The sequence below is a fragment of the Punica granatum genome, chromosome 5 (genome assembly GCF_007655135.1).
Source record: "Punica granatum isolate Tunisia-2019 chromosome 5, ASM765513v2, whole genome shotgun sequence".
NCBI classification, from domain to species: Eukaryota; Viridiplantae; Streptophyta; class Magnoliopsida; order Myrtales; family Lythraceae; genus Punica; species Punica granatum.
Genome location: NC_045131.1, coordinates 27,452,382 through 27,524,470, shown reverse-complemented (window position 1 = coordinate 27,524,470; position 72,089 = coordinate 27,452,382). Strand labels below are relative to the sequence as shown.

Sequence of the window (72,089 nt, the reverse complement as noted above, 5' to 3'; positions counted from 1 at the left end):
TACATTACTAAATATCACATTCGAACAGCTAATCATCAGCTTCCCTCATCTCCATTTCAATCCAAAAAGTAGCCAATTCGATTTCCCAAATGTTCGTTTTCACGAGTATCATCCGTGACGCCGCATTTGAAACAAATGTGCCTACCGTCCTAACACAAATAATTAATTCATCAAACTAACAATAAATACCTCGTACATTCCAACATAATCCGTACACTGCTGCAGCCTGCATTACTATATTGAACCCGAGCATGCCATCATCGGCTTCTTCTCAACTCCAATCCAATCCAAAATTGCAGCCAATTCAGTTTTCCGACTTCTGTTTTCACTAGTATCGACCGTAACACCACAAACTAACAGCATAAATGACCGATGAGAGGAAGGTCGCTTCAATTCAAATCAATCATCGGACTAGATAACTCGAATACGAGTTTCAGAGCACTTTCCCCAAAGAATTGCATTGCATATGCCTATGCATTTGCATACACCGATTAATTCTTCTTCTGGGATATAGACCGGGCATAAAACGATTCTTTTAGTACCTAACTGGATGCCTCTTTACCTACACCGATCCTCCAACCACGACAGTATATCCTTCCGGACGATCTCGATGTTCTCGTCCGTCTCCCCGAACAGCAGGGAATGCATCATCCCGACGTAGATCTTAATTGTCTTGTCCTCACTCCGGGCCTCTTCATACAGCGCCCTGCTTACCTCCGGGTCCGTGATCACGTCCGCACTACCGTGGAGGACAATAAATGGGATGCTCACATCGGACAGTTTCTGGCTCAGCTGGCCCGTGACCCTCAGGAGCTCGAGGACTGTCCCGAGCCTCGGCTTCCCCCGGTACCGCATCGGGTTCATCACAGCCACTGCCTTCTTCTCCTCGACCTTGACCGACTTCAGCATGATGTCGGGGGTCGGGACGATTGGCAGAGTCGGCAGGACCCTCGCGACCACCGACAGTATCTCCGGTATCGGCCACCTGGGGCGGACCTTGTCGGAGATCTTGCACATCGGAGCGACCAGTACCGCTCCCCGGAACCCTAATCGGTCGGCGAAATGGGTGAGGAGGCAGATCGCGCCGCCCATGGATTCGCCGTAGAGGAAGCAGGGGAGGCCTTGGAACTGGGCGTACTGCTGCTTGATCGAGCCGATGAAGGCGAGGCAGTCTCCCACGACGGCGTCGACGTCGGGGACGAAGGCGCGGAGGCCGTCGGAGCGGCCGTGGCCCTCGAGGTCAAAGGCGAAGCAGGCGAAGCCCTTGCCGGCGAGGAAGATCGGGGTCATCTGGAAGGTCCAGGAGACGTCGTTGCCGTAGCCGTGGACCATGAAGATGAGTCCACGCGGCGGCGGCCCATCCGCCGTGGGGAGCCATGACCGGGTGAAGAGAGAGAGGCCCCGGGGGCACTTGAAGAAGGAGGTGCTGCCTCTGATGCCGTGCTGAGCGTAGTAGTCGTCTTCTTCCTCCGGGGTGTCTCCCCAGTAATGGCGGAAGGGCTGCTGCTGAGGTGCTTTGGCCTCAGATTCGGACATTCTTTGCCGCTTCTCGGAGGTCAGAGGAGAAGAGGAAGCAGAGAAAGATAAGACACAAGGAAGAGTTTCCTCCGACGGGTTGGACGATGAGCGGACTACGTTCGGGTTGGTAGAGAAATAATGCTTTCACTTGCTCCATGGGAGATGGGACCCACTTGCTCGGAAAATAACTGCATTTATCGAGTCAATCTCAACCGTTTTATTAACGAGATGAACCAATTTATCAAAAAAGACATGAGAACCAATTTAGTTATAAAAGAAGAAGAATAAGAAGAAATGAACCAATTTATAGTTCATTTCTCGAAGATCAATGCCATATAAACCTATAAATACTGGTGAAATCACGTAGAAGAATAAATTGTTTCCACTTGGCCCATGGGTTCTCACGCGAGTTGGGTCCAGAATAAAAGGTATGCACCAAGTAAATGTCAACTTTTAACGATGGATGTGGGTAAGCAACCAAAACCTGTTGCCTTACCACTTGGCCACGCCCCATTTAGATTTCTATTGGATACTACTAAAGACTAGTATCGGTATTGGTTATTCGTCAATTCCAATCCAAAGAATGGAAATCGTATTCATTATTATTTTTCTTTAATTCTTGTGGGTCAAGCTATATGCTCATAGGGCATTGAGAAACCACGCAATAAAGAGTTTGGAGATTGGAGTTACAAAGGTTAATTTGCCTTTTTCGTTTTGCAACCATATTATATATATATATATATATATATATCTATAAATATTATCTAATCTATTTTTAAAATTAGATATCTACAAAAACTTATAATTCATATATATTTTTCTTACTATATATACTGAAGGTTGTCCACATAACCATATATTGACATATTTTATATTATGTATGAATATATACTAATATATAAACTTATTTTGATGTTAAGACTTATTTATGAAATATTAATTTAATTTTTAAAAATTTGAGATTATTAAATAATATCTATACATATAATAAAATCTTCTCATTTATTTAAAATACATTATGTTATATAGATTATAAAAATTAAAGAAATCAAGCAATTGAATTTTATGATGAGATATTTTTTTACAAAATATTTTTATTAAAAATAACTCTGAAAATAAAAAATTCAAAACAATCTAGAAAATTCTATATATATCTACAAAATATTATCTAATCTATTTTTTAAAAAATTGATATCTATAAAAAATCATCATTCATATATACTTTTTCTTATTATATATACTAAAAATTGTCCACATAACCATATATTATTGTATATATATTATGTATCAATATATAATAATATATACTTATTTTGATGTTAGTATTTATGCGATGAAATATTATTTTTTATTTTTTAAAAAATCAAGATTATTAAATAATGTATATATTATAAAAATTAAAAAATTCAAGAAATTGTATTTTTTGATGAGATATCTTTTAAAAAATATTTTTTATTAAAAATAATTTCGCAAATTAGAAAAATTCAATAAACCTATAAAATCCATTTAAAAAATTCATAAGGCCTCTAATTGGAGATCACCGTAATATTCAAAAGATTTATGGTACCAAATGTGCTGTGATACTTCCCTTCCCCCGTTGCTTGCTTAACTTAATTTTTTCGATCCAAGACCCCTGTTTGGCTTTGCTACTCTGTTTCAACATAGTGGTAGTCTCTAAATGGATTGCACTTACCTCTATTTCCCGATTTTAACTGGGGTCCATTTAAAGTGTAGTTGCAAGAGGTCGAGAGCAAGATTGCAACAAACTGAATGATTTCTACAACTGTATTTGTGCATATTTGATGTGTTTTTCTCACATTATATTTTCATTTGCAGTGATTCTGGTGGAACTGTCATACTTCTATAGGTCATTTTATATTGTACCCGTTTTTGTCATCAATGGGGCATTTATTGATTGCCGCACAAAGAAGGAAAAAAACTTGATTTTTTCGATTAAACATCTGATTGGAGATTTAGATCGGCTGGACAGACGCAATTAGCTAGGAAATGAGCAATCTTTTCTTTCCTTTCCCTATATGTGTATACATAATTTTTGCTTGCTTAGTACATGCTCTTTCTTGTAACTGCTGTTCTGCAATTTTTGATGGCCATGGAGATTGATTCCGATGGAAACAATGGCTCTCTCATTCTCCTCAAGTAAGGAGCAGAAGCAGTGAGTGAGTCAATTACTATTCATTCGAATTTTATTTCATAAAAATTTATCTCTGATCTATCTTCATGTAGATGATGCACATGTAACTGCTGAGTGAATGAGTGATCCGATTTGCCGTTCCCTTGCACCTCCGTGAAGTGGACAACTCCCTTCCTTATGATTTTCAATATTGAGTTATAATCCTACTACTTGTTTGGTTCTCTCTCTTAAGAGGGTTTTCGAGTTGAATTTCGTGGGAAGAAGGTGCATAATCAAGGAGCGCTTCTCGAAGAAGTACCACCATCCTTCCTTGGATTCCAAACGCACTCTCAAGCGTATGAATGCGGTAGGTTTACTTGGAAACTCGCCCTTACCTGTAATGTATTCATTTAGAACTAACTAGTCAATTCTGCCCACGCTTGCATTTCGGGGACCTTTAAGTTAAAATATATGCTAGGAATATTGCTAATAATTCAGTTGTATCTTTGAATTATTGATTGATAATATTGTATATATCCTGTCCTAGTACAAATATTAGTGAAGAATCTTGGGATAACCTTTACGTATATCTGGGCTATAGATTTGACGTGACAGAGATTACATTGCTTTTATAAATAGAGGAAAAGTTTTTAATTTCGGGGAAAAGAAGCTCCAATGGCAACTCCTCTTCGAAAGGATCGAGCTTAATATATAGTATATTTATTGCTGGTAAAATATAAAGGGTTCCTTTATATCCTTCAGAATCCACAGACATGAACTTCAAGAAACAAAGAGTGGTAAGATGCTGAGAGTTGGGTGTGGTCCCAATACTAGTTTCGAGTTTCATTTCCCCATCCCCGCTAATGGAGGGGAAGTTGGATTCTCATCTGAATGCCGATCGTATATAGGAGGCACGATGCATGATGAGAGCTAGACAACTTGGGGTTCCTATACCAGCTCCTTATGCCGTCGACCCGGTCATACATACATTAACATTTCAATTCTTGGGAGGAACTTCTGTAAAGGATATTTTTCTTGAGTATGGGCTTAATGGTATTGTAGAAGACCGCCTCGATGATATTGTTGCACTGATCAGTGATGCAGTTGGTATACTTCATGATGGGGTTTCATCCATGGTGATTTGACCACTTCTAACATCTTTTTGCAGAGTGCTACAAATCAACTGGTGAGTCTTCTCTCTTTCAGATCACAAGTTGTTAGATTTTGGAAAATAAATTTCCCATTTGCTTTAAACATTTGGGCTTAGTAACTTAGATTGATGCTGTCTGAAGCTACAACAAATGAAGTGAAGTGATTTTCTTTGGTGCTTATTGGTTTTTATCCTCTTTATTAGTTTAATAATGACATTAAACTGACACATGCTAGGAGTATAAATTAGAAGTTTAGTAGCGATACTGGCACGTTCTTTCCTGGCTATAATCTGTCTTTATCTAATTTATTTCACCACAAATAAAACAAGTTCAGTGATACCAAGTTATTTACAAACAAGTTTTCAAGGACTCCCTAGGGAAATTCGATGCTCTAATATGGGGACATGTTTCATGATGCAAGGCAGAGTGTGTGTGTGGAATTCTATCTTAGAATTCGGTTTTCAGGTTGTAAGATACTTTGGCCTGAGCTTTACTTCAACTATTTCAGAAGATAAAGCTGATGATCTTTATATACTTGAACGTGCTCTGCTGTCGATGCGTTCCTCTTGTGGAAATGTGGTATGCCAAAGGAGTCTTCCCAATCTTCCCTTTATGGTCACTGGCATCAGTTTACATATAGTTCAGTCCCTCCCGCCTATACAAACTTAAATAAGCCACATATGGCTCTTCGATAGTTGTTTTGGAGGCAAATTTGATGGCGCTTGATGCCTTGATTTCATATGATATGTCTTGATGGACCGGATACTTTCAGCATACAGGAAGTCCTTGAACATCTAGGTGAATAAGCTAGCCCAAGGTAAAATCTGCCTCTCGCTCTCTTTTTCTGTTTACTTTGTAGAATCACCGTCTAGATTCCATTTATTATGTGTTTTCCTATTTCTGTTGGCAGTGAGGCAAAGGGGTCGGAAGTGAACCGTGGTTGGATGACCTTCTTCAGTCTTTTCTATAAGTCCCTTAGGGGAAATTCGAAAAAATGAAATCCTATTTGTTTGTGAGAACTACATGTGAAGTTGTTGTACTTTGATTTTGTTCGGTTAGTGTCTTGGTCATTACCTTACCTCTCCATGACTCACACTCACCGTCTCACTCTTTACAATTTACAAATGATAGTTTTCTTATTTTTTTTCATTAAAAAAAAAATATCAAAGACTGCACGGATACGTGTGAGGGAGTATTGAGTAGAATGCCTTAATCAAGCACATAACCCCATATTTATTGCTTAAGTAGAGATCCATTTAATGAGCGATTCGTATAATGTAATATTGCAACGACAGTCCACATTTACTGTAGTTCTTAAGGGATTGTTGGTGTGCTTGTTAGAATGGGGAGTGAGGTTTCCTTTGGGCAACTCGATAGTCCGTATAAGTTTCTTTATCAGTACGGAATGAAATCACTCAATAAGAACCACAAATACGTAATTAACTCTACACGCCTTTGATCATGTATTGTCAAGAAAGAACAGCAATACAATTTCAACAATATCGACTTTTGTCACTACAACCGCAAAAACATCATTCCGCTCCTCCTTATTATTGGAGTTATTGTTTCCCTTTCTCTTGACACAATATTTGGCTATGTGTCCTGCTGAAAAAATAAATCTTTGGATTATCCTTACTAATGTAGGTTTCTTTCCTCCAGTGGTTTGGCCATTCTTTTTGAGATCTTTCTTGACAGGCCCTTGCTTCCATCCCTGCATGGGTTCTTTCGCACATTGGCGTTACTTGCAAACTCAATTTTGGGATGGCGGTTGACTATTCCTCCACTCTTCGATGATACATTAGCTGGTCAATGGTCAAATCTTCAACCTTAGGCATGAGCTTCGTCCAGAAGTCATGCTAAGAGGACCATTTAGAAATAATAACATTAACATGGAAATGTTCTTCGAGATTCACCCCGGATGAGGCTAGGGAGTCGTCAATTTTTTGAAACTGTTGGACTTGCTAAATGATTGACTTTCTATCTTCAAGCTTGTATTTCATGTAATTGTTCACATGGACCTTCTTGCCGCTCGCCTCTTCAACAAGATAGACATTCTTTAGTATCTCCCATAGATCCTTAGCATGCTTTGTTTCTTTGAATAGACATCGTACATGCGATCATATAATGAGTTGAAGATTTGATGATGATAGGATCATCGATCCATTTCTGGATCGCAGTATCAGCTTCAGCAATGTAGTTTAGAGTGGCTCCAGGCAAAAGAGGCTTCTCTAGACATTCCTTTACAACATAGTAAACTTTTAGTTGCTTTAGCAGACGCGATCCTCCCTTTCCAGTGACAAAAATTGCTCCCATTGAAATGGGTAATCTGAACATGAATAAGTTAGAGCGAAGTCGAACCAGTAGTGAAAATTGACATTGAAGTAAACATGTCTTCAAATTGTTGGTAAAAGTATGCCAAATTATTATTTTCCAAATCTGAGCAAAGAGGCACGATATCGCTTTTTGAAAATAGTCGATGCCTCCCACAAAGTGCAGAGAGCTAGCAACATTATTCCCATGATTCAACTTCGCTTGGACTCAGATCCGTTTCCTGATGATCTTGCACTAACGGATAGAAACAAAATATACCGTACCCGATGAATGCTCACAATTTATATTTGCTTTTTTAATTTCTCTCAAGAATGTGTATGTTTCTCATGCTTTCAACTTCTACGAATGTCTCTGTATATATGAAACTAGTTTTTTTGCCACTTTTTTGCACGAATTATTTTAAGAGATATTTGTTTGAATTTCTGTAGTTTAATTTTAATGGATATGCAAAATAATTCTAACTAATATGACTGATCTTAAAATTATATATTTTAATAATAATTATGAATTTTACAAACATTTCCAAATTATTCATTAGAATTGAAAGTTAATAGAATATATTTCTAGAGGTAGGTTGATGAAGAAATTTCTTTTAGAATTTTCTCTAAACTTGTCTTCAATTTGCAATAAAATAACAGCATTACTTTGAATGGTTCGAAAGCTACATCATATTGATAGAATTTATCTGTTATATCGAAAATTATTATCTATGTAGAATGTACTTGAGCCAATTAATTGGGCAGACATATATATTTATTCTATAAAATTTTTATATTTATAATTAACTGTGTATATATATTAATATATATAATTATATTTATATGAACTTAGCAGTAATTCTTTGCTTGAAATAATTTATTCATAATATTGAATATTATCTAAGTAAACTAAGCTTATATTAATTATTTAATGGATACTTATAATTCTACTTATCGCAAAATTACATATTGAAATAGATGTAATTATTGTACCGGAAAAAGATGTAATTACATTATATGAATTAATAGTAAACATGTTTACAATAATTTAATTTTATCATATCACTTAATTTACGATTCTACCCTTATTTATTAGCTTGTGGTCAACTTTATATATATGAAATAGATGTGATTATCTATATGAAATAATTATAGAAATATTTAAATTAATTTAATTATAAACATTTCATAATTTGGTCATTTAACATATTATTTAAGTTACGATTCGACCCCTCTTTACCAGCTTGTAGTCAACTTTATATATATGGATTTGGTAAGATGTAAACAATGAAGTGATAATTAATTGATAATATGACCAATCATTTTAGCTAATAATTAAGTTAAGTATTTTAATTTATTTAATGATTAATAGTTTTAAATAATCCAAATATCATTCTCCTCAAGTACCTGCATTTCTTTGGCCATTGTCTCTCTAGCAACTGAGGAGATTCAACGGCCTTAAGCTGGGGCTGTTTTGTAGGATAATGTTTTCGTTAATCTTATAGTTGTTATAAATGGTCCGTACCGTCGTGACGATTGGAGTTACTCCTAATCAATCATGGTATTGGAATTCTTTCGAGTCTTCCATAGTTGATCGTTTCCTTTTCGATATTGTAATTATTTTCGCATAAAAGTATGGGGGATTGTGGATAGATGAACAAGTAGACAATCTTCAGAACTCAAAAACATGAACATGGAATCACGAGCACCTTGACACGAACACCTGACCACGAGCACACGAGCAAACACGAACACAAACTTGATGAATACGATGACAAAGTTGATGGGGAAATCCCGACGCACCAAAGAGACCTTTTGCACCACAATAAGTCAAAGGCCGCTCGGCGAGAGTTAGGTTTTTCTCGATTAGTGAGCTCGGAAAACTCAGTTGCTTTCACTTACAAAATTCTGGAATTGTTGTAATTGATTCGATTATGTCCTTTCGCACAAGATGTCCCTAATATAACCGCTCCTAATGGGTTTCTAACTGTTTGGAGTCCCGGACCTCAGTTTGCAGCTGTACTTGCCTCCGAACCACGGTTCGGAGAAGTCTGATCGCAGTTTGGGGCTGTTCTTGCCTCTGGACCTCTTCTTGAACCAAATTGAACTTTGTTATTAACACCGAACGAATAAAATACACCGAGTAATCCAACAAACAAATCCAAGATGAATTTGCAATCTATTATACTCGATATGAACAGGGCCTGAATTGGGCTTAAGCCCTTTTAATTAGGCTTAAGCCCTTTTAGAGATGGGCTTAGGCCCAGCCCAATCGGATAAAAACCCGAGACTAAGGGGCGGGATCCAAGCTAATTCCGGGTATAAAGGGCAATTTCTCATTGGGAAGGGGCAAGCAATAATTTCCACACGGGGACACCCCCTACGGGGATTTCCCACCAGACTCCTCTCTCTATCGATCGGTTCCTCACTGGAACACCTCCGACCACCGCATCAACCACAGTAAATAATCCCTCATCGACTTCGACCTCATCAATACTCGTCAAAAACTACTATGTAAAGTTCAGAATTTTAGGCCTTTTTTTTTTCGTCTCATTCAGCAGAGTAAAGTGATCATCTTATTTCACGCCATTTTTGGGTTATTGGAGATATGATTACATATAAGCTTTTTGCTTTTCACGATGGGGAGCAAAGCACGAGGCACGTATGGAAAAATCTTTTATATAAATCAAATTAAACATAATGATATCATCTAGATGATGAACAAGGGCATCATCGAGCAATGCCCCATGAACACCACTTTTAATTAATGTGGACATTACGGGTAAAAAGCACCCAATGAAAAAAAAATTTAAGGGGAAAGAAGGGTCTAATGGAAAAAGTGCTAAAAGTGGATAAAGTTTCTACTTCCCATGGTCTAATGTTGACTTCCTGTGAAAAGGCGTTAGTATGGGAGTTTAGTGTAATAACACTTGTCCATAATCTGAAAATGAAAAAATTTAAATTTGATACTCCTCAATGTATTCCTTGTTTTTTTTTTTTTGTACTTTGACATTCGAAAGCTGAACATGTTCAATTTAATCCAATTTGAATTGAGTTAATTCACTAAATTTATTTTCAATCATGATTTTTTTTTCATTTACAAGACTTTTTCGGAAACCTTATTTAAAGGAAATAAGTGATGAACCACCTTGAATTACCTATTTTGGTGGGTCACTCCTTTCTTATGGTAATATAATTCGGCACTCCATTTTATACCTTTCTATTTCCTTGTAGGCTCATGAACATCTCCTTTTACTTGACCGAAAAGAAAAAAGATTTCTGCTTATTGAGATAATTTATTTATTTGTAAAGGAAACGACCTAAAAGATAAAGCCAGTGAATTGAGAGGAAAACATGGAGCCTAAATTGATTACCTTCCAAAAGTAGTTGAGTCCTTTCATTAAAAGATGCCCTTAAGTGGTCCCTCCAGCTAGGGCTAATCCAAATGGTTAAACGTGAAGGTAGGTATAAAACTACTATTTTGCTTCGTTGTTTCTTAGTAGAAAGACTAATTCGTTGTTTGACCTTCTAAGGATAATTAATGTTGAAAATTTGTTATATGCATGAGGAAATAGTATAGTGCTTGAAAAAGAATACAGTATAGTGGCACACACACTCGCATTTAAGAATTAAGAGGTTCTAACTTTTACATTAGGAATTACTCATACCTTTTTATTTAACTTTCAATTTCTGTGTACTAAATCCATAAATTTCTCTCGTGCATAACATAAATAACGTAATGCTTGGTGCTATATATCCATAAGCATAATCATATATATACATATATATAGTCTTTTGTCCTAAAGATTACCTGAAGGCCAGGCGGCCTATTGTAAGCGACATGGTGGGTGGGGGGCAAGGGGGTACAGAAGTTTGATCAATAAAAATGCAATAAAAAATCTCGTGATTTTGAGCGGTAAGTATAATCAACTTGGGTTACTTTAAGTGGTTCGATACTTATTCCGCTTAAGTAAAGTTTCAAGTTCGAGTTCTTGTGAATGTAGAAAATCCATGCTAGAAGAGTTTTATCCTTTAGTGAGCTGATCTGGCTCGACTGGGTTAATCGGGATCCAATTAGGCTTCCAAATACCATGGTTCACATTGAAATCCCAAATTATACGTTACATAGTTTTAAATGATGCTCAATAATATTCAAACTTCAATGATGAAACTAAGATAATATGACTAACAAGGATTGGTTTCAAGTTAGGTCCGATAGTATTTGATACGACACAATAACACGATATGAATATGATACGGAGTTAAGCGAGTTTGAGTTAAGGCTAAATGTGTTTCATGTTTAATAAAGTTAAACCCGTTTAGACATGGTAAATAAACGTGTTTAAATGGGTTCAACTCTTATAACCCGTTTAGACACAATTAGACTAGTTTATATTATGTATTATTATGTTAATAAATTTGTTTAACATATTGTATCAATTTATAAAAGAAAGTACAATAAAACCATCTAAATTTGTTTATATAAATCACTCGTTTATGGTGCTTTTATCATGTCAATTGTGTAGTAACGTGTAATTAAAATTAATAGTGTCATATCATGTAGGTATAATATACCTAAATGTAATAGTGTCATACCGCGTAGGTAAGTATACATACACATTTAGACACACTTAGTTAAACAGGTTAGACGTGTCGTATCCGTGTCAACCCATAATTAAACGTGTTGTGTTCGTGTCTGAAAATCTTTACATGTTTATTAAACGTGTAATGTTCGGGTTTAGAGTTTTTTGACACGAACTCGTTTAGATACGATCCATTTAAACATGACAAGACACATATTGTCACCTCTATTTCAAGTGATTCAGCGCTTGTTGTCCTTAAGCATGATCTTAGGTTCGAGTCTTATGAATGAAAAAAATATTTGATTTGGAGAATCTTACCTCTCAATGGGTTGACTCGGTTCGAATTGAATTAGTCGGAGCACATTGAACTTCCAGATATCAGGGCATACATTGAAAAAGAATACTAAGATAATATTGAGAAAGGGGGTTTGGTGTATTCTCACTAGGTTGACGCAAAACCAAGAGGTGATGGAATTTATTTTCGTTGATAGAATTTCTTTTACAATGTAATCATAGTTATGGCGCCTCCGTTTAAAAATATAAAAAAATAAGCAAAGAAAAGCCAAGAAGATGCTCCTCATACATAATATATGGTGAGGTCAACTTTTATCCACATATATCTTTGATGATACAAAAAATAAAAATAAAAAGCTGAAAATCTATCACCCAAAAAAATGCTAGATACATATTGGACTTTGACCCCTTGATGCGGACCTCACGAAGGATTGTGAAACCCGACGACCAACTTGAATCGATTCCCAGATCGCCAAACTCAGATTTAGATAAAGAGGATTATTGACCCGTTGTTTATAGAGAAACAAGAACCAACAATATCAAGACAATGATTATTGACTCGTTGTTTATGAAGAAACAAGAACCAATAATATCAAAGTGTACCGAACAATCACAAGCTGTCACACTTGCTCGTTCGAAGGAGTTCAATGAAGAACAAAGGAGAAAAAATCTCACCAAAATACCAGAATAGTCTTCCACGCTCCTCGTCCCTTGCCTTAGACTTTGCAATTTTAAATGCAAGTCCCGATAGTAATACGAGGGAACAAATCGCCTCCGCATGACAGTCTTCATCTCCTCCCAGGTCTCAATAGGTCTTTCATGGTTCCTTCTTCTTTCCTTAACCAATTTGTCCCACCAAACGATGGCATAATCAGTGAATTCCACCGCTGCAAGCTTCACTTTCTTCTCTTCCGAGTAATTGTGGCAATCAAATACAAGCTCCACCTTCCTCTCCCATTCGATAAAAGCGTCAGGGTCATTCCTCCCTTGAAAAGGTGGTATCGTCATTTTAATACTCCCAATATTCCTATATACTCCATCTCTAATTGCTTGATCTCGCCTACCATGTCTTCGCCCCTCATTCCTAACTCCTCTGGCTCTCCTTACACTTCCCACGGATGCAATTTCATCATCTTCCTCATAATCTTCATCTTCTTCATCGTGAGGATTTGCTGGCTGGCGGATTAGTCTCCTTGCATTGGGAACTTGCACATGCTGCCTGGGTTGCTCCCTTTGCATTTGATCAATTCGTTGATCTTGTCGGTCCATTCTATCACGGAAATCTCCAAAAACAACTTCCAATCTCTCGAATTGTTGCTGCATGGCTTTCAAAGTAAAAGCAACATCTTGCTGGCCGGCATTACTTCCATCCCCGGTTGTAGATTCATTGCCTTTTCCTGCGAAGCTCATGTTTGCACTATGAAAAGAAAATTGGTGTTAGGACCTCACAACCACTCGCTCACGTGTTTGCCCTCAAATTATCATCACTCAACACTTGTGTTTCGCTCAGTTCAATGGCTTTTTCCCTCTGATATGCTCACCACTCTTGCCTCTTTCCACTCTAATTTCCTCCTCAAAGTTCTTTAAAGAACTCAGCAACTCACAAATCAAAGGTAACTAGCTCATGATAATTCAAAACAGCAATTAATATATTGGCCCTAACTTGGACACAAACTAACAGGGAAATAAATGGTTAAAGGAAAGTTAACCAAGGAAAGATTTTGGGAATGAAGAAAGGAATATCAGAGTAATATATGGATGGAAAGATATGGAGGATGATATAGGGAAGGGAATATGGAAGATCAAGTATTGGGTAATTATGGGAGCAAAATCAACGCGGATCAACAAGGTAAATAGCAACTTTAGAATGATCTGATGCAAGGAATCCAGATCAAATTCACACCGACGGCTTCTTTCTTTTCTTTCTATCTTTTTTTTTTCAGCTCTATTTTTTTTTTGGCCGAAATTTTTTTTTTTTGCGCTCCTTTTTTTTTTGCTCTTTGTTTTTTTTTTTTGCTACTAATCAATCCAGAAAGAACAAGCTAGATGGAATGAAATTCAACGAATTGAAACGTAAAGGATAGGATAAACCTGATTTGGAGCCTGATGCTCTGATACCAAAATTATGCGGACCTCACGAAGGATTGTGAAACCCGACGACCAACTTGAATCGATTCCCAGATCGCCAAACTCAGATTTAGATAAAGAGGATTATCACCCCTCCTCCCTCTCTCTACCCCCTTCTCCCTCTAAGCCAGAAACCCTAGTCTGCGCCACCTTCACTGGCTGGGCTGTCAGCTACACCTCCACCGAGATCTTAACCTACCAGTTACCTTCGATCCCAGTGGCTCATCTCCTTTTCCCTTCTCCTCCCTATTCTTTCTTCTCCTCAGATGGATGAGGAAGGCTGAAGAGGCAGCGACGCCGCTTGACATCTCAAGCCGATAGTAAAGGGTGGTGGCCTCTTCAAGTCGGTCGTCCTCCGATCCGATGTGAGTCATGGTGCGTATTCATCTAGGGATCTATTGGTGCAGGTGCAGGTCTTTGCTTGGCACTCATCCACATCATGGGTCACGATGCTCCTCCATAACACATGCCACGGAGCTCTTTAGGCTAGTATGATGCGGATCCGACCATGGGCCTAACCGATTGTCACCTCTTGACTCTTGTGAAGCTATTATAGATGGGCTGCCTTGTTTCGATCTAGGCGACTATCCTTGGGTTATTGGTCATCTCCGACATCTCTGCTGAGATCTGAGTTGGAGGTTGTGTTGGATGGCCCCTCGAAAGTCGCAACGACCTTCCACTTCCTCTTTTTTGTTTCCAGTGGTGCGTAGAGGTGTCCCTCGATGGAGAAGTCTCGCGCTCCCCGCTAGGGTCACGCCTCCTCCACCTTCGAGCAGATTGCAGAGAGGGAAGACCGAATTCTCTTCCTCGATCGTCAACTATGACAGCGAAGGACTTGCCATATTGAAATGAGTAGCCCGCCTTGCCCTGACCTGAACTGGCAGACGACTCGACCCAATCTGTCACGCTCGCCTCGACCCGACTGTCTATACGCCCGACCTGACTAGCAGAGCACCCCCCCCCCCCCCCCCCCCCCCACCAACAAAATCGTGGCATCGCCCCTGCGCTTGCCTGTCTAACTTTTGCTCTCCTCTTCCCCTCCGGTGGCGGCTTCTCATCTTCAGCAATACTGCCCCCATCGGTGGCAGCACACCCTGCCCATCACGATTAAGACCATGATTCCAGCCAGTCTGCTCTTCCTCTCACCGGTTTAAATAATCTATTTTGTGGCTACCTTTTGTTGTTGATTTTAATTGGTTCAGTGGCTCCCCTTTGACAATTGTTGGTTTGAACCGATCGGGGGAGCTTCAGTTGCTTAGTCGCTCTAGTTCCTTAGGTTTGATTATCTTGGGATCGGGCTGCCTGGATTAGGTTGATTAAGATTGGATGATGGTAACTAGTTTGAACCGTTCTAGGGAGCCCTAGCTTAGTTCCTTAGGTTTAACTGTCTAGGAGTTGTGATCTGTGATGGAAGCCTGTGCTCGGATATTGACCCAAGGCATCATTCTGCTCTATCTTCCATAACGGGTATAGAAATTCACCATGGATTAATGGATTGGACTAAGGATCACCCTTCTCAATTTTTATTAGGGTCCTTGGAGAATTGTTGTAGGAAGGTAGTTGATTGGGATTATTGGTTTGAGGATGGCCTCTACAATTGTAATGTCCTTTTTCCTTGTGACTTTATGCCTATTTTCCTTTGTAAATTGTCTGGTGGGTCAACTGATGTATCTCGTTCTTGTAATTTCTACTTGAGTATTTTCCTTTTATTTGCTTTTGCAGTGGACCACTGTATCCAGTTGGATATAAATAAAGGAAACTCATTACCATTTCAAGAAAAAAAGAAAATCTATCACCCAAAAAAAAACTGAAAATCTCCCCAAATACATAACCAGCTAACATTCCTCAGATGGCTCCAATAATTTGCCAAATGATAGATAAGAAGAAGTTCCTTATTTTCCTCTCGAGTGCTTACAAAATAATATATCTAAAATAATTTTAGAGACTGATATATTAAAAATTTATTTTGATATCAAAATTTGTATCAATCGTTAATTATAATTGCACATATATTTACTCGCTTAATACGAACTTTCAAAAAGAATATCTTGATGGGATATTTGAGAAATAATATTAAGTACGATATTTGAATATTTCCCGAAAATAAATTGTGAAGAGATTCCTTTTGAATTTATCATCGTTATTGTGATATTGAGGTGGGCTCGACGTAGTAAGTCGGGTTTCTCATTCAGGTTGACATTTTGAGTCCCTACCATAGCCTCCTTAGAGAGCGAGAGAGTTGTCTTCCTCGTGTGCCGCAGAAGGCGTAAGAACTTTTAACTCGGGGGCTTGAAGCCATAGGTCCTTGTTCAGTGGTCATGGTGTCTCTCTAGAACGATTAAAAGAGTCGTAGGTGATCTCCCTTAGTTAGTGGGCATGTAAGTTATGGCTCATTAGACAACCCCCATAGACCATCCACATAGCATAAATGATACGAGGTGCCTTTGGCCAATTTAAGTTCCCCTGTATATCCTGATATTTTGAAACTCAATGGCCCTGACTAATACTAATTTAAGTCAAGTTGATCCATTAAGAATTAAAGATCTTCCAATTAAGGATTTTCTATATTTATAAGATTCAAACATGAAAGCTTTTTTTCTTTTGTAAGGTCAAATCCGAAACTTTATTTTAAAAAATAAATGTCAAATCGCTTAAACTAACCCTTATTGGTTGCTATATTCTTATTTCTAAGCTTGTTTACATGAGGCGAAGTTGGTATATACTTGGTTTTTTATTTATGGAGATTGAAGATTGTATTGCGAAAGATTAGAATTTGCTTTCATCTTTAATTGCTATTACAAGTAAATTTACGCGTTGAAATACGCACTCTGAAGATAAAAAAAAATGTTCGATTAGATACAGAGAAGATAATATCGGAAATAATATCATATAAGGATAAATTGTGTGGACAAGCATTTTCATGTAATTCATCACCTATTATGAGAATATCTAGGAGGGAACACAGTGTAGCATGGCAGGCCGCCCACCGGGGACGATATTTTGGGTCCCCCTCAATCTGGAATAGTAAAGCTAAGATCTATCTCATGCAGTACATTCATATTGATTTGATTTATGTCAATTTACTATTTCTGTAATAATGCAGGTAGCTAGGAATCGTCAACAGAAGACAACGTATGGCATCATCATTAGGCCTCCAAGCTAGGTAAGACTAGGCCTTAAGAATCTAGATCAATTATGCAAATATATGCAACTGTGTAATAGGAACGGTCTAAATTGTAACCACTTTAAAGTAAGACGGTTATTTTCATAAAAAAAAAGTGGATAAACTATTCGTGCATGTAAATCATTTAAAATTATAGTAAAATAACTTAATTAATATAAAATAAATTACATATATTTCGAGTAACCTGTACGTATTCAAAAAATTAATTATGATAAACTATTTAAATTTATATTTTTTCCGATGTAATAAATTACATTTTAAGTGAATTACATGAACTTCAGAGATTTTTTTGTTTCCATTTGTCATTAGATTACATGAATTTTGAGGAAACTTGAACTTTTAGTAAAATTTCTATTGCACAATACCATCACTTTTGGCGATTCCAGTATAGAATTTTTCCTATGTAAGATATTTAGGGCAAAATCTCTGATTGGCACGAGAACAAAGAAAAGCTTCTACGTACATACATGTGCATTATATATATTAAAAATTCTAACATGATTTTGAGTCATTGAGACATATTTGATACTTTTAATTCAAGAGTTTAATACTTATACTTTTCGTGATAAAAAGTATGCATCCACATTTTATGTAATTTTTAGTATTCTTATATTAATTCATAGATTTTCCTCGAAAAACAGAGGAGGATTAAAGAGACAGAAACCAGAACCACAAAGTATAGTGCGGTTTATCTCTGCTCGAGAGTCATTGGTTTGATCATTTCGAAGCTATTGAAGTCAAAATTAAAACCCATTGATGGCTACAGCCCTCTGACCATTTGTACGCGTGTCTTTTTCTTTGTTCAGATTGGTGCCCAATCATTCATCCATGAAAATGCCTGCCTTTTCACACATATATATCGTGATGCGCATTCTCAATGTAATTGACAAAGTTTGACTCATTAGAGAACCCTACCACGACAGACACAGTATCGAGACTCAGACTGGAACACACTATCAAATTTAAGTATCTTCTACAACCAAGTCAATAGTTCAGTTGGAATGCGTTACGATTTCAAGTAACATGACGGAATTCGAGTTTCGTCTGGGATATATAAGTTATGGAGGAAGGCCCTTGCACTGGTGGTTGAAGTGGCTTGCAAGGTGAGGAAAGTTAAATTAACCGAGAATTTTCCACGAGGATTACTTGTGATTTTCCAATTTCACGTTGATTGTCTTACAAGACTCATCCCAAAATAGACTTAAGACTCTACGTATTCCCGAAAAATCTCCTAGAATCCCCTAGAATATATCCCCTTTTATGTAGAATACAAGATACAAAATATCTCGCCCAAAAATCTCCCGAAATCTAGCCGTGTCAAGCTGGCCGACCTTGTGACCGCGATCTTCTCATACCTGACTGTGGTCACCACCCGCTCATCGTTACGAGACTGTTGTCTAAAGAGACTTCACCACGGTCTTGATTGCAAGCCGCTAGCCAAGCCGATCTCCTCTGGCCGTGGTCTGAGATCCCTGACCGTGATCACGATGCATCCTCACCTCTTTGGTCGATTCTTTCTTGTTTCCTCGAGGTCTTCGAGTCTTCGTATTGTCCGCTGAATACCAGATATATCTCAACAAAAATAGAGATATTGAATGTACTTGATGTCTATAGGGCAGAGCCATAGTATGATCTGTTATTCTGACTAACTTACCGAACTACATAAAGAAAAGAATCAAATCTAGAAATAAATATTAAAGATGCCGGATATATCTAAATCGAAATTTGAAAAATCCAAAAGGAATGAACTAATCATACTAATTTATATGATCTAATTTCAAGTATTCTATTTCCTACTTGTAAGTATGATAACTCTTGGACTCCCCCTGAAGATGAGTATGTAGTTCAGCAAAATGCTCATCTTGCATGAGCAAAATCCAATATATTTGAATATTGAGCATCTGATCGAATCTGACGATGACATGGGGCTCCCATTCTCGATACTAATAACTATCGATTGACCTGGGATATTTTGCCCAACAGCCACTGGAAAAACTTTAGCACCTTACCTTCAGAGGTCGAAGAATGACTATTGGAAGGAGGTTTCTTGTATTTAGAGGTTGAACAAATTAGCTTTAACATTCCTGCTTTAGAGGCAGAGAGGATTTGAGTTGAGTCTTGTACCTTCGAAGGTAAGTTGTGATATTTTCATTGTCACGTTAGTGGTCCGATTGCCTCGTATGCACTGCTATCATGAAAAATATTAAAAAATATATATAAGAACGGGAAAATCGAGTCAAGTAATATACACGATGACAAAAAGGCCAAATCTGAAAATAAATATTAAATAGCAGAATATAATCTAAATTAAATCTTGGACGAATAAGAATCATTTTTCGTTTTTTTAGATTATAAGGGAGATCGTGAATCAAGTATAATAAAAAGAAAATTCTAATAGCTAATAAAGGGACATGGACAACTTCACGACGAGTATTGAATCTAAAATTTATTGGTTACCGAGAATTATCTTAACTGATTGATATAACAGTATTTCAAATATTGCATTTCCTTAATTATAAAGATATTATCTCTCAACCTAGGTATCACTTCTGCTCTGTGGGGAAACACCTAATTAGTGCATAATCACATGAGTAATGATGGTTGCGATCATCAAGAAAAGGTATAGCGTAGTGGCGCACTTCTCTTTTGGTGATCAAGAGATTCCAAGTTCGATCCTCAATGGGACCACTTCGTGTCATTTAATTAGATATTTAGGATTTTTATTTCAATGTATTAGGTCCATAGGCCTCCCTTGTAAACGAAAAAAAAAAATGATGGTTGCGATCAACAGAGTCCGATAATTCATAACTTGGATGTAGTCGTCTTCTTTCTTGTCTTCCTTCTCTATTCTGTTGCGCTTTTACTCATGTGAGATTTTCTTTCTTCCCTCCTACTTGTGTATTCTCTTAAGAAATCTTTGATCTTCATGTGGATATTGTTTCTTTTCTAATGAAATTCATGTGAGTTATAAAAATAAAAATTATGGTCGTAGATTATTAAGCATTTTCTATAGACCGGTTATATCACGTGATATATGCGATGAATACATGAGATATGTTCTCATCGATAGTGGTAATGCAGCATCATGGTAGATTGTAGTGATGGATCGAAGCCAAACTAATGTTGTGGTAGTGGTAGTGGTTCTATAGATCTTTGAACATTCTACAAGGGAGAAACGCATGGGCAAAAAGTAGAGGTCGTTACTACTCTTATTGTCTTTTCATTTCCTTATAGGTATAAAAGAAAACATGGCTCTCGGTCATTGGCTTGTCAATATATAGATATTGTGCAGCGAGGATAGAAAAAATGAAAGAAATGGAGAGACCATAGTTGATAATAGATCCAATTTTTTGCTCTTTAAACAAAAGTCCATTGCTATGCAACAGTGCAATATTAGCCATTGGTTTATTGTATGGATATATAGACTTTAGGTTAAGACTCACGTGGATTCCATCCCACATGCAAATTCAAATTGTCACTGTCACCTAAAAGCAAAAGGGGGGTTGGATCGGTGGAATATTTAATGCATAAGGGACCATTATTACCTAATTTAAACAAGTGGCATGTGTTTCATTCATGGATGATGAAGCCGCCCTCATATATACACTTACATAATCACCTTGTTAGGATTAAGTTAATTTATAGGTTGAATCATCGTTTTCCTTTTCAGTTATCGATAAGGTTCAAAGTAGAGATAGATTAAAGAAAAAAAAAGGAATATGAGAGTTTTATCGATAAAAATACAATTCGAAACCTTTTAGCTCCAAATTAAAATGACGAATACTACAGTGAGTTTGCAGTACACTCCGTTCTCAAGAAAAATTGTATTCTCGAGTAAAACAATTTTTAAAATCACTTCCCCATATATACATATATATATTTATTTATGAATAAAATCACTTTCATAGGGTACGGTAGTTTTCCTTCCATAGGGAAATTAATAACTGTTTGCTATTTCGTTTTTGTTGGATGTGGCGACAAATAATGGATTTTTGCTCCAAATTCATTCCACTCTATTGGTCAAAATAGATCACCATTCACCACTAATATTCTAACATGTGCACTGCATAGATTTATATTGAATAAATTACGCCGTATATCCTGTTGTTTCACATTTTTAAAATTCATTTTATACTTTTAAAACTATAAAAAAATATCTCATGGTTTACATTTTTTTTAAATCTATCCCGCCGTTATACATTCCGTCAACATTTAATGATCTTGTTACTGTGGCCCTTTAACCGGGATATATTTGAGAAAAAAAATTAAAATCATGAGATAAATTTGAGAAAAAATTAAATAATGGGATATATTTGGAGCCTATTTATGTAACGGAAAATATAACGTCGGGATAGATGTGGAAAAAAATATAAACCATGAGATATTTTTGATAATTTTAAAAGTATATGATAGATTTGGAAAAACGGTGAAACCATGGGATATATGGAGTAACAATCCCGATTTATATTCATGTAACTACTTCACTTTTGTTAAATATAAATCTACTTCTTTTTGAACGAAAAAAATTCAAAAATATATTTAAGAATTTCAAATACCAATTCAATTCAAAAGTTTATTTAAGATTGGTTAAATTTTCATTGTCACATAATTTTTTATTTGATAATATATATGTTGAGTTATTTAATTTCAAATATAAAATTTACTAATAATATATCCATTTTATAGTTATTTATTGTATATACTCTCAAATAATTACATCAAATAGATTTTTTAAGTAGCTATTTTGATGCTTTATATCAATATATATAGTTATAATAATTTTTTAAACGAAAAAAATTCTAATATCTTCAGTTTTACATTTAATTCTTTCATATACTCTAAAATAGTTATATTCAAATGCATTTATTAAAGATCCATTTTTATGTTTTATTTATTGTATGAATATATATTTATAATAATAATTTTCAAAATAATTTTATTGCATCCATTAACATCTTAATTGTAACTGTAGTCAAATTTATTATTTAATATAGACATAGATAGATTATTTCTTCTTTAATAAACTTATTTGTTGACTGTAATATTTCTTTTATAATATTGTCATGATTTATCACGGACATTTATTGTCTGGTGTAGCTAGTTATTTTCAGTGTGAGTTTTAGTATCCGGAAGCTCAATTGGGTTTCTACTAATCCAAACGAGCTATGTCGGCCTACTAAAGGGTAAATATCTCCCAAACGTGGATTTTTTACATTCACAAGGACTCGAGCCTGAGATCTTACTTAAGCGGAATAAATGTCAAATCAATTTGAACCAACCAACGTTGGTTGTAGCTAGTTTGTTTACTATATACGGATATATATATTAATATATGCTGACTTAAAATTTTAGGGTTAGATTAATTATTATTTTTTTATGAAACTTATAGATGAAATGCTTAATGATGATTGAAGATATTAAATTTCCATTGGGCTTATACGGGTATGGTATTGTAGTCTAGGTTACGCGTATGCGTGCCTACGCGCTTATGCGCCCCCACACTATGCCAAACCCAATATGTCGAGTGTTGCCAAAGTGCACCTCGTGTTAGTCCCCCCTCACCTGAGTACGGAAAAAGAGCCCGACTCGAGGTCAATTATTGAGGGCGGCTGTTTAAGGGCATATGACAACATATAGACATAAATAGACCACACGTTGCACGTGAGGGCGGGTGTTTAAGGGCACGTGACAACGTGTAGACAGAAATAGACAACACGTTGTACGTAAGGGCGAGTGTTGAGGATATTAACCCCACATAGAAAAGATGAATTAAAATCCATTGGTTTATATGAGACTTGAGTACCGGTACTTATCAGCTTGAACTTTTAAGTGGAAATGGATCCAAGTTCGTATAAGCCAAATGAAAAATTTAATAGAAGAGAAGAACAAGAGGGTCTTCAGACATTTTTGTGAAAGTTTAGATGACAAAGAAGTACAAACACTACTCTATTTTACTTATTAGTTTTATGTTATAACTTAATTTATTTTCTTAGATATATTCTCATTCATTTCTATTCGTTTCTTCACAGCTAATTAGCTCAGGTCATTAATTTTACAGTATCAATAACATTTCCACTCCTGAATTAACTATATCAATAGTTTAACTATCGAAAAGATTATATCAATGCTGTATTATATATATAGCTCATCGTTTGTGTGCAATATTGATATTAATTAAGTGAAAAGATGAATTCCATCTCATTATTCAGCTCCCAATAAAGATGGGATCCTACTCATCCTACAGCAGCCCCAACTTGGGGTCATTTTCCTTTCTATTTCTCTTTAAAATTTTATAAATTACTTATAAAAAAATTATAAATTAGGTATTTTTTTACACCCATGAACACTCTACTGTTGATAATTTAAAGTGCATCTGTGCGCAAGTACACACAAGTGAATGGTCTCCACGGGCTTCGCATCAAGGAAAACGGTCCAGCGACCTCTCTGAGTTTGCTATTGAGGACCAGTAAGAAATCTAGGTTCTTTTTTTCGGTGTGAACCATGGTATCTGAAAAATCAATTGAGTTTTGACTAATTCAATCGAATCGGATCGGAGCCATTAAAGGGTAAAACTCTCCCAACGTGAATTTTTTGCATTAACAATGATTCAAACACGATACCTTATTTAAGCGGAACAAATTCCGAATCGTTTGAATCAATTTATGTTCGTGAGTAACCTAGATTCTTAAATTTCTTTTTAAATGACATGGACTCCACTTTCCTCTCTCTCTGTTTTTTTTTGAATACGAGAGTGGCCGTGGGTAGAGTACAAAAACAATGAAGCGAAATAATGAGCACAAAAAAAAACTATTATTGATGATTGTATCTAAAATTTCTTAGATTGAGGTGGTGTTTTGTGCTATTATATTAAGCTCTTTTTCTGAGGAGATCCCACTTTAATTAATTTGTAATCATATGTATATTGAATAAATTCATCACATCCCACACAAGTTTCGCCACAAAAACATCACCTTTCTTCTTTGTGATGATGAGATTCTCATTAAAATAGTTGCCTTTGTTTCTGTATTTTAGACATCACCACTAGTTTGGAATATGTGCCCATTTGTATCTTTCCTTGAAGGCTATTCCCCGTCACGATATGACGGGTACACATGCACATTTGACTGCCAAGAGCATTATGGTCGACATGTTCCAAGAATCTGCCACGTGTTTCTCTCTTTTTTTTTTTAATTATATCACAAGAGGTATACGAATTTCATACAATTAATTTCAGTGTTCGATATGAACGTCTTACAAACTCACTCAACAGATAAATTGAAATTATATATAGATCGATTCGATGACGTACGTATACAAAGTATTTTCCTACATAATTTTACGATAATTCGAACTCGCCATATGTTATATCATGTCACTCTTTTCCATGGCTGAGATCCTCAAGACTTCATAACAGTAGCCCTTGCATATGTATTTCAAAAGATTATTAATTATTTCCATTATATCAATCACATAATAAAGCCGAAGTGTGAAAATACAGATCCAATGAAACCCTAGTCGTCTATATGCATAATAGATTGGAATCTTCTTCAAATTTTTCTGACTAGATGTAGGCCTGTAGGGATATTAATTATAGGCCCTAGGTTTTATGTCATGGATTCTTAGACATTCTTATTGGACGATGGATGAAGAAAGATTTGATTTGAGTCCTTTGCTTTTGTGCAAGATAAGCTTATTAACTGAGAATTCTGAAACCACCCCCCTCCCTTTCTATTCTCCATTTATTGACAGATATTAATCAGTTAAGGTGTTAAAAATATGGGTCTTATTGTAATCGCAACATTATTCCAACGTATGATCCCTTCCTTAATTTAGCAATATCTCATAAATAACATATAAAAATTAATCAGGTACCCTATACCTTTTTATTAGTAGTGTCAGCACTGGATGTTGTACTACAGAAAAATTATATTCAATTTGTTATTATGAATTTTCCATTGGTTGATAAACAGAGGCACCGATTATAAATTACAGAGTTTTAGTTAATGGGATGATAAAGTCAATTGATTTTCTTTTCCGATAACAAGAGAAACTCATAAATTTAGTATAAGGATCAAACGAAGTAAAGGGACATATGAGTCCATCAATGAAGATTGAATCCGGGTTCTCATGATTTCAAATCGGCAATTTATGCTACTGCACCAAACCCCATTTTTTCAACTAAACTTACTGTTTATGCTCAATTTTTGTTATTTTTCATACTTGTCATCTTCTTGCTCTTGTATACAAGCTCTTACATCTCAGTTGATCTAGGGTTTGAGGATCAACGGACGCTGATAGAGTTTATAATGATCTTACCAACTTATAAACAAAATAATATAGTGTCTGGTTTCTATTAATATATGAAAGTAGTAAAGTAATAACTAAAAAGATTGAAATATTGCTAAAATTGTATATCTCGAGAGGGCAAGAAGTCTAATTGTGAGGTGGGACAATAAGACTTGATAAGAAATACATATCAAGATGTCTGATTCGAAATTATTAAGAAGGTTTTCGAAAGGTGTACACTCTTTTTTTTTTTTGGTTAAAAAAAGTGTTTTTGTGGTTTTGTTTTTTGGGTTTGGTTTTTTTTTTTGGTTGTGGGGGGGGGGGGGGGGGGGGGGGGGGGGGGGGGGGGGGGGGAGCTTTAGGGTGGGGGTGGTGGTTGTGGTTGGTGTTTAGAATTAAATTTTGTCTTCATATATGTAAATTGTGCAATTGGAATTGGAATTGATCTAGATGCATGAAAGATATAGTAAAAAAATTTTGAATATATCAAAGGAGTTCAGATTTAGGTACATCAAAAGATTAAAATTAAATGGTTTAAATACGTTAATATAAGTCTATCCATACGGTTGAAATGGTGAAACTGGTACTATGGAAAGAGATAATACTTTGAATTTTGTACTTTAATAAGGGTATAATGGCATGTAATGAAATGTTTTTTGGTACTTTAATATCCAGAGGTTCAACTCGCCTCGACTAAGTTTGATCTGGGTCGACCCACTAAGAGGTAAAACTTTTTCAATTAAAAATTTTGTCTATTCACATGACTTGAACTTGAAATTTTATTTAAAAGGAACAAGTGTTGAACCGTTTCAACACCTTTATTTATTAATTGATTAATATAAGATAATATGACATAATATAAATAGATATAATATGTACAAGATATCAACATATATAGCTATATCTATGAGCGCTTTTATCTTGTTTTAGAACTTTTTTTTTATTGTTTTTTCAAGTACAAGAAATGTCCATGAGTTTAGTTTAATGAAATAAAAATCATAAATAGATAAAAATGGGCACAAATAATCCAACTACGAGTATCGAATTTGAAACGTCTTGATTATCATGCGATATCATGCGCCACTACATTAACCTCTTTGATTGTTTTGGAACATTGTTAAGTGGCCCCATTCTTCCAAGAATTTTCAATCACCATATACTTCCACTAATTACCTTTTAAACAACCCACATAAAAAGGATACTCTATACTCCCACTAACTTGGCACTCTTGGGAATATGCTTTGTTCATGCAATTAATTGTGTAAACCTGTCAAGAGAGGGCATAGTACAGTTGTATATGTTATTATATAGAAATTAAGGGTGTGTTTGGTTTTAGAATTAAGTAGAGTTGAGTTTGATTTTAACTGAGTTGTAATTTTTGTTGAATTATGAGAAAAAGTGTGAAAAAGTAATGAATAGTTGAGAGAAAGTAATGATTGTATTGTTGAATTGTGAAAAAAAGTAATTGATAGTTGAGATAATTTAATATTAAAAATTGAATTGCAAAATCAAACGAGGTGTTAAAAATTTTACTCTAATTTTAACTTTACTCACTACACAACAAAAATCAACATCATAATTATTACTTTTTTATTTTTTTATTTTTTTAACCATTCAATTCAATTTTTAATATTAAATTATCTCAACTATCCATTACTTTTTTCACAATTCAACAATGCAATCATTACTTTCTCTCAACTATTCATTACTTTTTCACATTTTTTCTCATAATTTAACAACACAATCATTACAACCCAATTAAAATCAAAACTTAACTCTACTTAATTCTAAAACCAAACATAAATTTAATTGCGAAATCAAACGAGATGTAAGAAATTCCATATTCAATTCTCACTAACAAATCTACTTGTACTTTTTTTATTTGTTATTTATTTTTTTATATTAAACTCGTAAATCTCCCTTATAACTTAAAATAACATGTAAACTTGTCTTGAAATAAATTCACGTCAATGGCACACCGACCAAATTAATTAATATTTTTCTTGGCAGGTGCCTTTCCCTTAGCTCAAAAGAAGTACAAGAAAATCCTTTACCCCGCAGGATTATGCTGCTCTCATGACTTGATTCTCTTTTTCCTGTTGTAGAAAAAAATGTTCAGAGCTTCATCCGTTTTAGCTTTGTTGAATGAGAACTCAGAAACTAGCTAGTTGGATCCAATTTTAGAATTTGGATACACTGATTAACCACTAAGATATTCCAGATGCAAAAGTGTTACTTATATATCGCAAACTGAGATTACATCAATATTGTGGTCCTAATGGAAAGAAGGAGAAGAAAGACAATAGGCTCGTAGAATTTCCACGGTTAAGAATTGAACTCACGACCGTTAGTTTTGAGTCGAGGCGTTAGCATTATATGATAATACCCCACTTCTGTACAGTTATAGCATTTCAATTTTCTTTTTTCATTTCTTCCGTATTGAGCTGAATGAGCTAATTAATTTTCATTGAGTGCTGCAAGGTAAAATATATACATGTTACATCTTCGAGAAAGAAGAAATGAAGTCCTTCCAAAGAAGAAAGAGAAAAGATCTAACCTAAAATCAAGGGATACAGGAAACTAATGTACACAAGGAAATCACTAATATACAGGGAAAATATATCTCGAAATTTCGTGAAATACGAAAAGTATCCGTAATCCTTAAACAAAGTAAAACTATCGCACATTTGGGACACTTGTCCATTTATTAAATTTTTGCTTTCTTTTTCTTTTTAAAATTAATTTTCAAAAAAACTATCACCACCCATCCCAAAAATGTTATCTATGATTTATAATTTTTAGTAAATTTAAATAAATAAACATATTCTTTTTGGCCTACTTGATATTCGTAAATTCATTACGTCCGATTAATTTAGGTTCGAACGAGGTCTGATATTCGGAAATACTATGAGTTTTCATATTTTCTTTTATTTGATTTTTGATAAAAATATACACCTTCCTAATTTTGAAGATTGACCTCCTTATTTGTCCTCCTAAGAACTCGCCCGGTCGTAACCCAAATTTTGTGTCTGTCTCTGTTTATAGTGTATCTTTTATTAATTTTCACATTTATAGTGTTTTCTCTCTTTTATTTTATTTGATATTATAGTGATTGTCTTTTTTTTTCCTGATAGGAGTTGTTGAGATATGTTATCCCACATCGAAAAATTGAGAAAGAAACCACAAACTTATATGAGGCTTGGGTCCATTAACCTATCAGCTTAAGTTTTTGAGTTGCAGATGGGCTCAAGTTCATGTAAGCCCAAGTGGATATTTTACATGGTATCAAAACAGGTTATGCTTCCGCGTTTCTGCCCCTGATGGGCCTGCAGCCCAACGGACTGATTCGGGCCCAGACCGGTCCCACGCTGCTGCCCGCCCATTCCTCCTGCCGCTCCTCCTGTCTTCCTCCCTTGAGTCGAAAACCCTAATTTTCCTCCTCCTGCTGCTCCCTTCGGTTCCCAGTTCGTCGGGTAGCCATGCAACAGCCAACAAGCGCTCTTGATATGACCCGGTCGACCGCAATGGTAACAAGTCTTGGCCGTGGTCGTTGCTCCTCTGCCTCCTCCCTGTCCTCCGTAAGTCGAATTGCCGCTCCCTTCGGTTCCCAGTTCGTCGGGTAGCCATGCAACAGCCAACAAGCGCTCTTGATATGACCCGGTCGACCGCAATGGTAACAAGTCTTGGCCGTGGTCGTTGCTCCTCTGCCTCCTCCCTGTCCTCCGTAAGTCGAATTGCCGCCTCCCTGTCCTCCGTAAGTCGAATTGCCGCCTCCCTGCATCTCCAATTTCTTTTCTCCCATTCTGCCCAGAAAAGCCGCTCCATCCGGTGCGGTGTTTTCGTGCGATAAGACCACCAAATTTTGCCTTTCTTCATGCAGAATCATCGCTAGCACCTTATTGAGGGAGTGGGCAGGCTCATGGCTAAGGATATTCGACCTCACCGTGCTGAATTCCGAGCCTAGACCCATCAAAAATTGATGGGTCTTCTCCCATTCCTTTTGTGCTGTGTACACCCTGAATGCCGAGCACGAACACATCAGTGTCTCCAGGTAATTTTCCAGCTCGTCCCAAAGGGTTTTCAGCCGAGAATAATATCTCGAAACTGACATCCCTTCTTGTTTCAAACTCCCTATTTCAGCCTTTAACTGATAAATTCTTGTGTCGTTTCCTTGCGAGTATCTTTCACGCAGATCTTCCCACAAGTCCTGTGCTACTGTAGCATAGGCCACACTGGACTGAAGTTCAGGATCCAGTGTGTTGAAAATCCACGATATCACCAGGGCATTGCACATGTCCCATCGTGCACGATTAGGGTCGCCTTCTGGTGGTTTTGACACTGACCCATCCACCATGCCAACCTTGTTCTTGGCGATCAAGGCCGTTTTCATGGCTCTCGACCATGTCAGGTAATTCGAGCCATTTAACTTGCAGTTGATTAAACTTACCCCGGTATAATTTGACTGTGTAAACAGATGATTGATCAACCCCGACAGCCACAATGCTGCCATTTTTTGACGATTCTTCATTCCTCTCCATTCCTGCCAACACTCAGATAACAACAACGGCTTTATGCAAGGTATAATCCGAAACCAGCCCCACACTGCTGCCCGCCCATTCCTCCTGCCGCTCCACCTGCTTCCGCGCGCTCATGTGGGCTCACATCACGCCATATTTGATTTCGAGGTAGCCAAGAGTGCGCCTCATGTTAATCAGGCCCAAGAGTGGTCCGGTCCAGTTCCGAGGTAGTTAAAGGTGCACCTCTAGTTAGGCCCGACTGTGGAGCTCGAGGCTAGTTTGGTATTTGTCCCCTCTTTCCCGAGCACGGAAGAGGATGCCCGGCTCGGGTCAATTGTTAAGGGCGGGTGTTTAAGGCACGTGGCACGTGTTGGACCACACGTTGCCACGTGAGAGCGGGTGTTGAGATATGTTATCCCACATCGAAAAATTGAGAAAGAAACCACAAGCTTATATGAGGTTTGGGTCCATTAACCTATCAGCTTAAGCTTTTGAGTTGCAGATAGGCTCAAGTCCATGTAGGCCCAAGTGGATATTTTACAGGAGTGAATATCTTTTTTTTTTAATTTGATATTGTTGCCAATATTTTTCACTCACTCTGTCTTCTCAATATATTTTCACCTCTAAAAAATAAAAAAAGAAGCTCAAATCATAAGAGCAAATTGACAAATTAAACCCAATAATGTTAATGCGTCAATAAAACATTTCACGTGATTTTATTATAGTTATATATTTATGATATATTATTTGTAAATGAACTTGACTACATATTAAATTGTGACATAAGTATTGAACGTAATATAAATATATATATATATATATATATATTTCTGATGTCTAAGACATAATTTTACATGATAGATTTATAAATTAATATATAATTTAATCTACTTAAAATATATTATAACATTCACAGAAACAATTGGCATATGTTCCCGCAGCATTGTGCGGGCCGGGCCGCACTAGTACATTTGTATTAGATAGAATGTTCACAATTACCAAAAAAAAAAAAGAATGTTCACACTTATCCATCCCTTTTTTCTTTTTTATTTAAAGAAAGAATAGAGGGTCTAAATCTATATTTTTTTTCCTTTCCTCTTGTTCTCAAATCTTTTTCTCTCCCCCATTGTCATTTGAGAGGAAGCTGTCCCCACTGATCTCACTATATATATGAGCCCATCCATGTCCTTTAGGTGTCACAAACTTGAGAATTAACAAACTAAAGCGACAGCTTGTCTCTCGCTTTTGGCGTCTAAAGTACTAACTTTCGCTTATTATGGAGAGCTTTACACCAAATTTGAGGCTTATTGCTGAGCTTCTGGCCCTCATTTTTATTTTACACATAGAGAGTTTTGTGAGTTGTAGACATTGGCCGCAAGACACTGGCAGTGATCAGAAGAGAGGTGAGAAATTGGAGGGTTTGGACTCTTTGGAGGACCTCGTGACCGAGCTTCCGGGTCAGCCCGATGTCGATTTTCGGCACTTTGCGGGGTATGTTACCGTTAATGGAAAGAACGGGAGGGCGCTTTTTTATTGGTTCTATGAGGCCACGCTAAAACCAGAAGAAAAGCCTTTAGTCCTTTGGCTCAATGGAGGTAAGCCTACCATGACTAAGATTATAAACTTCACAGTGCTAAGACTTGTGCTCCATTGAATTATTGGCAAATTTAATAATATATGATTTCGAGTGCCATATGAGGGCCCTTTGAACTGTTTGTTGCATCTTCCGATCATGTTCTCCCTGTGCCAATTTGGTGGCTATATACATATATATGTAACTTATGATAAGGGGTAAGACAAACGTGTTCAGCTGACGAACAATTGGACCAGACAATTTCAAACTTGAACAATGGCAGTTAGGCCTATACGGATGGATTGAGGGATCCTAGGGAGTCAGTCGCCTCATAAAATTCTGAAATGTTTTAAAAGTTTACGTATTATATTATTTAATTTTTGATAAAATTCATTATATTTGCTCCGAAAAAATTACAATCTAATTACCCCTTCCAAGAGCCGGCTCTTCTTGGTCCAAAATCCGGGTCCAATCACGGCCGTGCACTGATCGTCTGTCAGTTTCCACTCACACCATCATTATCAATATGATGAGTCATGAAAAATAGAAGGAAAATTCGTGTGCACTATATTTAAAAGTTCAATAAGACTTAATTAATCAAAGTTTAAGTCAGGTCTGTCTAACAGTCGAACTCGAGACTTTATATAAAGAGAACAAAATCTAAGTTATTTGAATTAATTCTCGATACTGGAGAAATAATATATATCTTCAAAAACCTATCACGATTAATAAAATATTCGCGATATTATTTGTCTTCTATGTGTGATACTGTGCTAAAGCTTGATGGTTATAAATATATCTTGGATTGGATTATCTGACTTCCCATTAATCTTAATGGATTGCATCATCATTCCTTTACTTTGGCCATTATTTTATCAATTGACAAAATTCGTCATAATCCTCGATGCAAGTGTCCTTTTCTGGCACTGTAGAATATATTATATCTGAATGAATAATACACAATTAATTAATTAAATAATTTGTGTGTGTACGACGTGGGTCTTGAGTATTCTTTCTTTTAATGCAGAATTTTGTTCTCTGATGAGGTGACAAGATTTTTTATGTTTCAGGACCTGGGTGCTCTTCTGTGGGATATGGAGCAACACAAGAGATTGGCCCTTTCATAGTGGACACCAATGGCCATGGCCTTAAATATAATCCTTACTCTTGGAATAGAGGTCTTAAATATTATTATTATTATTATTTAATAAATATCTTTCCACTGTCTATTTAATTGGAAAGGCTTACGAAATTGTTTTCTTGTAATAAAGGGAAAGATCAATAATTAATAAAGGGAAGCTTGTTCTGACTTTTAATTACCACTTATGTCCTTTTATTTGTTTTCTCCATATGTTCTATTTTTCTCCTAAAACTTCATATATTCTATTTGATCATGCGGATCTTAAACAATGGTTTTTTTTGCAAATTATTGATACATAAAATTGCACAAAGAAAGATATATATATATATATATATATATATATATAGCTAGCTTTTATATAAAATATCCTTTGATGATATGTTGTCTCTCATAATATGGAATAATATATGTACTAGCTCTTCAGCATGTGTTCCGCCCGTGCAGAATTACTTTCGTATTTGTGCGAGTAATTAGCTCAAAAATTGTTTTTGCGACCATGGTGATTGATAGTAATGATAATATATATATATATATATATATATATATATATATATATTTATCTTTCACTTACCAGGGAAAAATGACTTTTTTTTGCCCACTTTCCATTAAAAATTGGCTATGTGAGAAACACGTGGGATGACAGTTCTGGCTGATTTTATAGGTTTTTTTGTTATTTTTTAAAGTGGTATAATAAATTGAGAATGTTATTTAATAAGATAAAAATATAAAAAATTGAGGTAATTACAAGATGACGTTTTTTCTTGAATAATAGTAATATATAGATAAACACACATATATATTTTACTATGAGATTAAAAAATTATAGCTAAAAGATATTACCCAAAATAAATAAGTAATGAAGCAGCAAGACGGGAAAAAAAACATAATACAGTTCTAAAAATTAAGGAATTAGTTTAATTTAATGAAAATTTTATAATAAGATCAGATCCCTCTTTACTTATATATATATATATATTTTTCATTTTCGTCCTTTTTACAGAAGCAAACATGCTATTCTTGGAATCTCCAGTTGGAGTTGGCTTTTCTTACTCGAACACAAGCAGTGATTATGACAATCTCGGAGATGGCTTTACAGGTTTATTTATTTGTTTATCCACTAGAAATTAATTACATGGGTCTGAAGATTCTTAATTATTTTGTTTTTATAAACATAAAGCATATGTAGAAACCTGTTAACGTATACTTTTCATGGGATAAAGTGTTAAAAACGATGTAAAGATATAAGGAATCTGCTGTCTGATCCGTTGGCATGATATTTGAATTCCATTTTTTAAGTCTTTGTACTCTTGTGATTAATCAAAAGCTAGTAAACATCTAACACAGCCTGTCGCTTGATCAAATAATTGTCTAATAATTAATATTTTATCATGGGAAGATTTGATTTTCTCTTAATGAAGATTTCCTATGATATTTCTAATCTGCGGATGGGACTTCTTGTAACAGCAAATGATGCGTACAATTTCCTCCACATGTGGTTTGTCAAGTTCCCGTCTTACAAAACACGTGTGCTTTACATTGCTGGAGAAAGCTATGCGGGTACGTATAATATTTCGTGTCACGAATATAAGGTGTCTCCGTCTTTTTTCCCCTCAAATATGTGGTGTGAACATTATTAGCTCTTCAAGAGTTGGAAATTATTCCATTAATTGCCTAAACCAATAAAAGAACAAAACATATTATTCGTTTGCACATGTCTCATACATATATATATATATATATGTATACGTATATATGTTTTACATGTGTATTTTTTAACATGTGGGTGCAGGAAAATATGTTCCGGAATTGGCTGATCTAATCCACGAGAATAATATTAAGAATCTTTCACTTCATATAAATCTCAAAGGCATCTTGGTACGTCTGTCTGTTCTTATACACCCAACGTTTAACTTCTTTTAAAAAAAGAATTATATTCAAACTTTTATATTCAAACTTGACGTTTCAAGACTGAGATAAAATAACCAACCACATCATCAATATTTCAGGATATCCTTGCAAGAATATACGCCACTAGTTTTGATTTCGGTGATCAAAGGTACTTTTTGATCACGATGAATCAATTATATTGTATAAGATTTCAAGGCGAGTCGTTAAATTTTAATTGAGTTTATAAGCAAGTGGCCCACTCAAACATAAAAGTTCGGGAAGCTTAATCATCTATATACCCAAAGTAAGAACGTATTCTTTTCAATATTTTGATGTGGGATTGACTCATATTCGCTAATAACTGACCACGAGCCGGCACCCTTTTCCGTGCTTGGGCATTTGCTCTAAGGTATTACTGGCAATAAGTTTCACATTCGGATTGGACTAAAATAAGGCGTATTTTGGCTGCCTCTAAATTGAATCTAGCGTAGCATGAGCCCACACATGCGGATACATAACCTACTCTGATACCATATTAAATTTTCACATTGCTCTGATACCATATTAAATTTTCACAAAAATGCGGAATCTCATTTGATACAAGCAAATGAATTTGTATTTCCAACTGAATTTTTTTGGATCTGTACTTTTAAGAGCGTCTCATAGCCTGTCTCATCGAACTGATTTTCTTACATGTGAATACGTTCTAATGATGATTAACAGTTGGGCAATCCGGAAACATCATACCCGGAGGACTGGAGAGGGATCGTCGACTACGCATGGAGCCACGCCGTGATATCAGATGAAACCCACAAGATGATATCTAAGAGCTGCGATTTTAACAGCAACAATACATGGGACAACGATGACTGCAATCGGGGAGTAGAAGAGGTTCTCAGACAGTACAAACAGATCGACATGTACAGCCTCTACACATCCACTTGTATGGCCGATTCCGCCAACAACTCGGAAGACAGGAAATTTAAATCGTCGTTCCAAGTCTCCTGGAGTCGCAATTCTAAAATGGTATCCCTCTGAATCCCAGTCAATGTTCGACTTTCACCCCCGTACAGTTCTGTCGACTTAATCCATATTTTATCGAATAATAATTATAATTCATCGACACTCGGAATGCATTTAAGGAATGCACATTTTATATGATTTGGCAGATGCCGAGGATAATGGGAGGGTATGATCCTTGTTTAGACAACTATGCGAAAGCGTACTACAATCGGCCCGATGTTCAAAAGGCTCTCCATGTCAATGATGGTCGTCTCCCCAAGAATTGGACTATTTGCAAGTACGTCCTTACACGTACAGTATATAAATTCCAATTTCGCCAGTTCATTTCACGAAATAATATCTATCAACAGCTCAAAAAATTATTACCTGGGATTATTGCCAAAGTGATAAGGCGACCTTTGTTCAATTCAAAGATCCCAGCTAGCTCGGTTCCAGTGGTAGGTGAGGGAGCGTGACCGTGTTGTCACAAAAATGGCTCCATGCCCATAACATGCTACTCTAACCCCGACCCATGCCGAATCCTGGCCCCTTGTTTTAAGGACTGGTCAGTCCTATTGTCACTTGGTGATTTCTCCCCAGTTCAAAATGAGGGTTTAAGGAGGGTTGGGCGTAGCCCTCATGCAATGACCTGGGACCTCAGTGAGCACTTATTAGAAAAAGAAATTCTAAAAAATATATTCGTCATAATTAATGATATTCGTTAAAGATGGGTTCTTAATTTTCGGCTTAACTTTTTTTTTTGGGGCGAATAAGTGGATTTTATCATTAGTCAGACTATATATCCATATAAATATATGTACATATGAATATCACCAAGTAATATCGGAGGATCTTTCATGTCAAACTACATAGGAAGTTACATGTAAGACATCAAAAGTAAACATGAAATTAATTGAATATTAATCGTTGGATGGCTTAGAATGACCATTGTTTGTTGAGATCTCTATAACTAATTTATAGAGATCTGCTCTCATAATTTAAATTTTATAATTGCAGTATGGAGATATTCGGCAGCTGGTCGGATTCTAAGCGTTCGGTTCTGCCAATATACGAGAGGCTTATTGCAGCAGGTCTCCGAATTTGGATCTATAGGTATAGTTATCTTTTAAATTTTTATATATCTAACTTTTTATGTTTTGTTTGCGATTTTCCTTCATGAAATGCACATGCTTTTTATTTCCCCCTGCATATGTATTCGCCATCATTTATTAAATTCGGGTATTAATTTTATTTTCTCAGTGGGGACACTGATGGAAGAGTCCCAGTATTGTCCACTCGATACTGGTTAAGCTCTTTAGGACTCCCTATCACTAAGGCTTGGAGCCCTTGGTATCATCAAAAGCAGGTAATTTAGTTAATCTTTTTCGGTTAACAATGGAGTCCGCGAATCAAATATAAGAAAATAAAAAGATAAATAAAAAAACGCAGATAATTCTGTAGATGTATATATACAGACACATTTTATACACGTACTTCATAACCCTTTCTCTCTTCTGTTTTTTTTTTTTTTTGTCCCCTTCTCTTTTTTCCTTTATTGATGAATTAGGTGAGTGGATGGTATCAAGAGTACAATGGGCTTACATTCGCAACCGTTAGAGGAGCCGGCCATGCAGTGCCCCTGTTTAAACCAAGCGAATCGCTTATGCTCTTCTCGTCCTTTCTTAACGGTCATTCTCTCCCATCCGCACGCTGATAGGAAACGTCAAGTTATCGTTGGTCGGGGATGATCAAATGTTCAACCCTGCCATAGTTAAATCACATTGCAAAATTTGAGGGGAGAGATGCATTATCGGCTAATATGTATATCATCAATATATATACACATACGCAAGGACTCAGACAATTGGCCTTGTGAAGCTGTTGAGAAAAATAGAGAATAATTTGAGGCTTATGTCAACTATTGTCTGTTGCTCGACATGATGTAAGTGTAAACGTGTTAAATGGCTTTGCCCGATCGGGTGAAACAAGAAATCTTCTGGAGCCTAAAAGTACATGTTATGCCTTAGATTGTGGTTATGTGAGAAAGTATCTTATGGCTTTTGCTACGTATGTATACGTCACGTGGTGCTACGATCCAATAGAGAAGTATTAATGATATTTAGCTATTATCTAAGTGATTATATCTCCATTATACTGCCAGTAATACAATAGATGCACAAAATAGTTTCTCGTTTCATGCATCTTGCAATTTTGAGCCAGCTTTGGGCCTATTTATGGGCCAACTATAATTTTAGTCGCATTCAACTTTGAACAGGGCCTAACGGTTCTCATTTTTGGGGCTTCACACATCCGGATTGAAGGAATTCCATCTTCCTTTCGACCTGCATCGCTTGGTCATGTCGAACTGCATCCCCCATCTCGACTTCCGGATTTTCTTTCATGTATATCCACCGCAAGTTCATTGTCCCTTCCTTTTCTTCTTTCTATAAAGTCAAGCCAAAAAGAAAAAAGTCAGTTGTTAATTCAAAATATAAAGTGCATAATTTGTTTTGATTCGTTAGACAGGATAAACCTGTAGTGTTTTACCATGTAAATTTGCATGTCATTGAGCAATCGGGTAGTAAGCATGAGCAACCTAGCTTGTTATGTTACGGTACAGGGTTGATTGAAGTCGATGATACGAAAGATTAGGGTTTGCAAGATATGCAACTGGAAGGACCGCAGTGTGTACACTATCGATGTCATTACATTTTGAATGTTCTCATCTGTTGATGTCTTGACCCTCCCTTTGCCCCACTTTGCTTCAGTAAGCCATGAAAGAAATGTTTCGTACCACTGAAAGGTGAGAGCAATATCATTAGTTTACTATCCTATACAATATTAACTTATAATGAATTTGATTAATCTATTACTATTATACAAGTACAAAGTACGACAAAGCGTTTCTTGATTTTTATAAGTAATTCCACTTTTACTCTTTAAATCTAAACATTTCCCTCGCTTGTACACTATCCTTTTTTTTTTCTTCTACACCATCCTTATCTTGCCACTTTTACACTTTCAATGTATGTACAAATTTTTATCCATTAACATATCTAACAACATAAAGACATGCTCATTTAATAAATCAGGAGTGACCCAAGGATGCATTTTCATACATCCACGCTCCTTTTAACAGACTATAAGATTAACATACCATATTATAATTAATGAATTTATGCCAATATAAAATGATAAAAAAGATTCATATGGGAATGTCATAAAATTTAATATTTTAAAAATATGTGGTTACTTAGGGCGAGCATCTATCAAACATCCATTTAATATACAGAAGAATATAGAATGCGCAATAATTGAGATGGATGTAATATTATTGAATTATTCAAAATTAATTTGATCCTATTAGTGATTATTGTATGAAATTTGCCGTTAATCATTGGACACACTTTATTGTGTTAATAAGTAAATATGTTTTTCTTTTAAATCAAAATAATTGTTATATAATAATTCATGAATGTTTTAAAACTATACATGATGCAAAGGATATATACACTATAAATAATATCAAATTAATCATATATGCAATTTAAAAAAAGAAAAAACATTATCGTATGCCCCAAATTATATCACCTTATGGTCCCATAAAAAAAACAAATTTGTGTCATACATTATGAACTGATGATTATAAGTAAAAGAAGCATAAAATTTAAAGTAAGGATGTCATAAAACCTGGTTCCAGAAAAGGGCAAAAATATTGTATTGTAAATTCTAAACTGAATATATGTGAAATTTATATTATTAATTAACTTATGTATATGATATGTATTAATTAAGATGGTATTGAAGATTATTATTTGAAATTATTATCAAAAGAAGGTGTTGGTGCATGATATCATCCGGTAATCAAGAGGTTCTAAGTTCAATAATTGATGAGACTACTCGTGTTCCTTTATTAGTTATTAGAATTTCTATTTCATTATACTATATTCATAAGTCTCTCTTGTAATTGAAAAAAAATTAAGAAATATTATTATTTTAAAAAAGAGGACAATCTTTCCATTTTCAACTCAATTGAAAAAAAAGTGAAATATGCATATACTACCATCACTCAAAATATTCTCCTTCTGGATGATTTTTGGGAATTCATATGTTGAATAACATAATGTGTGAAACATATGAATAAATATAAATATCTACATAAATTATATGATATTGAAACATCCCGTTTCAAACTTGAGTACAGTTATGGATTGAATTCTACAATTTTAAAGAAATTAGCCATACTCAAATAACATAACAGCCAAATAAAAAGGTGTGTATATTCTAATTAACAAAAATAAATAAGCTTTTCAACGAGAGATTCATATAATCTTTCCAAACATAATTATTACATAGATTTATGTTTTTCAATAAAATAATATATTATAACAAATAAAGTGTTGGTTAAGTGGTAAGTAATTTCAACTGTAAGGAGAAGAACACAAGTTTGAGCTGCGCTTGTTGGAAAGGGGAATAACATTTAATTCTTGATCTATTGGAATTGCGAGAGTAACATCTTCCACAATTTTTATCAAAGAGAGTATAGGGCAGTGGCTTATGCCTTCGCCTAGTAACCAAGAGATTCCAAACTGGATACTTGATGGGGACCACCGGTGCTCCTTTGTTAGCTATTAAGATTTGTATTTAATTACACTAGACCCATGGACCTCTTTATATAAATGAATAAAAGAATAGGTTATATTATTTTCTATCACTTATAACATTTTCATGCAATGCAAGAGTACATAATGGTTACTTTACTAATAATAAAAGAGAAATGAGAGTTCAATGCAATGATATTTAATATCAATGCCAAATGAAGAGGCCCTGAATTTAATTACCATCAATACGGCAGATTATGGAGGGTGGGTTATGGAGGGTTAACTACTAAAAGTCTATGAATGTCCCTTTTATTAGTGGAAAAAAGAAGAAGAAAAAGAGATTAGAAGAGAGAAATGAATCCCATACATGATGATATTGAGATGAAGACTTACAAAGTCTTGAACATTGTTCGTTATGTCATTTCTGTTTTGTACAAGACATTCCATCGCAAGATCGGACACAAGATGCTCTAGGGCTTTGAATATTGTCTTACCGTGGTTCCTTAAACCTCGACCATTCCATCTGTGATTTGAGGAAAAGTAATTAAAAGGGACTTTATTACTCTATGGATGAAGGGATTGGAAGACGAAAAACATTCAAGTGTCTCCCTGGACAGATTAATATGTTGTGTAGGAGCTTATTTGACATGTCTATAGGATACTGCAACTATGACACCATCAAATATATACTGAGATCAACTAATTAACATACCTTAAAACTGCATCAGTGAGCTCTTCGAGCTCCTCCACGAAACCCTTTGTGTCATAAAAATCATCAGCAACGGTTATGATTATAGCACTTTTTAGAACCATGAGACATATGTTGGATCGGAATGGAAGAGTACAACTGATAGCACAGGCAAAGTAATAGTAAGTAGTTTTCTCTAGACCGAACCCCATTTCACAAAACCCCATTCATATTAGATTGATCAGCAATACTTAAAACATACGATCACCCTTAAGAATTGGTATATAGACAAATTAAATTTTTAAAGACAGAAGTGATTGAATAAGTACTTGGCTACCTCTTTGCTTCTTCAAGTTCATCCGGTAAATTGACTGTCGATAAGTGTAGTTCAGTACTGCTAGTTGGAGTAACTCGTCGTTCTAATTGCATGATAACCTATTATGAAAAGAATATCAGGTTATGATTATAGCACTTTTCAAAACCATGAGACATATGTTGGATCGGAATGGGAGAGTACAACTGATAGCACAAGCAAAGTAATAGTAAGTAGTTTTCTCTAGGCTGAACCCCATTTCACAAAGCCCCATTCATATTAGATTGATCAGCAATACTTAAAACATACGATCACCCTTGAGAATTGGTATATAGACAAATTAAATTTTTAAAGACAGAAGTGATTGAATAAGTACTTGGCTACCTCTTTGCTTCTTCAAGTTCATCCGGTAAATTGACTGTCGATAAGTGTAGTTCAGTACCGCTAGTTGGAGTAACTCGTCGTTCTAATTGCATGATAACCTATTATGAAAAGAATATCAGGTTGGAGTTATATTAATTTCTTGAGAATCTGTATATTGAATCGATCATTACCAGTAATACCTATGGAAGGAGGAGTTTCCTATCCACAAAGGATGAGCATTACCGTGTTCTATCCATATCCTATGCTTTAGATGATCCATTCGAGTAGCCCATGGAAAACTCAATTTATGTGCAATCTACATCAAATTCGAACCCTTTAGGACTAAGAATCGACATATTATTGAACAAATTCAACTAGTGAGGAAATTCTAATCTCACAAAAGCATGCAATTATAGAGCTATCATTTTCCGTAAACTAGGCGAAAGGTTGTATCTCCCTCAGTCATGATTTTTTTCCAAATACTTCCTCGAAAAGGACTTGCTTCTTGAAGCTCAGGTTCTCCTGGAAACATTAGAACCGTGGCTCTGTAAATATTAAGCAACATGGTTGTAAAGTCTTCATAGTTGTATATTACGCGATCCCGCGTTCCTTCATCACGTAAAAAACCAGCAAAATAGCTGCCATAAAATGTGTGATAACTTAATTATTTTTTATAATATCTTATTACAAACTTGAATATAATCGCCAGAAATTAATGTTTTTTGGAATGGAAATGCTTACAGGGTGATATGTTGTGGCCATATACTCATAACAGCCAAAAGGCTAATGCTTTCATACATAGCTGTGTAGGTATGAAGCTGGCTGATTCGACAGACGTAATTTTGTGCTGCTTGTAGTTCCTAAGGTCATCGAACATGCCAAAACATAAAAATCTATTGGAATGATAAATTTCAGTGCCATAGATTTGAAATGACAGATTCAACCGGTATATCTTGCATGATTTATTAAAAGATATGGATACCCTGGTTTTGAGACATCCCCTAATTTAGGTACAATGGACATCCATTAAGTTCTCTAAGAATACTGATCAATGACTTGTATTGTTTTTAGAAGGGTACAGACACCTTCTATCCAATTGCAAAGTCTAGTTTAGTCGAGTCTAGTGAGATCTAATCCGTCCGCTCTACTGAGTAATAGTGACAACTGCAGTGGCTCATGTGATCCGCGTCTTATTAAATGATTTAAGAACTAGTAGTTGTAATACCAAATGATTCTTTGGCTTATTACCAGTGAATTTGTGCTCGGCCAATCACAGTCGCATAGTTTGGTTGGCCATGAGTAGCTTTATGAACTCTTCACCCATCGGATAAAATGAGGGAACTTGTGATAAATAAAAGAGAAATAATGTGTATGTATAATTCAAAGCTTAAAGAGAGAAGGGTAGTTGCCATATTATTGGGACGCACTTTGCTTATTATTTTTAATTTACATATATGTTTACTAAAAATAATTTTTTTGATCTGCATGAGTATTCAAGTCATGTTGAAAAATTCAAGCTCGATCATGATTCTTTATTGCACTGAAACTTGCTTGACAAATCTCTTACTCGCAACTTCAAAACTGACAGTGTGAATAGCTCATATTCATCACAAAGCCCCACATTTGATATTTGGTGGCAGATGAGACGTGCAAAATATCGCTTTCTCAATTATGATTTAAGATACTTTTACTTTTTATTTTTTTGTTTTGGTAGATAAAATTGTGAAAGACATTACTCTTTCACTTCTGGGATGAAACATTTATGGTATTTATCCTTATAGGAATTGATATTGTTTATTATCGATAAACCAAAATAGCTTGCTGGGCTATATATTGGCAATTTTATCTGAGCTTATTTAAGCTCAACAAGTATCGGCAGAGAGAAAGCTAGGTAGCTCACAACGGCTCTTAATCTAGATATTAAAAGGAAATTAAAATTACAAAATAAATAAATAAGTTAAAAGATGAAATGTATATGTACCTCCATGGTTAAGGAAATTTTGTGCCAAAGATTGGAGGTAGGCCAAGCGGTTAATATTTCCAGTGACCATTTATACGCTTGAGCAGTGGTAGAGGGAGAGTGGAACAAGGAACCATCATTGCTCAAATTGTGTATTATTACATCCTCATGAACCTCATACCATGGAGGCAATGCCTCTAGGTACGCTAGTAACGGAAGATATCGATCTTTGTCCATAAGTTCCACCCTACCAAAACATGAAAACACGAACTCGTGAATAGTAGGCCAGCGGAATAGACCATACATACTATTCATAATCTTGACACGCTCTTTTCAGGACCCGAGTTCTTGAATGAATTGTCGGCTTGAAAGACTCATTCATCCACAAGAAACGATATTAATAATCAATAGTAGTGTTCCCATGCTGGAAGAGTTGTTCAACACATATAGGAACCGCGCATAATAATAATAGGGTGAACTATCGAAGGGCATATATATCGGGATCTAGACCCTACTACATCATACCTTTGCAGAATTTCTTGTTGATTTTGGAATAAATCCATAATGATCGGCTCACATACGCTTCTAGGGAAAATGATGGGTAGACCATGAGAAGCTGCACGTTCCAGCATAGATGGGAACATCATAGTGAACCATCGAGGAAGACTTTTCCGGTCATTATCTGCCCTCAGATGCTTTTCTGTATTTTCATAGATGAATTATATTCCTAATAATTTAAAATAAAAAAATACGAAACATCATCAGGTAAAACATCCTCCTCCTCCTCCTCCTCCTCCTCCTCCTCCTCCTCCTTCTTTTTTCGTTATGGATGGATCATGATATGCGAAGGTTCAACAAATGCTCAACTTATCTAGCTCTAATGGAATCGATCCACTAATTTGATATAAAGCTCTTTAGTTATAAATTTTCTCCATTCACAATACTTGAATCCGAAAAAATAATAATCATATATGTGTCGTGGTGAACGAAGGATCATGATAATTGGTCAAAAATATCTTATGATCTCATAGAAAAATTTAATCAAATTAGAAAATAAAAGAAATCAGTCTGGAGGAGTATACATGTATAATTTTTTTCGCCCAATTAGACATTGGAAAACAGAAATACGGTTTATATGTATGAACCTGTTTTACAAATGGTTTGCTTTTGTTTATGCAGGAAGGAATGCCCTAATGCATACCTTTGTCTATCAACTTTGCACCAACATTTTCCACCTTTTAAGTGCAAGTAAGCGAGCGAGTGTCGAGGGAAGGCATTCTATGGAAGGGATGATATTCATTTGGGTGGTGAAATCTGACCAGAACCCTTCTTCACTCTGGTTCTCGAGCACCCAATCTAAGCATGTCTCGAACATAAGTTGGCAAGGGCAGTCTGGATCGAGGACCATAGCAAGCCATGAGGTGTTGTACGAGGAAAGCGAGAGAAAGGATTGAGGGTCATGGTGCAAGTTGAACAACGTATCTGTCTTGATCTTGTTAAGTAATTCGATCGAGGAGTATTGCGTTGGGGCCATGACAAGATCACTCAATTACTGCAAGACAGAAAGGATACTGATAGTAAGGGAAAATGCAAACTTTCTTCTTTTTTTCTTCTAGCCCAAACCTTTTAAATGTATTTGGTTTTAGAGTTGAGTTTAGTTGAGTTTTGACTTTAATTGATTTGTAATGATTGTGTTGTTGAATTATGAGAAAAAGTGAAAAAAAGTAACGAATAGTTGAGATAAAGTAATGATTAAGTAATGATTGTGTTATTGAATTGTGGAAAAAGTAATGAATAGTTGACAAAATTTAGTATTAAAAATTGAATTGAATGATTAAAAAAATTTTAAAAAAAGAAAAGTAATAATTGCGTTGTTGAACTAAAGATAAGTGAAGTTGAGTTGGGTTGAATTTAAAAAAATTTTAAATCCAAACACACCCAATTTCCAACTCTACCCCCATGAGATAAGATGTGAACTGTCATTGGGCTTGAATAATCGGGCTTCGAGTATGGACCGATATTTGTGGGCTCCATGTTGGGATGCCCATATAAAAATGGGTCAAGGACAATGAAATATGGGCTCAATATCAACACTTTTTTTTAGCTAAGACACAAAGTAGGCCTACAATATTATTTCCAAAACATATATGTTAATTTCCTTGACATGTATAGCTCTCAGAAATTTGATGTGACACTACGCGAGTGAAAAAAGAAGGCAAATTTCATATAAAAAATCATGAACTTTCATATTTATTTCAAATCTATCATGATATTTTTTTTTAACTATAAAACCACAAACTTCCATTTTTGTTCCGTCCCTATCATACTATTATATTTAATATTTTAGTTTAAGTGACTTATACATGTCATTAATATATTAAACGATAATAAAAGTAATTAAGAAATATTAAATTAAAAAAAGAAGACGCTCTTGAAAAAAAAAAAGAAAAAACAACAACAATTGAAGCTGGTAGCTCGCGGAATGGGGGGCTTCACCGGTGGCCATCATCCTTGGCATGAGGTCACCGGAATCTTACGAGAGTGCCAGTGATCTCGCAAGGCCAGTTTGGGCAGGAGGGGCATGGGCTTAATGGATGGCCCCCACCCATCGCCTTGAGATTGCAGGCACCGCCCAACACTTGGGATCTCAACCTCAGGCCTAATTGTAGAGGTGGGGCCTTCCCTGGCACCCCAACAACCTCTTGAGGTTGCCGACAACTTCTGAGGTTGTTAGCAACCTCATCCCTGGTGGTGGAAGCCACCGGCGAGGTCCCCCACCCCAACCAGCTATTGACTTGGATGAATTTTTCTCTTTTTTTTTTTTAAATTTAAATATTTCATAATAGTTTTATCTTTTAATTTTGGATGACGTGGCAATCCACATCAGCTAAAACAGACGTTTCTCTTTATGGATATAACTTTGGCTGGGGCTATTTCCGCCCATGTATGAGTTCAATCGAAACAAGGCTATTAGAGTTTCATATTGAGACAGTCACATTTGCTTCCAAAATGCGTATAGAGGTAACTGTATGAGTTGCTTTTGCTCACTTGTTTTATTTTGTTTCAACTTTACAAGCATATAAAATTATATTCCAAATTATAAAGATGGCAACAATAGGGTTAACTAATTTATTTGACTCTAAAGATTTTAAGGGCAAATAATTAACTTATATAGAAGAGACATATAATTTGGTCTCAATAAGCCATTTATGTTGTAGTGACACAACGAGAAAAATCAAATCAATGAGACGAAATTATACATTCATATGCTTAGTTTGAGCTAGCAGCATGCTAGCCATACGTCGACAAAAAAGGAGGTTTCACCGGTTCTTCTTTTGCTATGAGCAAAAATACTTAAAAAAAAAAATGTGGATTGCACAATATTTCCCGAACCCCAATTAGAATGTTCTCTCCTTGGATACTTTCACTATTGTGTGATCTTTTGAAATGAGATGTGAATCATAGAATTTGCCTAAATTCCATATGGTAAAAAGTATCAGCCAAGAAAATAGAAAATGGCGAGATCTGATTCTAGTTACACGAGATATTCTGCAGCCCTCTACAATTGACTGCATGTAATGCTGCAGTCGATTGCCCGCAATATCTGTCTTTCCCTTAAGCCTCATTGTGCGTCTATCTGCATTAGATGGTCAGGTACCCCAGTCGACTGTCCGCTGTGTCGCCTTTTTCCGTTGCTGGTCCGTTGATGTTTTGGATGCTGAGGCCTGAGTTGAGGCCATACTCAACAGTATACATGGCTTCCACTTTTGCGAGTTTTCTTTTTATAGATTTTGAACTAACTTAATCTATCTTACTTAGCTTCAAAATTGAATTTGAATCAGAAGATAAATTAAGAAGGGAGAAATATACTTAGCGATTAAGATGAAGAGTTTTGAACACATGGGTGGCCTTAATTTGAAAAATTATATGCCTCTATTAAGAGTGATTGCAACTAATATGACTCTGGTTATCTTGACCAAACAATTGTATGTAATTTCAATTTATTTTTTGTTATTTTCAAATCGTTTTAAAAATTACAGTATATTTTATTACGTAAAATTCCAATATAAGAATAATTCAATAATATATGACTTAAAATCATGTATATGTAGATTGTTAGAATCTCAAATATACATTTCATTTGGAAGTTATACATCTAATTATTAATTTTCAGATGGTCAGTAAATGAAGAAACTCAACTAAGATATTTATCGGTAAAGTATATGTTTTTCATTTGATCGAAGCAGTAAGAGACTGTCTTACAGTAAAATGGACAGAGGCAAAAGATGAAATAAAACCACTTAACAAAACAATAAGAAAATGAATCGGACCTGAACTTACAAAAAAAATATGTATTCAAGCAAAATATTCACTCCTTCATGGGATATTCTTTTTTATTTCATACTGAGGTCGACTTGAACACAGACAGTCTGTGAAATGAGAACTGGTTCGGGTTGAGGCAATTGGTATTGATGATGGTGAATGGCACCGATTATTAGTAATGAGCGTGGAAACAAATGAATGGATTGTTAATCGGTACCACTGACGACGCCATTTAGATCCCCCGTCTGAGTATAGATAGGGACATCAAATCTTCATGTTATTACATTAATCTCTCCGCCAGTCTTCTTTCTCTAAATACGATCCCGAATCAAGTGGTCAATCCGCTAGCACCTTAATTATTCCCCACGTTTCTAGTACAGAATCCGGAACATGAACAATTCCAATTGATGCACTGCATTGTCACACTTGACTTCTCTGCCCGTGGCCGATACCTTGTTTGTTGGTTCCTTCCTTCATAATCCAATCTCGAAGAAAGATGAGATGGACAGTGTGGTCTGAATTCTATCTATGGGTGCCTCAGTTACATCGATTCAGATAAGCACTTATCTCTTCACATAGAAATGGATTTTGGCTTGCTCGACCTGACTCATAAGCTTTGGTTTCATATTGTAACAATAGTGATTTACTTGGCAGCTGCCAAGGATTGAACTCATGGGATCGTCTCCCGGGACGAGCTGAGATGGTACCAGATTGTTAATCATAGACGAAGTCGTACTTCCTATAAGAACAAATCAACTGTAATTAGTCCTGCAAACATGATCCCGGGGATGAGGACTGGAGCTATTGGGTCCTGTACTGAAGCACAAGTTGGGACCAATCACGACATGATACGCTAAATTCTTTGCAACATGGACCAATGATGATACTATTGTGATCAATCCGCTCTAAAAGGACTGGATTCCGCAAAAATATCTGAAAGGACTGCTGCAGAATCTTGATGCTATTATGCATGTATAATCAAAATCATTCAACTTTATGACTTCGCAAATCGTAATTACAGTACTCAAATTAAGATTTTGGAGATCGCTGGAATATCGAGGGGTCCTAACAGAATAGAAATTTTCATTATGAACGGACTTGTTATACAGCGAGGGAGGTTGCCCCTCAACCAGTACGGCAGATGCAAATCTTGAGAGCCGATCCGGATAACATTTCCTCTTGCCTCCATGTTTAAAGGGGGGTGAAAACATAAACCTTGCAAGCATGAGGAGCAACATGAGCGGTCAGCCGGAACCTCGTACCCTTCGAGACGAATGAGTGCTGTCACAAGAACAAAGATTTCTTTGTCAGTCCTGAACGTATCATCGGTGGTATATCTTAACTAAACTAGTCATCTGAAGGGAAGTTTCTTGTGCAGGACCGTGTTTAGAAAACATCAGACTGGATCAGTCACAATTATTGATTTGTATGTGTTCCATTCGCAACACGTATCATTGTGAGGTCCTCTTGCCCAAAGAAAAGTCTAAAACCGATTCCTTTCCACCAATTCGATCATGACTTTTGACAGACATACAACAATCAATATTTGTGGCTAATCTGGTATGATGAACCATTTTTGTCCGAACTAAGCATGGCTTTTCCGATCTGAAGATCCCAAACAGCGAAGATACAGATTGAAAGAAAGATCTCTAGGCTCTCTCCTTATGTAAGTGAGAACAATAAAAGGAAAAGAAGACCAATATACAATACCGTCCAAACATCTCGAACAATGACTTTGCTGAAAGGAGAGAGTCCAATTTCTCTCCATCCCACCGATATCGGAGCTGATGAACCACTTCTGTTCCATAAGACAACTACCAAGCGCTTCTTTGATAACGGCCCTGCCCAAACCTTTGGCAGATGGAAGAGAATGAATGAAGTGTTGATGTTTGTTTATGGGAAACTGTAATTTCCTTGAGAAACAAAAGCATAAATGTTGAACTGTGAAGTTGTTGGGGGGGATGAGTTGAGGAAACATACTTCTAGGCCCGATCTTGATCGGATTTTTCTTGCTTGTACTCCAAGAGGATCCTGATTGATCTCAATTAACTCCTTGTTCCCAAGGATATGAAGGGTTTCCCTTCTCACAGCTCGTATGTCACACCCAATGAGCAGAGGAGCCTGTCCAAACAATCGTTGTTTTTGTATAAATCGATTTGTATGCTGCGGAATCAACGCCAAAAACAGATATAGTGGAGAGACAAGACTACGAACTTTCATGACTGCCCAGATACTGAAATGAGATTGATATTCCTCTAGGCTCATCCCTCCGTTACCTACTTCTAGCATGTCAGGGTCTTGACCGACCGCAAACAATAGGGAAAGATAGGTTAGTAGATTGAAGAAATAGTCCATAGATGAGGCCCATGAACTGTAAACTAATGAATGTCCTCACCATTCCACCTTCCCGGTCCTGCAAACCTTCCCCACACATTGTTTGAATCTGCGATCAAAGTGATACTGAACAATAACACACACAGGAGCAGAGTTATGATAGTTTTGTCTTGGGCTGAGAGAATAAGCACCAAAAAATGAATCATATGACCGACCTATCCCAATTGTCTTTGATGTCCCCGGTGGTTCTCCAAGCATTACCAAACCGACCCGCCCATCTAGCAGGATCCTCTTCTCCCCTGAAAAGAAGATCATTACATTCTAATTTCGAGTGTATTGTTATGTAGTTAATGCGACTTACCATTCACAGATAGAATATAGAATGGGCCGGCCAGCTTTCAGAAGGGCGGAGCTCATCCTTGAGTACCTGCAGACACCACAAGAACAGATGATGAGAACCAAGTTTGAGCTCCTAATAGTTTTTGCTGAAAAAATAGACAGAAGTAAGCTTTTCAAGTTCTAACAATGGCAAGAAGTTTCCGTGTAGAAGCCAAACCTCTGTTGAGGCTTCGAACCATCGTGGTAGCAGTTATCGTACTTCAAGTAATCCACCCCCTAGACAAACCAAATGACGTCCTCATCTCATGTCACCAGGTGTAGTTTTTCTTAAGTAAAATATCATCTAGTATGCCAGCAATCCAAGTTGGTTTGGTTCCACAAAACCGGATCCAGGAGTATTTTCCAGTACACCATTTCGTTCTCTCCAAGAACATGAGGGAAAAAAAACGAAAAGACGCTGTTTGTGTTTTGGAAAACCCATCACATCACATGAAATCTTCCAACGATGCGGTCTAACACATTTCCGGATTGATTTCTTCTTTTTGTATTGGAAAACAAAGCTCACTTTTCCAGAAGCAGAAAGAACTGAAACATAATCATACGGACCCATTCAGCGAAGGTTCTAGCATCCTGGTCTTCATGCCCAAGGGAACCCGGCATCGTCTTGCTGCAAGTTGTGTAACTGTCGAAATAAAACGGATAGAAAGTTAACTCTGTTGGATCGTAGTCATATCAATGAGTTACTGCTCTGATATGGTATATATACTGCAAGAAAGACGAAAAGCGAAAAATAACGATACCCGGAGTCGGAATATATCCCGAGCTTTAAGCCCCTTGCATGGACATAATCAGCAAGTGCTTTGATCCCCGAAGGGAAAGTGGATGACTTTGCCCTCAGGTTCCCCTTCCAGTCTCTGTCCCTCTCAGCCCAGCAGTCATCTACATGATTGTGATCCAAACTATCAAACCACTACCACATATGGATTAGTAGATGGCAATTGTTGACTCCTCATCAAACCCGACTCTTCCAAAGACGACAAGCCTAATGTTGGAGATGTGAGACACAAAAGACAATGACAAAGGGCCCTCACCAATATTGACATATTTGTATCCGAGCGCTGCAAGACCAGTTGAAACTAGAGCATCCGCTGTAACCAGGAAATATAGAACATGTGACCGATTATCTTGGAAGCATAGGCTCAGATGAGGCAACGCATAAGAAACATAAACTGATGTATCAAAATACCCAATGGATGCTTTGATAGATTTACAAACATGAGCAGACAGCAAACATTTTGACATCAATGCAAAATGATGTATTACCACGTGTGTTTTTATCGAATATCCAATGTCGGGAGATATGGAAAAGGGAAATTATTCACATGTGTGACTCAGTCCAATCACTTCACTGACAAATCATTACAAGAATATTTCGACAAAGCGTAAAGCTTGACGTCCTTCATTGGAAGATCGTCATTTACGAGTACAAGTAAAGAGAGAAGCAACAACTCGAGATTAGACTTGCTTCATGACAAGTCATGAGCAGAATCACTAATTACCAGTAGCCTTCACAGTCCTTTCATCGATGTTGCAGAAGAAATGATTCCAGCTGTTCCACCTGCACCATATCACAACTATATCATTGCCAAGCCCACAAGTCAGGTAGGTCAGTAAATACATACAATGCAGAGCAAAATCTAGCAAATCATGAACGTGGGGCTGAAGAATGATTTAGAGATATGCTAATAGTGCTGCTGATGAATGACTACTTACCCCATTGGAGGCGTCCGAGCGACGCCATTGGCAAGGAGGAACTGCTCGTAGCTCTGACTCCAGCCGGCATCGATGCTGTTGTTAAGAAGAGTGCTTTCGCTCATCGCCCGAGCAATGCACATCACGAAGAAGAGAAGGCTAACTCGACAGCCCATTTGCATAAATTACTCGGATGAAAAAGGGAAGTGAAATGGGGTCGTTCTTTGGAGATCTGATCATATGGGTTAAGTATGAAGAATGACTGTGGAGGAAGAAAGGGAGAAGAAGAAGAAGAAGATGATGATGAAGAGAACAGGGGAAAACAAATTATTTGCTGTCGGTCGGAAGACAGATAATTAATGGAACAGAGTCGGATATGGTGGCGCCAATATCTTGTTGGGTCAATTTCCCTCTTCCCTCAATTATTAAAAAGTTACGACAGAAAAAATAAATAAATTAATTAAAAAGGAAAAAAATAGATCAATGAAAAAAATAGTTCCGATGCATGATAAAGTGGGCCTAGGACCCATTAATCATGGGCGGCCCATTGCAGGGCCCATGGTAACTTCGTCACAATTTTCTTATGAGAGTTCAATGTATGTAATATATTTTGATGGCAACCGAATTTGACCCAAAAATTATTCTCATTTTAGCGAAAAATTTTAAATGATCATACTTTATAATAATATGGTGTGAAAAATGAGCTACAATAAAGAATAATTATGGCAATGATCCTAATAATTGATGCCCATTCCATCGTTTCTTGCAATATATAATTGGTACTTTTTTATATTACGTGACGAGATAAGATCACCGAAAAATCTCTAGTTAATAGCTTGGCAATTCGTGGTCTTACACCAAAAAAAAAAAGAAAACTTAAAAGCAATGGGAAGTTTTTTTTTTTGGTAAGGAAAATTTATAGGTATAGTATAAGGACACAAAAAGGCTAATTAAAAGAGGTATAGGTATTTCCACTGATGAAAATCGAACATGAAATCTCTTGATTGTCAGATGAGAGTATGTGCTACTGCACTATACTTCGATTCTTGAGAAAGTAAACTTTTTGGAGAATCATCAGCGTAACCATAATTTGATATAAGTTGTGCATAATTCCCGGGAAATTACCTGCGTATCCCAAGGTCATGTAATATATACCTACAGGAAATTGCTATAATTAAAATATGAAAAGACTAATTAGTAAATCAAGAGTGAGCAGAGGGACAACATACACTATAATAAAAGGTCCTTTCAAGACTTTGAAAGTTTGACTGAAGAAACTGGGTGGTGAGACTTAGCATGTCAAAGGCAAAGGTGAAATTCGACTTCAAAGTCAACCCAAAAGCATGCCGTACGATAAGAAGATATACATGTCTCTAATGTGCAAACAGTTGATACGCCATGTCTCTAAGAATCGACCTCAAATTAGTTGCTGCGTCGTGCAATGCAAGTAATCCCAAATGATGATTATCGTGCTTTTCAATATGAGGACATGTTGAACTGAAGGCTACGCTTGACGTTTAATCCAAATTGAAACTGATAGGTGATAAAACCTATAGCTATATATTCATATTTCATATTAAGGTTATGGCAACTGCTCATTTGCAAAATTCTTCTGCGTAGGAAGTAGGCGGAATCGATTTAGGGCTGAGAATGGTGCATCATATGGACTCTCGTAACATGTTCTGTTATCATTTAAAATTCATTCTGCCTAAGAAAAAATGGACTCATATATTATATCGAGAAGTTCTTGGGTGATCATATTTCGTCAGGTAACATGAGGATACACCAATTAAATTGCATGAAATAAAGAAATTAGTGCTAATCACTCGTATAATTGCCATAATTATTTTTCATTAACGAATTCTTATTGGTCCTTCTCCGTCACGTCAATGTGAGATAGGATCATTTAAATTTTCTCCATATTATCTCAAAATGCTGTGGAGAACACACCCAACTAATATAATTAACAGAAATTGATAAGCTGTCATGGGCGAATTGGCTGTTTGGACATCTCTTTCTATAAATAATTATATATAATTAATAAGTTAATTTTAATGCGACGTGCTCTATTCAAAACAATGTTTGAAGTTGGGCATGCTACGGGAAAACACAAACAAAGGGCATAAGAGAAAATGAGGAAAAGATTGTAAAGATACGAGTGAAGAAACTACAAAAGTTTGTGGAAATGTGGGAAGAAACAAAAACTGGAATTTGTAAAGAAGATTTTTCAAGTGGACAGGTGGCAGCTGGAGAAAGTCCAAGATATGGACCACGTTTGATATCTTGCACACATATATATATATATATATATATATATGTATGATAAAATTTTAAATGATATTATCTCACAAATGATGTGGTTAGAAAAAATCAATAAGAATACTTTAATGAAGAATAATTATAGCAATTATCCGAGTGATTAGCACCAAATCCCTAATTTCATGCACTTTGATTGGTGCTTTTTCACACGACGTAGCGAGATAGGATTACTCAATAACTTCTCATATATAAATAGATCCAGTTGTTTCGTCTTCCCTCTTCAATTATTAAAAAAAAATCAATAGCTTTTTTTCGGTCATAAGAAAAAAAAAACGATAGCTTTACTTTGACTGTGATATATAAATATCTGTATACAAACATATACATTCATTTCCAATGTTATTAACTTTGTAATTTGACCCTAGTGTCTCGAGAAAGTCTCTTGAACAATTTATATTTAGTACCTGCATGTACGAAATAGTAGTCCATTTTGACTTCTAGAGAAAAGAAATGGTATATTTGAACACCCACGCAACTAATTAGATTATTATGCGGTCAAGATTCTAAGGGAAGTATTACTATTTTAGGAAGTTGTATTGGAAACATCCATTTCATGATGAGATAATTTTACAAGACATATAATTTATCGAAGAATATATATATATACATATATACACACACACACACACAAACACACACAATTATCTATATTTGTACTAGCCAATTTGCCCGTGCATGCATCGGGTGATCCCTTTGCTTTATTTTGATAATTTGTTAATGCAGTTAATTTTTCATAGTACAATAATGAAGAATATTACAAAGTATTTGTTGTTACTATAATATAAGAAGGTATTTTTTAATTAAAAGGATTAAAAGATTCAAAAGATTCAAAAAAGTTTCAAAATAATAAAAGATAAAATATCAAAATTTAAGAAAAATCAAATGACAAAATTAATATTAGTTTTGCGATAATAATTTGGCTATATATATATATTATATTTTCAAGTGAATATTATTATGTAAGTTGAACATCTTATATTTAAGTATGAAATTAATTTAATTCAAGGTTGACTGTGGTGAAAGTGTTATATATTTTATAATAAGTATGGATTTAATTTAATTTCCATATTAAAAACTTTTGGTTTTTTGAAAAGATATATATAAATATGAGTATTATATGTGTGAATAGGTGAAGGTAATGGACATATTATTTTCATAATTGAGATAAATTCAAAGACTACATTATAGATCATTGAAAGAAGACAAATGAAATATAAATAGTTTTAGAAATAAATGGGTGGAGTATAATAAAAACATCAAATGAGAAATTTATATTAGTTTTACATATAATTTTAGAGATATATATCAAATATAAATTATATCTCTTGAAGTAAATACTATTATGAAATTATTTTAATTCGAGGTTGAAAGTGTTAAAATTTTTATAAAATCTCACATAAGAAAATTAATATTTATTATAAATAATAATTTAGGAATATAACAAATAAAATAAAAAGCCAAAAGTAGACTCAAATTGTCAGTAGTGCAAAAGGTAAGGCGCACGTGCGTGGAAGTGGAGGTCTCATGTTCGAATCCTGACGCCCGCATAGGAGACGGGATCGGGGCGGATAGGAGAGGGGTGGGCACACGGGCGGCCATGCACCCTGGGCCTAGCCTGTGTAGCTCAACTTTCTCTTTTTTTAATTTTACAGAAGGATTTTTTCAAAGAAATATCCATCAGTAATTTTAAAAAATTCGAGTTAATTCTATCAGCAATTGCCTCGATTTTTCAAGGGAAAATTCCGTCAATAATTTCCTCGGCAAATACTGAGAATAAATTCCCTCGATAAACTTAACGAGGAGCGTTTTATCAAGGGAACATTCCCTCAGTAATACATCGAAAATCCGTGATAATTTTAGTAGTGTATGAAAAATTTCGTGCTTCCTTTAAAATGTTCAAAAGGATGAAAGATGTTTCTATAGATATATATGTGCATGCGCGTTATAATTTTTAATTTGCTAAGTTAATGGATATAGTATCTCCTCAGTTGAAAACTGATACTGAGAGAGTTTTATTTCTCAGTGGGTCGACCTAGCTTGAGTCTAAACTAATCAATGTCCATGAGACTTTGAGGTGGTGCAGTCCTGAAAATAACTATATAATTGCGATCATAATTAATGAAGTCTAATTAAAACTATCTTAATATATATTACACAAGGGAGGATATATAATTGTAGCTCATAATTTTACAATATAATTAGTGTTTCATAGGCTAAGTTAGAATTACCTGAGAAAGAAAGTGTAACGTAATGACGATTGTCCTCGTCTGTTAGTCTAAATGACATAGGTTCGATTCTCGTTGTAGAACTATACATCCCTCTTTATTAGCTATTGGGGATTATATTTTATTATATTAAACCCATGGACTTCCTTAGTCCAAAAAAAAAAAGTTAGAGTAACCTAGATAAAAATTTTCATGCCATGCAATTTTAGCGCATCAACTGCGTCGGTTTGAAAGATTTACCAGTAAATCAGGGTTTTTATATGAAAATTATCTCTTTATATATATTGATGAACTACGGATAACTGAAAAGATAAATCTTTTGAAAGATGCAGGAAATTTTATTCAAATTATTTACAATAGACATTGAGAAAATATATATCTCGAGTTGTACTACTGAGTCATTTGTCTTTGGTATTGACAGTTAATGCAAGGAATAAATTAAGATGTCTAAATTGATAAGTCGAAGATCCTTTTATTCTTTTTTTTAAAATTAGCAACTCTTTAATTATTTTTTCTTTTCGGTTATAAGAGAGACTTATAGTCCATTACAATGAGAATATAAAGGGAAATAAAGGAGCACACGAGCCCCATTGGTAAAGATTGAATATAGAACATCTTAAGTTGGCGCCATATATCACTACACTGAAGACCCTTTCCTCAACTCCTTAACTATTTAATAATAGCAATTATCTCATATTATATTAATGCAATGTCGTAACATATAAAGCATATTTTATGCATCTCTTAACATATATCACCTCGCGTCTTCCAAGTCCAAAATCCTGGCTGTTGTAGTTGATGCGCAATTTCATTGGAGGTCTGAGGACCAACAATCTAAGCTAATTATGCCCTTACACCACGCAATTAATAAATTCTCTCGTGATCAATTCAATTAAATTGTTTAACGTGAGTGTGAAAAAACAAATAGATTCAAGTCTTATGGGACCTGCAAAGTCAACACTGCAGCGAATAGCTTGTGCGTTAAGCCTTAGATCAAAGAATATATTAAAAAATACCGTAAATGTTACGTATATATAATACTATACTTATCTATGTATATTACGGTCAGATGTACGTTGTTTTCTCATTCCTGTATTCTGAGCTGGGGAATTCAAGTGAAATTACTTAAAGCAAGGTTTCTTGACCCTATAATTTTTTCCCCGGCAGGTGTTTTGGTTAAAAAGAGAAAAAAGAAAAAAGAAAAATCATGCATACATATCGACATACACTGGTCGAAAAGCCATGCGCATTGTACGTGGTGTGCATTTTCACATGTTATCCATAATCTGTAATTTATTTCTTAAAAACGAGGAATATGTCACCGTTATAACATAGATATATATTCGAACAAGGTAGAAGCACATTTATTTCATTGTACAATTTTTTATTCCGTGACATCAATAAAGAGCGTCTGAATGGTATTTTTACCGTTCTCAACCAGAGAGAGACAAATCATGTGAGTGATACCTCCGTGAATAAAAATAAACATTATCAATGAAAACAAAAGGAAGTTAACTTGAACCATGTACATAGTATATAAATTGTGCAAATACATAGGTAGCATTTTAGCTAGAAGACTATTGAATCAAAATGAACATTTTGCAAGGAAGTAAAGCAGAAAAACTGTAGCAACATGTAAAGCTACCAAGCTAACGAATATTGGTACTTACCAAGGAGGATACGTTCGGGCTTACTTGGTAGCTTTGCATGTTGGTACTTACCAAGCAAACGAATATTGGCCCTTAATCAGGATTCATCTTAGAAGATACGTTCGGGCTCCCCTTTCTCTATTGTTTCATTTATGCGTTTACTGTCATGGAATTGTCGTGGGGCAAGAAAGTCCAACTTTATTAGTACGCTGCGTGATTATATTCGTAGGAATAACCCATATATTTTGATTATTATGGAACCTCGTATCAGTGGTGATAGAGCTGATAGAGTAAGCAGGAAGTTTTGGGATTTCGAGTATGCTCGAGTTGACGCAGTGGGTTTCTCGGGTGGTATTTGGTTGCTGTGGAGGAAGAATGACCTTCACATTACTATCCTTCAGTCCCATTTTCAGGCTCTACATGCCAAAGTTGAAGAGGGGTGCCGATCGTGGTGGTTAACAGCCGTATATGGTAGCCCGAACCAGGGTACCCGTAACGAGCTCTGGTAGTTCTTGACTTCTCTCTCGACGTCTCCTTCACCGCCATGGCTGCTCGCAAGTGATTTTAATGCTATTCTATCGAAAGAGGAGAAGGCCGAGAGAGCTCCATTCAATCCAAGCGAGGCTTTGGGTTTTCGGGACACGCTTGATGCCTGCAACCTTATTGATCTGGGAAGCAATGGCCCGCCTTTTACATGGAAAGAAGGTTTGTATCAGGGGATAGAGCGAATTTTCAAAAGACTTGATAGAGCCCTTTGTAACCCCGAGTGGGGAACGATATTTCCGGAAGCAGTGGTTAGGGTCCTCCCAAGGATTAAGTCGGATCATCACCCGATTCTAGTCAATCTTTAAGGAGGTCAGCCAAGTAACCCGCATAGACGGCCATTCTGTTACCTTGTTGTCTGGCAAACTCATCGTTTTCCCCAAGTTGCTGCGTTCGTCGTGGTCCGATGATGTGGATTTGGCAGGGAACCTTGTTTCATTCAGGGATCAGGTTCAAGTGTGGAACAAGGAAACTTTCGGCAACATCCAGTTCCGGAAGTCTCGGGCCCTAGCTCGGCTAGCCGGGATCCAACAGGCGATTCAGCGTAGCCTTAATTCCGCACCTAGAAAGGCTGGAACAGGAGGTCTCCGAGGAGCTGGAGCAGTTGTTATTGCAAGATGAGCTATTGTGGTTTGAAAAATCTCGATGTGAGTGGGTGCGATTTGGTGACAGGAACACAAAGTATTTCCACACCCGCACTATTATCAAGCGTCGGAGAATGAAGATCGACTCTCTTAGAGCTCCAGATGGTGAATGGGTTACCGATGCAGAAGTTCTCTGCGATATGGTCGTCGCCCACTTCCGTAATTTTTATGGGGACAGCCCGTCGGGTGGAACTCTCTATATCACGGCCAGTTTCTCTACACTGCCTCAGGAAGCCGAGACTATCCTAACGGCAGCGGTGGAGGTGCCTGAACTTCGAAGAGCTCTATTTGCTATGCCTTCGTTCAAGGCTCCGGGGCCGGACGACTTCTAGGCCATCCTCTTCCAAAAGAATTGGGAGGTGGTGTTTCCGTCACTGTTGGCTTATGCAAGAGCAGTATTTGAAGTTGGCCAATCAGTTGCACCGATGAACCCGACGTTTATTGCTCTCATCCTGGAGCTGTCATGTCCGGAGATGTTGAGTCATTTTCGCTCGATTAGCTTGTGTAAAGTATCACATAAGCTAATTACGAAGATATTCACCAATCGTCTCCAACAATTTATGTCTTTGATTGTGTTCCCAAACCAGTCAAGTTTTGTCCCGAGAAGACATATCCAAGACAATATTATTATTGCCCAGGAATTGATCCACTCGATGAAGCGGATGAAGCGTCGAAAGGGATTCATGGCACTCAAGATTGACTTGGAAAAGGCTTACGACCGAATTAACTGGCAATTCTTGGCTGATACGTTGATCAGCGCGGGTATTCCTCAGACATTACACAGGGTGATTATGGACTGTGTCACCACAACCACAATGCAAGTCCTGTGGAACGGAGAGGCGATGGAGGAATTCATCCCAAAGAGAGGTATCAGACAAGGCTGTCCATTATCCCCTTATTTGTTTGTTCTCTGCATTGAGTGCCTTGCTCACCTGATCTACGACTCATTTTCGTCTGGTCGGTGGAGACCCATCCAAGTCAGAGCTCAGGGACCGGCTATCTCGCATATTATGTTTGCGGACGACCTTCTCTTATTCGCTGAGGCATCGAAGGAGCAACTAAGAGAAGTCATGGGAGTCCTTGACACGTTATATCAAGCTTCGGGCCAGAAAGTTAGAAAACCTAAATCGATGATTTATTTTTCTAAAGGAGTTCCGATATCGGTGCGCAATCGCTTCTGCTTATTGAGCACGTTCATTCAGACGGATAACTTAGGGAAAGATCTGGGAATTCCTATAGTACACGATTCGGGTCCAGAAGTCTCTCTTCCAGGGTTTAGTGGACTGTGTTCGGAGTCATCTCAGTGGCTAGTTGGCGTCGGCTTTATCAATGGCGGGCCGAACTACATTGGTTCAATCGATATTGCAGGCTGTTCCTATGTACATGATGCAGTTAGTGAGTCTTCCGCGGAGTATATGCCTTGAGATTAAAAGGTTGTGTCGTAATTTCTTGTGGGGGCAGTGGCGGATACATTTGGTGAATTGGGAGTCGGTGATGTTGCCGAAGGATCGTGGCGGGTTGGGGCTGCGAAGGATGAGAGAATTTAATCAAGCGTTACTCGAGAAAATTGGGTGGAAATTTGTGACCCAACCAACTGACTTGTGGGCTTGTGTCCTTTCGCATAAGTACCCAAATCGGGTTAACTTGGATAATTCATTAGTAGCTAAGCCTACTGACTCGTAGCTATGGTGAGGCATATGTATATCTTGGAATTTAGTGTGGCATGGAATGGCATAGCAGTTACGGGGTGGCCAACGCACCAGGTTCTGGCTCGATACTTGGGTCCCGGGTTCTGGTCCTCTAATTGATAAAGTGGCAACGGGTTCGAACCCTTCTCAGCTACAAGCTTATGTCCGTGACTTTGTCTTGGAGTTGGGAGGTTGGGATTGGCATCGTATAAGCCTGATCTTACCCCACGGTACTATCCTTCACATTACAAGTGTACAGCCGCCGGGTAGGGATTGCAGGGAAGAGGACGTTCCTTATTTGCTGCTCGACTCATCGGGAGATTACTCCGTCAAGACGGCCTATCAGTTACTTACCACTGATTCTTTTGTATCACCTTCGAGTAGAGTGTGGAGAGTTATATGGAGTTGGGAGGGACCTCAGAGACTTCCGGCTTTTCTGTGGCTGGTGGCATGCGAGAGCTTACTCACCAACGAGGCTCGAGTTCGACGACGTCTCACGGTGTCGGTTGATTGTCCCATATGCGACGCGAATGTGGAGTCCATCATTAATATCTTATGGGATTGTTCTTCCGCCCGGCAAATGTGGGAGAGGCTCATTCCGCGGTCTCTTCAGCCGAATTTCTTCTCGATCTCATTGCAGGACTGGTTAATGCTTAATCTCGTTTGGCCTCCTCGCGAGGATTGGCCGACCATCTTCGTTACGGGGTGCTGGTTGTTGTGGACATGGAGAAATAAGGAATTATTCTGCACGGATTTCGATCGACCGAGCGATGAAGGGCGTACAATATTGGCAGCAGCTAGGAGCTTTCGGGAGGGCTGGCTTTTATCTTCTCAAGCGGTGGATGGGAGCAAGAGCAAGTGGATTTCCATACACTGGGTGAAGCCACCGGAAGATTTTATGAAGTTGAACACGAATGGGGCTATTCGGGGTTCACAAGGAGTCACTGGAGCGGGTGGCATTTTGAGGAACTCCAGTGGAGGATGGATCATTGGTTTCATGCAGAGCCTGGGTGTCTCAACAGTGACGGTGGCAGAACTCTGAGGAGTTTTAACGGGTTTGGAATTAGCTTGGAATGCAGGGTGCCGACGACTTATCCTTGAAATAGACTCGATGGTGGTTCTGACATTGATATCAAGACAGGACCCGTGTCCGCCGTGTTTTCAGCCGCTGCAGAGGAGCATTCAAAATCTATTGCAGAGGGATTGGGAGGTCTACATCCAACACACGTACCGGGAAGGGAATACTTGCGCGGATTGGTTATCGAAGAGGGCGATTGATCTACCCTTGGGGACGCATGTTCTTCATTAAGCTCCTAATGGGGTGCTCTCACTACTGTTAAGCAATATTGCAGAGGCCGCCTTACCCCGTTTCGTTTCTGTTTGAGTTCTTTGTATTCGGGCTCTACTCCCTAATCTACCTAAGAAAAAAAAGTACCAATATTTGTGTATTAGCGAGTTCCATCTAGAAGAGGAACCGGCCAAAAGGTATGTTGTCCACATTAAATCCAACATCGCAATGCCCATGGCCGTATCCACTCCGGTAAGTAAAAACGCATATCCTTGTTGATGGTTCAACCCATAAATGGGAACCAGCACCTCGCACCCTTGCTCGCATTGACCATTCGTGGAACCTAGAATCCAAAATAGAATCCAAAATAAAGAATGCTTGCAGAACAACTTATATTACAATACCATTCCAAGCATCTACAGAAAACCACATAATATGACCGGAGTTCATACTTGTTAATTAGCTTATCGCTGTGATCAATCTTTAGTGCTAAACTTTCATATGAAAGAGATAAGACTATAAAAATTCTAAAATAATAGTACTTTAAAAGCTGATAATAAGTTTGACAGAAGAAAAGCATAATACTTTATCCAAACTGTTATCGTACCTTATGAAAATTTAGTTTCCCATCTCAAAGGATATAGATTGCCAAACATCAGAAATTTTGTCGAACAGTGATAGCTATTATGCAGAAACGCAAAAGGATCACCTTGAATTCGAGCTTGATAGTCTCAGCAAGTTGATGGAACGACAAAGGTCTGCACACTCTGCTACTCCGCAAACCTATATGTCAAGAGGCCCAAAAGGATCTTGAACTGGCTTAGCAACCAAGAGTCCTTGCAATGCAGTTCCCTATCTTAGCAAGGAGAGCATGCTCTTCCAAGTCAGAGGGTGGGAATCCTCCTAGGTTTTGACAGACTTGTTTGGAGCTTATAGTAACAATACATTCGAGTTGTGAAGCTAATTGAGTGCCAACCTACATATGAGAGTGAAGTGAATTAGAAAATTAATGGGCATATGCAATAGGATATAAAACCTTAAAAGGGATTAGATTAAAGAGCTTTCACTGACTTCAATGTAGTCACGAGCGTAGTCCTGCAACTTCAGTGGCAAAGCTCTTGAACCAGTTTGAACAATGGCAACTACATTCAAAGAGATCGGCAGGTGAACTCCAGCAAATCGCAGTCTGACGCGGGAAGTCGAGGCAGCACGATACTGAAAGCTGCAAGAGCGGTGCAAAGAGACAGGGTCGAGTGGGGACAGTGACTTGGGGAGAGAGAGAGGGGAGGAGAGAGGAAAGAGACTGAGAGGCGGGGGAGAGAGAGAGAGAGAGGGTGAAATCTCATTCTGTAGAGCAGCACCATGATTTTCTCCATGGACAGAGTCGAGCGGTTGAAGTTAGCGAAAAGGTACCAATGCAGATAAATGAGTGGGGCTTCACTTAACGAAATCGAAGAGATACAATTCGTAACCGTATGTACGTGTGAAAACACTCCGTAGAGCTACACATTTTTTTTTATGCATTGCATCTTATTTGATGGTTATAAGGATAAATAAAACTAAATAAAATGGTACAAATAATTCCACTAATGAAAATCGAATCTGAAACATTTTGATTATTGGATAAAAGCGTGTGTTATTGCACTAACCCTCATTTCTGAGCATTATATCTTATTTTAATTTTGAGAGTTTATGGTACAGACTATTTATTTCAAGAATATATGTGTAAATTGCTCCATAGAGAGAGACAATATGTATGTTGAGAGGAAGGTTCAGTAGAACTACTTGGAAATTTGTAAGCAGTATCCTACTGAAGCTACATAATTAGTTATCTATATTTAATAACATTTCTTGATATAATTTATGATATTAATTAGTTAAGAATGTAGGATAAATAATATGCGAGGTCCTTTAATGGAATATGTTCGATTCATTATGCCGCATATTAATGAGAGGATCTGCGGTGCATACTCTACTTTAGACGGCTCGAACTATTATAATAGAGGAAAATTCTTGGAATTGTGTCTTCAAAGACACGCAATAAAATATTTAAAAGGGAATAAAATCTTCCTGTCTATGCATATGTATTAATTTTCATTGAAGAAAGTACAAATGGATACCTGAGTATACATTATTAATTATAAAGTGCTGACTGTTGACGGGAATAAACAAATTGTACAGTTATTGAAGCCTAATTCTTTATACAAGAACTCTTGTATGTTATTTTTTCCGATTGAACAACAAATTAATTTAATCAACAAATTGAAGTGGGAAAAAAATTTTTGAAGCAATGAAGGGATTTTGCACAGATTTGTACAATGTTAACTGCTATTCCTTGGTTCAGTAGGGCTTCCTCATCATGGGATTTGGCATGTTTTGAAGCCAATCTTCTTCTTCTACCTCGATCAAGTTCTTTATCACTGCGTCGGATGCATTCCTCAAGAACTCCGACCAATCCCTGTTTGCAAAAGCATATTCAGAACCGGAAAACCAAAACCTTATAATTCAGTACATGGGTAATGTGAACAGTTTTCGTATAAGAAAACAAAGCGGCAAAATCCGTGAGAGACCATTGTTTTCAGGCCATGAGGTAGGTTCGTTAGGGTTATTGATTCTTTGATTTCATTCTCAACTCCGGTTTTTATTCATTTATCTTTTTCGTTCTCTTAACCTAATAACAACCTATAGCTAGCAACAATCATAATGTCGAAGAGATATTGTGTGATCAGTTCAAAAGCTCATCAAATTGGTTTTGTATATAGTGAAGTTAATATGAGAATGATGTCAAGAAGTGATGCGTTCGATATGATTAAACAAGATATGATGAAAAATAAAGGGATATAGTGAGTTTGATATGCGTACTCCTTTAAGGGGTCGAAGGTAAGTCCAACAATGTTCCGAGCTTCCTCGAGTGCATGGCTGTATCTCTGGTGGTCTTCGCTATTGCAGTTCCTTTTGTTTGAAATAATGCGAAGGTGAGACGGCTTCACATCATAGAAGATGGGTACTACCCTTTTCTTCGTCTCCATCAGAAGGGAAAGCTCATGTAAACAGTATGCCGACTCGCAGTAGCGGCGAGAGAACACCGCCACCCCCACCTTGCACCCATGGATCGCCCTGTCAATGTTATCAAACAGCCTGTCCCCGGGCTTCATGTTCTTGCTGTCGAGGAAAGAATTGATCCCTTGACGGGAAAGGTACTGATAGAGCAACCCTGCAATGGTCTTCTTCGTGTCGATGCCCCGGTGGTTTATGAACACGTCACACGGGCGGCCCATTAATACAGGGATTTGGGTTGCCTTGATTAGGGCCGAGTTTGAGAACCGTTGCATGGCTTGATCTTGAAGGAACTACAGGGTACGTATATTGATTTGCAACCGGGTGGTGTGAGCTTGAAGAAACTATAGACACGTACTTCTACTAGGCTTTTGTGCGATTGTGTGTCTGATTTAACACGATTTAGGAAGATTTCGGGTGAAGGATGGGGTTTTTATATAGAGATTCAATGGAGTAGACCAGTTATGGTGTTAATTTGAATTTCCAAAGAAATTCGACGCATTTCTTGCACAACCAGACCGACTCCTTATTGGGAAAGTACAAGGTACTTGTTTTGAAGGCTCACCGCAGATGTATAAAATTGCTTACCTGTTGATGGGAAGACCCACAATTTGTTTTCATATTTGTGAATAAGAAACGTATCCAAACGTTTTATTTTTACTTTTTTGGGGCCATTGAAACGTATCGACCTTCAAACACGTTCTATTCTATTATTATTATTATTATTATTATTATTATTATTATTATTTACGTCTACTGAGGATAAAAAATAAAGACGCAACTGTATATATGTAATGCATACATAATGTAATTTCTACCTAAACTGGTATTTTCTTCGATTACAAAAGAGAGAGGTAAGCCCGTTTATAAGAATTAAATCATAAATCTCTTGATCCCAAATAAAAGACGAAGTCATTGCGTCAAACCATACTTTTCTAAAAGTACGATTGTTTCAACAGTTTTTGGTACTCAAAAAATGGAACCAATTAATTAAGTGGAAGTACATCCAAGTCCTCTCAATAGGTATCAAACCATTAAGTTTTTGGTCCCACATGGATATTGATGTTACTGCATTAAACCTAAAGGCACGGTTTGTTTTAACTATTTTTGACCCTCCAAAAGAACAGGCCGATTAATCAATTGGAGAGATGTCATGTCTGTTACGCTTTTGCGGCTTTTGCCTATATATTTCTTGCAGGATGGATAAACCATTAAACGGATCCAGGGCTTTACAATAAAGCCACGATTCTCTTTTTATAAAAATTCACATTCTTTACTTTCAATTACTTCATTTTTTTTATTACCATAAGATCACTTCTTCTTCTTTTTTTACCTCCTATTTTTGTCCTTTCTTTTTTTGCATATACCGGGTGATATTCAAAAGTCTAATAGGGTTGGACCAATTGAGGTTCACGTCAGGTCAAGTCATTAAATTATAAAAATTCGAATCGTGGCTTTTTTCCATTCTAAAAAATTGAATCTAAAAACATACTTAACGAGAAGTGTCACAATTAATTCAAGTTTGACCTAGATCTCTTTATTAAAAGATAAAACTATTATAATTGTGGCTTTTCTCTATTCAAAAAACTCGAATCCAAGACTATACATAAAAGAAAAGGGTGTTGAACCACATTAACTAATTCACGTTGGCTACCACTTTTTTCTATGAGCTCAATCAACACACGAAAGGTTGTGCAGGAGACGTAATGATCATCTTAATATTGGGGTCGAGCATGATCGGAATGACACATAGGATTGTTTAGAGGGTCATATTAGATACCGATTTTGAGCTACGAGTCATTCTATAGTGTTCACTTATCGTGGCCCCGTGTTTTCTTGATCATAGTGCCAAGTTATTTTTGTCCAGGAATATATCTACTTTTACTTTTTTTTTTAATTGCTGATTACTCATAACAGATGGGGGAGTTGGATTTAGTATAGTTACTCTAAACATCAACTTGAAAAGAAGAGATTTTTCATACCTTTTATTTCATTTTTTTAAAATATTTCCATAGTTTCCTCATTTGAATATTAATTTCTTTTCGATGAAATATTAGGTTCATTTCCAATCTTTTCATTGAGACTTATCTCCACCCAGTGAGTTTCGGAATCTTGCACCTATTTGTAAAGTCCACCTCACAACAACGCAATTTGCTAACTATACGATATCTTATAGTTAAATATTAAAATTTTTAAATTCCACATCATAAAACTAAATTTAACAAAAAAATCATGATGCCTTTTCAGTCATGTGACCATGAGAAGTGTTTTATTATTTTATTATTGATCCAAATTATTTATAAAACTTTTCCAGTCATATCATTATATGACCATGATGCCTTTTCAGTCATATGACCATGCAAGACTAAGAAACAGTCAGCCCTATAAAACCTTCAAAATATAGAAGAAAAGTACGTGCGCACGTAATTGTAGATGAAAGTACCCACATATATTTAATAGAAGTCCATATAATTAATCCTGATTCGAGTTTCATTTAATTCATCTGTATTTGCATAATATGTAAAAAAAAAAAAAGAATATCGCGCCCTCATGCTCAAATCCTAGTACAACCCATGGAACGTATGAAAATAATTAAATGCTTATTTTCTAATTTCAATTTTCAATCTTTTATAATAAATACTCATTCAAATGAAAATGAACAAGAAAAACAAGAAGAAGAAAGACTAGACTAGACTACAGATGCTGTTGGTAGTTATATTACTAGTTAAAACAATAGCTTTTTCTCTGAAAATGAAGCAATTATACATATTCCACTAAAATAGGATGTCGGATGAAAAGAAATATATAATTATTTAAAACAAAGAAAGAAAGAACGAATGAATAACTATCAACCGATGACCTTTTCTAAGTAATAGTCCAAGCTTGCAGGATAGATATGAGACAACTACCTTGTATTATGGTGCAGAATTATAATAAGCCTATACTTTTCTTGCATACCCCAGACTGGATATTTTAATATTAGGACACTTTTGGGAGCAGCCGACATTGTAGATTAACATTATTATTACAAAACGACGCGGGACTGAACTGAAATTAACTTCAACATAATATATGGGGGGTGGGGGTGAATATATATCACAATATGTTTTAATTATTAATCACCTGTGCGTGATGGAAAAGTATGATAAATTGTAGCACATGCAATTTAGCAGTTAACAATATGTTTAGGCGCAAAGTCATTTATGCTGATTTATTACAAACAAATGCATTCGATGTCGATGGTGATCCAAGGGGCCAAATTAAAGAGAACGCAAACGAGAAGTAAAACTGCATGGTCAAGGGGAGGGGAATATGACAATTTCAGGTAAAATTAACAAACTCGTTAGGGTATTTAGGAAATTTGTAATTTTTCCCTAATTCAAGAGGAGACCGCTCCCGCGTCTCCATGATATCCATCCCTAGTGAGAAGGTATATGCACGTAACATACTGCAATTAACCCTACTTTGAAATCCAAGTGCTTGGGTGACCACATATCAACCCTGCATCGTTAAGTTCATGTAGTTATGTATCTGTCCCAATCGAAATCAACTACCATATTGTGCACGACGTCGCAAAATATCACGAGGGTTAGACTACGGCTTTTATTAGGTTAAATATGGCTTCATCTAGACATAGTTGTTTTTGTTGGGGCGACCCCAAGAGAAGGATAAGATCGAGCCCGCCCCACTACTAAAGATCATGAAAGGCTGAAAATGACCACAAGAAGCTTCCACTTGCATGGAGGCTGTTTGGCGCGTGGCCAGTCCAACCAAATTGTCGTATTACAGGAGTCAGAAGGGTCAGGATTCTTATATTATCGGGGACGACATAAATCCGAGGATTGTGAATATTCCATTTTTTTTTCCTTAAATTTTACCGTGTGTATCCGGATTTTGGGCTCATGCTCAGTATAAAAGTTTAAATTATTTTTTACGGCTACATAAAAAAGTCCATGAGTCTAATATAATAAAATATAAATTCAAATGACTAATGAAAAGGCACAAATAATCTCACTGAATATCAAATTTGAAACTTCTAAATTATTAGACAAAAGTATACGCCATTGCACTATGCATTCTTTCATTAAAAGTTTAAATTATTAATTGGTGGTATCAAGTCTTATAAACACTTAATTTTTTGTTTTTGATTTGCCTGATGTGGTACAAGGTCCCATTCTTACTAACCCTTGCGCTGCAACTTGTGGTCTTTTTCATAGTTACCTACACGTCTCACAAACTCTTAAGTTCAACAATTGACTTCGAGATAACCTTTTTCTATCGCTTTCTCAAGTTTTTACTAGACCACAAGCCAAGCTTCCCTTCTGACCTCGGGTAAGGGGACTAACATGAGACGCACTAAGGTTGTACTTGCCACTAGCAAGTGGTCCTTCTTGCCTTTGGGAAAACCAAAATGAAATCCATGAATGGTGAATAAAAAAAAATGTATTAACTTTCGAGTTTTTCAATTACAAATAGGCTCAAGCATATAGGTCCAATGAAAACTTTACAATTTTCTGCCTCTTTTCCCTTTCTTCAAGGAAATAATAAGGTATTTACAGTCTATCAGATAACACTATTCCCAGCTAGAGCGTCACATAACCTTAGTTGTGAAGTGCTTCCTCTTTATTTCAAACCCCTACCTTGCCCACTCGCATGAAGGCAGTTCGCTAACTACACCGCACCTCATAATTATTGTTTTCTTTTAGTTCATTTTATATTTTGGATATGAAGGGTGTCTGGACCCTGCCAGGCTAGATCCCCACAGCCCATGTGAACACTGTAAGGACAGGTCGTGCAGGTGGGCCATCAAAGAGTGCTTTTTTACATGATTTTTAAGGTGATTTGAACTTTATTTTCACCAACGAAGGCCACACCCTTCGATCATCAAACTAATTCTATTGGGTTGGCAATTATTTTGCTTAATTTAAGGTTCAATAGTTTTTCTTTTATATTTAGGAATAAGCTCGATGATGTGTCGGAGATGTCAATATGCAGAGACAGTATTAGTCTGATGAGTAATGAGGCCTCAGAAAACTACATTTTAATGTATAGCACGGGGACCATAACCCCTCAATTGCATTTAAGTGCCTAAGATTATGTAATTTCTAATTCAGTCCATCACAAAACCAAAAATTACATTGCGCTTATTCGCACATTAATTCCCATATTTTACCGAGATATCATTAAGGTTCATTATCATAAACTTTATTAAATCACTTAATCGGGCCTACAAATAGGTTAACCCATTCTATATAACGATTAGTACGTATGTGGGCCACATTGTTGAATAAAATTCAACATTAATCACTTGAACAACTTGAAACTAGTTTGTTGAAATCATGTCATTTTCATTTTTTGAAAATTATTTTGATAGGTTAGTTTAGTACTTTCACGATCTCTTTATTTATTTGGTTTTCTCTGGTAACGCTTTTTTAAGTTTACATGCCTTTTTCACGATCGAAAAAAAAAGAAAAAAAAGTAGATTTTTCCAATCACCATAAATTTAGTCGTGTTTTCTTTCTTTTTCTTTTTCTTTTCCTTTTTTTCCATTATTTTTGTTTGTTGTCGCTCGGAGTCTGTAGAATTGAATGTCATGGTGACTGACTCGGTTTCTTCAGGACCAAATTGAATAGGTCGCGTCGCCTGAGCGGCTCAGGTGGGGCAGTTCTCTGTTCCAACTGGTTCTTGCCGAAGACGGCAAAGACAAAGAACATCAAAGCCCGACAGCAATCTCACCTTAGTAGCCCTACAGCAATCCCACCAAACTGGCCTTTTCTGACTGAAATTCTTCCTTTGACCTCCTCGATCTTCGTCAAGGTTTTGATTCTTAATAAATATTCTCCTCTTGGTTTTTCCCCCCATACAACACAAACAAAGACGGGTCAATAAAGTCACAAATCCCGTGTAATAATTCGCTCGGACTTTAATGGTCTGATTGTTTTGAGGGTTAAAATCACAAAAATTTTAATTTTAACTTTAACTCAACTAACTACATAACAAAAATACACATTTCTCAAATCAAAAATTTTAACTTTAACTAAACTCAACACACTACACAACATTTTGTCATTTTCCACAATCAAAATTAAAGTTACTTTAACTCTGAAACCAAACGCACCGTAATACTCCTGTATCATTGCATGTAAGGTATGTCCATCAACAATTTCATTTACCGTTGAATAAAAATCATAATATTCTAATAACGAATAATAAATTAGGCATAGATAATCTCATCACGAGAATATAATGTGTAACCTCTTGGTTGTAAGGACAAAGCGCGTGCTACGTCTATGCTATAAC

The 72,089-nt window shown here is 36.5% G+C and overlaps 5 protein-coding genes and 2 long non-coding RNA genes across 8 annotated transcripts in view; 2 read left to right on the top strand and 5 right to left on the bottom strand.

The window, feature by feature from the left end:
• Positions 1–1,763, bottom strand: part of LOC116206656 (caffeoylshikimate esterase) — a 1,813-nt gene extending 50 nt beyond the window's left edge. The window contains exon 1 of the mRNA XM_031539446.1: positions 1–1,763. This exon is cut by the window's left edge and continues 50 nt beyond it. Coding sequence (XP_031395306.1) covers positions 559–1,536 — 978 coding nt within the window. The 5' untranslated portion in view covers positions 1,537–1,763 and the 3' untranslated portion in view covers positions 1–558.
• A 1,766-nt stretch (positions 1,764–3,529) lies between these two features.
• On the top strand, positions 3,530–5,884 carry LOC116208806. Its single transcript, XR_004157126.1, has 5 exons — positions 3,530–3,675; positions 3,763–4,016; positions 4,746–4,835; positions 5,309–5,617; positions 5,711–5,884. It is a non-coding gene; the product is annotated as an uncharacterized LOC116208806 (long non-coding RNA).
• A 12,650-nt stretch (positions 5,885–18,534) lies between these two features.
• On the bottom strand, positions 18,535–19,464 carry LOC116208814. The gene is made up of 2 exons (XR_004157128.1): positions 19,307–19,464; positions 18,535–18,852 (listed from the first exon to the last, which is right to left on the bottom strand). It is a non-coding gene; the product is annotated as an uncharacterized LOC116208814 (long non-coding RNA).
• Positions 19,465–31,285: 11,821 nt separating this feature from the next.
• On the top strand, positions 31,286–37,821 carry LOC116208782 (serine carboxypeptidase-like 31). Of its 2 annotated transcripts, XM_031542342.1 has the most exons (10): positions 31,286–31,695; positions 32,744–32,851; positions 33,815–33,910; positions 34,279–34,371; positions 34,604–34,689; positions 35,425–35,727; positions 35,871–36,001; positions 36,721–36,816; positions 36,964–37,069; positions 37,271–37,821. In XM_031542342.1, the coding sequence occupies exons 1-10, from the start codon at positions 31,377–31,379 to the stop codon at positions 37,415–37,417; spliced, it is 1,485 nt and encodes a 494-aa protein (XP_031398202.1). In that variant the 5' UTR covers positions 31,286–31,376; the 3' UTR covers positions 37,418–37,821. The 2 variants fall into 2 exon arrangements, with proteins under 2 accessions (XP_031398202.1, XP_031398203.1); XM_031542343.1 differs by lacking the exon at positions 33,815–33,910.
• A 103-nt stretch (positions 37,822–37,924) lies between these two features.
• Positions 37,925–54,230, bottom strand: LOC116209113 (S-linalool synthase). Its single transcript, XM_031542671.1, is given in 15 exon segments — positions 37,925–38,147; positions 38,251–38,301; positions 38,303–38,373; positions 40,745–40,827; positions 41,017–41,211; positions 41,860–41,984; positions 42,105–42,306; positions 42,410–42,528; positions 42,894–43,009; positions 43,650–43,719; positions 43,722–43,875; positions 44,154–44,244; positions 44,830–44,857; positions 44,860–45,129; positions 54,186–54,230. Coding segments are annotated over 15 exon segments (1,776 nt in total). The 3' UTR covers positions 37,925–37,991.
• LOC116208783 (alpha-galactosidase-like) lies at positions 48,898–52,739 on the bottom strand. Its single transcript, XM_031542344.1, has 13 exons — positions 52,398–52,739; positions 52,184–52,242; positions 51,716–51,772; positions 51,425–51,563; positions 51,231–51,306; positions 50,842–50,900; positions 50,647–50,712; positions 50,501–50,584; positions 50,347–50,411; positions 50,166–50,248; positions 49,932–50,072; positions 49,662–49,802; positions 48,898–49,232 (listed from the first exon to the last, which is right to left on the bottom strand). The coding sequence occupies exons 1-13, from the start codon at positions 52,556–52,558 to the stop codon at positions 49,143–49,145; spliced, it is 1,221 nt and encodes a 406-aa protein (XP_031398204.1). The 5' UTR covers positions 52,559–52,739; the 3' UTR covers positions 48,898–49,142.
• Positions 54,231–63,015: 8,785 nt separating the features above from the next.
• LOC116209112 lies at positions 63,016–66,072 on the bottom strand. Its single transcript, XM_031542670.1, has 6 exons — positions 65,595–66,072; positions 65,133–65,190; positions 63,804–63,947; positions 63,561–63,708; positions 63,442–63,515; positions 63,016–63,075 (listed from the first exon to the last, which is right to left on the bottom strand). The coding sequence occupies exons 1-6, from the start codon at positions 66,062–66,064 to the stop codon at positions 63,016–63,018; spliced, it is 954 nt and encodes a 317-aa protein (XP_031398530.1). The 5' UTR covers positions 66,065–66,072.
• Positions 66,073–72,089: the final 6,017 nt, after the last annotated feature.

What these genes read in the sequence shown, in the direction of transcription:
- LOC116209112 (XM_031542670.1), bottom strand. Translation starts at nt 66,064, where the DNA reads ATGCAACGGTTCTCAAACTCGGCCCTAATCAAGGCAACCCAAATCCCT. An exon ending in CTGCATTGCAAGGACTCTTG is followed by an intron (nt 63,516 to 63,560) that starts GTTGCTAAGCCA and finishes CTTGACATATAG; the next exon opens with GTTTGCGGAGTAGCAGAGTG. An exon ending in CTATCAAGCTCGAATTCAAG is followed by an intron (nt 63,076 to 63,441) that starts GTGATCCTTTTG and finishes TTTGGATTCTAG; the next exon opens with GTTCCACGAATGGTCAATGC.
- LOC116208782 (XM_031542342.1), top strand. Translation starts at nt 31,377, where the DNA reads ATGGAGAGCTTTACACCAAATTTGAGGCTTATTGCTGAGCTTCTGGCC. An exon ending in TCCTTACTCTTGGAATAGAG is followed by an intron (nt 32,852 to 33,814) that starts GTCTTAAATATT and finishes TCCTTTTTACAG; the next exon opens with AAGCAAACATGCTATTCTTG. An exon ending in GGAGTCGCAATTCTAAAATG is followed by an intron (nt 35,728 to 35,870) that starts GTATCCCTCTGA and finishes ATGATTTGGCAG; the next exon opens with ATGCCGAGGATAATGGGAGG.
- LOC116208783 (XM_031542344.1), bottom strand. Translation starts at nt 52,558, where the DNA reads ATGCAAATGGGCTGTCGAGTTAGCCTTCTCTTCTTCGTGATGTGCATT. An exon ending in ATCAAAGACAATTGGGATAG is followed by an intron (nt 50,412 to 50,500) that starts GTCGGTCATATG and finishes GTTATTGTTCAG; the next exon opens with TATCACTTTGATCGCAGATT. An exon ending in GTATCTGGGCAGTCATGAAA is followed by an intron (nt 50,073 to 50,165) that starts GTTCGTAGTCTT and finishes TTGTTTGGACAG; the next exon opens with GCTCCTCTGCTCATTGGGTG.